We start from the raw sequence: 72,089 nt of genomic DNA, 5'->3' as shown, positions 1-72,089 counted from the left end.
CTGACTATTTGCCCTTTTCCTAGCAGCACTGTGTAGGTGAAGGTGGTGGTGGAGTGTCAGGTGGTGGATAAGTAGGAAGGAAAGGGGAATGCTGTGGAGAAGGCTGATGCACTGTCTTTGCTTCTTCTTGTGCTTAAATATTTTCACCTGTGAACCCTGATTCCAAAACTTCTTAGAATGACAGTTTCCTCTTGATTATAGGAGAAGGAGAGTCAATAATTTTCCCTGTATCCTTTTGGATTTGTATTTTCCTCTGTTTATGGTCCATGACCTCAAGAATGGGCCTAATGTCTGTTGACTCCTCTGAAGATGGAACATGGTTACTTCCCACCAATGCACGCTCCGAAAGCTTGGCGATTGACTGCTTTAAACGGGCCAAAAATGTGGTCTCTAAAGCAGATCAAAGTTTTTTGACTCTGAAGAGGAGCTTGAATGTTTTCAGCTCCGAGGTGATATGTAGACACTTCGGTTCTGAAGTGGAAGCTTCCATCTTACGACTCGATCCCGAAAGAGCTGTGGCAGTCTGCTCTGTCAGATGTATTTTGGCCTTCTTCGACGCCGAACCCGAGGGCCAGTATCGAGATGTAATTTTCAGGTCTGAACATGGCAGACAAGCAGTGGTGGACCCAAGACATTCTGTGCTGCTTTTTAAAATGCTTTTGGTGATTGGATGGGGCTGGCGTACTCACGTACTGCGCCGCTGGAATAACTTGGCTGTCCCCATCTGAGTCACGGTCGGAATCGGAGTCTGTATTGGAAACTGCAGTCTGTGCCTGGTCCTCACCGAAAATGTCGGGCATTTGTTCTGTCGACTTCGATGCTATCTCTGCACACTATTTTTTACTTTTTGTGAAATTGTATTTACAACTCGATTCCTGGGGCCAACTACCTGCTTCTATATTATCTATTTTTACATCTCCGGATTTCGCTTTTCAGGTGTTTTTTTCCCGTGGTGGCCGGCTATACAATTGGGCTGGCCACATGTGAATCCTCGCGGTCGCTCGGATCGCGTTTTGGAGCCTTTTTTTTTTTAGCATATTTACACCGTATGATTTACGAGCTGTAAGCTTTTCATATATTTTTTCGTCTACTTCATTTGTCTCTGCACACTATTCTTTACTTTTCGTGAATTTGTATTTATAATTCGATTCACGGGGCTTATTACCTGCTCCCTCATTATTTATTTTTATATCTCTTTTTCGTGTTTCAGTTTTCTCGGGTTGCAGTTCTGGAGCGTTACTTTGGTGGATGCTCCCCTTCTTTTTTTATTCTTCTGTTATTTAATCTTTTAATTATACACGTGTTCCGGACTTTAATACTTCGATGAGTTTCTCTTTATAGGTCATTTCATTTTATTTCTTGGTTTTGTCTTTCAGGTTACTGACTTATCAATATATTTGTTACTATCATTACTGACCGGATACAACTCATGGTATGTTTCTCATGATTTTGCTTTATCTGCCTAATTTGACACTTGGCTGCCCCCCTCCCTCTTCCTTTGGGATCTCACTTCTTAGTACACTTATTAACATTTGATACACACATCTTTATTAAATTATTTCAACTCTACATATATTTAACTCATGGCTTGGTCACTTGTCACATACTTCGTACATTATGTAATCGCATGGTTTAGAACATGTCTCGCACGGGTTCATTACTTTCATTAATGTGTTGGTACACAGTATGGTTTTCCCTTTATTCACTTTTGTGATGTGTACTTTCGCACTTACCCATATGGTTACACTTTTTTGTGTATTGGACAGCATAGAATATACATGTTGTTTCTGGTTATGTTACAGCCCTGAAGAAGCCCTAGGTTGGGCGAAACGCGTTGGCTGCTTATCCTGAACATATCATTTGTCCTTGAAATTGCAGCGATTGCAAGAACACAAGCCCACTTGCCTTATTATTCTTGATCTTAATTTATATCACCCACGGGATCGTGTGGAATCAACATTTTGGACTGTTAATGAAATATTAAACAGAAAGAACTGTTCATCCGTATTGTCACATCGGACTTTTTCTCTACACTTTTTTTCTGTACAGATTGCGGTGCACCGCCCTTTGGAGTAGCTATCTCTAGTAGTCGTGCTCTTCGATCCCGTAAAGTCTTTTTGGATCAGAAGGATCGGCATGCCTCACAGGTTTCCTCCTTATGATCTGGGTAGAGGCAGAGGTTGCACGAGTGTTGGTCGGTGTAGGGCAGGGTTCTGCAAAGTCGTCCATGCCAGATTTTTAGCATATCCACATTTAGAAACAAGATGTTTCAGAAATCTACATTTTTCTAAATGTGTATATGCAAAAAATCTGGCATGAACCTGGTTATCCAGGACCGACTTTGCAGAACTCTGGTGTAGGGGAACTTCGCGTGGCACTGAGGGCAGAATCGAAATGGAGTCCGATCCATGAGTCTATGATGCAGTAGGCCAGAGAAAGGTGTGGGCGCTCAAAAGGGCAGTTAATCGATTTGGACGTTACAATCGGATCGAGTGTAGTTAGAAAACGCATTCAAAAACAATACTGACATTGAAGGAAAAGAGAGAATTTCAGACAGTACCGAACCGAGATCTACCGGAGCGAGAGGGAACACGTCGAAACCTGACGGCGGTCAGAAAACAATCTAAAAGAGGACTCAATGCTCATGCGCACTATCACTGGGAGGAGGAGTCACTCATCTTGTGACCCGAATAAGCTTGTTTGAAGAAAAGTAACTTGTAACACTCAGAGCCAAACACTAGATGGCGAACCTATGCAAAGCATGTGTATCTGCAGCTACACCTGCCATCAAACATATTATTACATACAAGAACAGTGAGTACATTTATGTTTTGTGGTTGCAGGGGCTCCAGAGAGCCATCTGTAAGATGGCTGCCCTTTAAGGAGGCTCTGCCAGACGGGATTAAAATCTGGCATATATCCTCACCAGCTGCTGTTGGACAGTGCATCCGGGAGAATGCAATGACTGCTGGAGATACAGGGTGCTGACTGCCTGCCTCGGGAAGTATGTAGAGTCACTGGGTGGACTGGCCAGCATAGTCACAGCGTTAGGATTCAGGCTGCCTGTGCTAAGAAGGGAGGCAGCTGGCAACACAAGTGAGTCCTGCGGCCCTGTTTGCCTCGCAGGCCACTTGAGCTGAGAGTCCGTGGCGTGCCCTGTATTGCCCGGGTGTCTCCAGGGGGCCAGAAGGACCTCGCTCGTGGGGTGCTGCGCCCCTAGAGGAAGGGTGCACAGACCAGTGTGGGCGTCTGGTGTGACCAGCCTGCTTTGGAGGACACAGCTACTTCTCCCATGGCTGTGAGGCCTGAAGCCAGGATCGCAGGGGGTGTGGCTGCACATGGGACTCCCTGCTGAACTCAAATCAGTAGAGATTCCTCCCTGTGATGTGTGGGCCTGACGGGTGGTCTGAGTTTTTACTGGCCCCTCCCACTCCTGAATGTGACTGTGTCTACTGGGGAAGTGAGACACTCCGAGGCTAATGAGCCTGGGCCCACACTGATATTCGTGTTTGACCTGCTAAGAAACTTTGGGCCTGATTTAGACCTCAGGGGAGGGGTTACTCACTTGCAGCGGTGACGGATATCCTGTCCGACAAAATGTAAATACCATTGTTTTCTATGTTATTTAGATTTCAGCCTACTGTCTCCTTGCGCTCCCTGGTGACTAAGGATAAGGTGGGACTACCTTATACAGCATTTGCCCATCACCCTTACCAGCGGTTAACACCAAGCCTGCTACTGGTATTGGGATCTGGCACACAGGAGACTTATTATGCGGCCTTGCTTCACCACAATGGCCTCACCCTATAGGGAGCTGCTGATGAAAGCACCTGGGCCCAGAACAACTGCCCTAACTACTGCTCGTCCCCCCCCAATCCAAAGCACTGACTGAGCAGGACAGCCATGGAGAAACAAAACCGTAGCCAAACAAGGAAGGAGGGTGGTGTGCCTGGTTGAGATGGCCCCAGGGGAAGGACTCTCTGTCTGCAGAGAATGTCTCAGGGATGGACGTCAAGTCACTGTTGGTGGAAGTGCGGAAAGGTCTACATGTTAATTACAAAATTAACACTCTCACCAGCCAATTGGCCAGAAAGGGCAAAAAGATGTACAAACAGGAGAGCCATCTGGTGCAGAGAGCAGCAGACCTATATGATGATGATTATGGGCAACCTGGAATGAACAGAAGCCTAAATGCTAAAAATGGAGAAAGTACTAGAAGTCATCAAGGCCACAAATGAGGAGCTCAAGGTCAGCTCAAGAAGAAAGAACATCAGGATCCTGGACCTACCGGAATCCACAGCCATAGGAGAGTCAAACTATATATTAATAACCTGCTCTGCTCACTCTTTGGAGAGCATCTCAATAGTTTTCAGTTGAGTGGACTCACTGCTCACCAGGCCCGCTGCTGCTGACTGGAGCCCCCCCATCGCACCCTATCATAGCACTTTTCCTACACTACAGAGACCAGGACAAGTAATGCTTATCTCCACAGAAAAAGAAGATACCGTCCCCCAGGGAAAGGAAGCTTTCTTCTACTCGGACTTAACTCTGGCAGTCCAGGTTGCTTGTTGGGACTTCCTCCCTGCAAAGAGACTGTTGCCGAAGGCAGGTCTGTCTGGCTAAACTGGAGGTCATGGCCCAGGGGAAGACTCATTTCTTCATGGATCTCAAGCTGGTACTTAAATCTTGGTGCAAATATACTCATAGACTGTGGGGCTGGAGCCTGCAGAACCACCTTGGTGACAAAGACTAATGCCCAGTGAGGGCTGCGGTTGCACCTTACAGACTGTTGAGACCGCCCCTGCTGGAGGCTGGACATCCTGCACAGGCACCATTGCCTTCTATATGTTGCTGCCCTCTCCTGGGGCACCTGAGCTGCCGGACCCTGTGCTCACTACTGTCCTGTCCCTGCACTTTGGAGGGGGGGGAGGAGGGGGGGGGGAGGGGGGGGGGGCTGAGCAGCACTTCTGACACCTCAGGAAACCAGATATTACAATAGCATGATAGCAGCCATGGTAAAATGCTTCCGGCAATGGGTGTGCCACTCAACTCAATGCTGTGCAATGTACTAGTCCTTGACTGTCCCAGCTACATGTTGGCCTTGTGCAACAGGGCTTCACTTGGCTCGCTGAATACCTCTGGGATGGTTCCAATTTTGCCCTAATGAGTTCAGGATAGACTATGTTCAATGTCGCTAGCTCTGGAGTTATGGGGCAGGGGACAGGCTCTTCAACGAGTTGGGTCAGTTGTAGTGGGTGGGGGGAGGACAGATGTGTTATAGTTCTTAATGCTGGGTTACTGTACATGCTTACATGTTTGAGTCACCTGTCCCGTCTCTTGTTGTTTCACAGGTTGCGGACATACCCTGTGATATGGGAGGAAATGGTTAGCTGGATTTGGGGGAAAGGGAGGCCACCGGGATATGCTGAAGTTCTCCAGGACCTACGGGTAACTAATGAAAGGAATATATACTGATGTCATAGAATGGCTGGGGCATAGGAGACCCACGCAAGGTCTGGCAGGTCTTCATCTACTTCTGATGACATGGGGTGGACATAGGTTTCTTTTAGGAACAAACTTTTTCCCCCTGAATGCACTCACACTTGATTCTGATCTGACTAGATTGGTGCGGCTCATAGAGTAACATATTCTGAATACGCCAAGAGCATGGCAATTGTCCTACAGAAGGGGTTGAGATGGCAGACACTCCATATATTCATTGACAGGGAGAGGCAGGATATTATCCTATGAGGGATACTTGAGAGTAAGGAAATAACTCTTGTCTGCATGGACAGCCCTAACACTGACAGCCCAGATTTATTTCTCTTAGTCTGGCACGTGGTGCTAAGTATGGGATGTTTGACCATTATCTGGTGTGTGGAGACTTTAATGTTGTACTAAACCTCACACTAGACAAATCACAAACGGGGCGCAGCCCACACACCCTAGCGGCAGCGCAGCTTCAAGCAGTTAAGTCATACTTTCTGGTGTGAGCATCATGGAGAGACAACCAATGGCACTTATACTATAAACTCCTGTGGGGCCTGATCACATATACACTACTAGCTAGTATCTGAAGAGCAACCGGCCGGGCCAAAATGATTGACCACATGCCTCACACTCTGTCAGACCATGCCCTGTTGTGATTAACACTCAAACTGATGGAAACGGGTGGCAGCGCCTCTAGCTGCCAGGTCCTCCCAAATGCATTTAGGGACCCTTTGTACCTAGTGGACTCACAACAGCCATTCTCAGATACTTCATCACTAATATGAAATCAGTGGAGTTCCCAAGACTGCTACGGTGTGTGCATGGTGAAACATCTGGGACATCTGGGAGTCCTAAGATACCTGCGGGAGAGACTTGCCTGCCTGGAGAGAGCACTTGAGGAGCTGGACGTCCAATATATAGACACTAGGGATACACAAATACTTAATACCGTAGTAACTTCACCGAATATCCCAAGGAAGCCAACAGGGAAACACACTACTTGTACAGGGAGGCCACAGTGAGGCAGTTTGAGGAGCGAGATAGAGCTGGTAAAACACTAGCCTCAGTGCTTAGCTCCACACATGACAGGTTGTGGTGCACTACTATTTCCAGATATACAGCTCAGATCTTGAGTTCAGCACTGACACCCTGGAGAAGTACTTAGATTGTGACCATACACAAAATCTGGATGTGCCCCTCGAAGAGGAAGACATTGCCTGGGCAACTGACGGTCCAATATTATAAAGAATATGCTGAAATCTCAGCCTCACACCTCAGATCCATGTATGAGGAAGCTCAGAGCACTGGGGAAGTACCTCTCTCGCCACGAAAGGCACTCGGTTATTATTATCCGACAAACTGGCCACTTCATGCAACTCACATAGTCCATTATTAATGATTATTCTAAAATCCTGGTGGGTCTCATTGTGGAAAGAATGCTCCAGCTCCTCCCGGACATCATCTGGCCGGATCAGTCTGGCTTTGTCCCAAGCAGATCTACTGCACTTAATCTATGCACCTTGTTTGTCGCGATGCACTCCCTGTCATCTGAGCTACGGGCTGTTGTCTTCTTAGACGCAACAAAGGCATTTGTTTCAATGGAACGGCCCCATCTCTTCTTGCTGTTGAAACGGAGAGGCGTTGGCCTCGGATTCCTCCGATGGACAGAATTGTTAAATGAGAAACAGACTACACACCTTGGCTTCAACGGTATAGTTTCACCTGCCTTCCCAATTGGCAAGGCTGCCCTTTGTACCCAATATTATTTGCACTTGCTATGGAGCCACTGATGACTAGTCTCTGCTAAAACCACGATGCATCAGGCTTTACTTCAAATCGCATGGCCTAACTGTGTCATTGTATGCAGACTGTGTACATGAGAAACACAGATACTACCTTACCACCTATTGTGCATGAATTTATTTGATTTGGGGGGCACACGGGGTTACCATCAATTGGTCCAAATCTGTAATTTTCCCCTCTGACACCAGTATCTCTGCAATTTACTACTGACTTTAAAGTGGTCCAACTTGGCAGTTAAGTACCAGGTTTGGGTGAGCAGAGACACCAGGAACAGTAGCAAGAAAATTATGTCCAGGCCTTTGCCTTGCTGGAGGATCAGATTCCATGGTGGGTTGACCTGACATTCTCAATGGCTGGGAGAATAGCAATTGCAAAAATAATTATACTCCCAAACTTCCTCAGTTTCTTTGTTAACTTCCCACTGCCGGTATTGTAGGCCTTCCTTAGTGGGCTGCAATCCTCATTAATTACCTTCACCTGGGGAGGCAAACAGCTGCGAATGGAGTAGGAAACACCAACCCTCAATTTTGAGCAGGGAGGAATGGGCGCTCCAGACATGGAACTTTATTACAATTGTGACAAGAAAAAACACAAGAGGCAACAGTGACTTTCTTCAGCTGCGCATCCCTCCAATTTTTTCAATTCAAATTTGTATGTATTATCGGTGCTCATACACTATATTACATCTGTTGCCAACATGTACAGACTGGAATCGGAAAAACAAACCAGTTAATCCCAAAACACAGAAACAGTGCAGCACACAGTCACTTAATTATTTAACATCAAACTGTGAAGTAGTACTTGTCATGACCACATAAAATACAGACATACAAAAGAAGATAAATGAAAGGGAAGTCAATACATAACCATGAGAATATATACCTTTAAGGTTATTTTTATCTTTACTGGTTCTAGTTACAAATATGCTAGAATATTCACACTCATAATATAAAACACACAATTACTTATAAGTATTCACATTCATAAATATATAATGCAATATTCATACATATTTGTAAACAGTTTAGAAAACAATTTGCGTAGAATCTCAAACAGTTGCAGGTCTCAAACGTTCAAACTTTGTAAGTTCTCAACCAATGGATGAAGACTTCAGCCGACACGCATTTCGGCCCATTCCAGGACTTTCTCACGGCTGATTGGATGTCAACATGAGAAAATACTGTTATACAACCTATTCCATATATCTATCAAATTACAAATTGTTACAATCAACTTCACTATTAAAATCACCAAGTGTAAAAGAAATTATGATAAAACCAATATTCAAAAACACCTAGTGTCCCACAAAAGACAATTTTCCCACAAGCTAGCAAAACAAAAACAATATAAAAAGGTGCTTCAAAACCCATAAATCCATCCAAAGTGGGCATATAGGGTTAGAAAAGCAGAAACTGGTAATCACAATATTCCATACTTTGTTAGACAGGAGTGAAAGGTTAGAACAGTAAAAAGACTATAGTGTCTCATGCAGTAAATGTTCTATACACTGAATGTACCTTATTCACATTCATAAGTACATTCTAATTCCAAAGAAAGCAACACTACAAAGGGAAGTAAGAAATTCATCATAAAACCACATATTGTTAATTATATTTTCTACCCAGTGAGTAACCACGTACTCCAAATGTACCAACCTTATACCTTTCTCAAGATTTATTTCAACAAGATCCCAAATAGGTACAATGTTTTTGTGTCCCTGACATGGAGTCTCCAAGTTTCAAAAGTATTATGCACTGTAAATGTTTTGCTGATACGTATCTGGACAGGACAAACAACAACAAAAATTAGAAATTTCCTAGCTATCGTGAAGGAAAGTTTCAATTCTATTAAGGACACGGAGGTGAGGATTATGCAGTTCTTTCTTCACTTTTTATTACACAGCAGCTTCAAAGTTCAACAACAAAAACATTAAAACCACAAATCCCATGAGTCCGTAGTCATGGCAACCATAGTCCAATGAAACACTGATAACGCCGACAGGATAAATGCCCCAAAGTAACGCCATCCTCCCTCGACTTCACTGCGAAGGGACATCTGAACATCAAGTAGTCGTTGTCGATTGTAAACAGCATCAGACAACCCGAAATGCAATTCCAAGAAGTACAACTAAAACCAGGAGTAGCATGAAGTAACAATGCAAACAATGTATAGTATAAACCCACAACATGGTATCTGTTAACAGAATCGCATATCCACCCGTATACAATACCCAGCAAGTAGACAGAGACCGTTAGAAGCGGAAAATGCACTCCGAAAAAGGCACGTATACTACCTTGAACGTGATCCAACTGTCCTCTTCGGGTGGGAAGGAACGGATCGTGTGATGGGTGGGATAATCCTCACCTCCGTGTCCTTAATAGAATTGAAACTTTCCTTCACAATAGCTAGGAAATTTCTCATTCTATGACAGGACCGGAGGCGAGTATTATGCAAGTTCAAAGCTTACTCACCACTAATGAAGCTGCCTCATGGATCGGTTTAAAATAGAATCTTTTGAAAACCGACTCCGAGGACCAATCAGCTGCACTCATGATCTCTTCCAGCCTACCACCCACCTGCACTGCCTTAGAGGCCATGGCACCTCTAGTCGAGTAGGCTCCGAAAGCCTGAATGTCCACCCCAGCTTTCGCCAGGATCCATCTGATCCACCTAGCGATGGTAGGCGAGGAAATCGCTTTAAACGGCCTCTTCAAGGAAATCAGTAACTGGCTCTCACCAGGAGGCCAAAGGGCAGCCGTCATCTCTTCGTACGCTTTTAGGCAACGAACCTCGCACAATTTAGGGGCAAACGGAAACGCCGGATAAGACACAGACCTAGTATTACATTTCGTCCTTCAGGCGATCAGGAAGGTAACTCCTTCAGGAGAAAAAACTCTGGACGAGACATCAAGAGCCCGAACATCCGACACTCTCTTGCAGGAAATGAGACACAACAACATGGCCAATTTTGCAGATAACTCTTTCCTAGACAGGAAAGAATTGTCTTGCCAAGAGGATAGCAAACGTAATACCAGGTTAACGTCCCACAGTTCAGTGTATCTGGGTTGAGGAGGGCGGGATAGGCGAATGCCCTTGAGGAGTTTGCACACCCACGGGTGAGTTCCCACTGGATAGCCCTCCAAAGGAGGGTGCCAGTCCCTGGAGCCCAGGCCTGAGAAATGAAGGTTTGAGCTTCCTGTGAAAGTCAGCAATCATGCCAGCGGTTCCAGAAATCCTCCAGGCTAGCAGCTGCAGGTGACCCTGAAGCACTAGCGGATAGCACTGGCCCAAGGAATCCCGAAGGATTGAGGGGTAAGATGGGAGGCGAAGGGGAAAATCGCACAACAGTTCCAGAAGGGTTGGAAACCACGCCTGAAAGCGCCACAGGAGTCACCAGGATAATCGTGGCTTGTTGTCGACGCACTAGGGACAGAACTCTTGGGATCATCAAAAACGGGGGAAAGGCATATCCTAGAAATGGGCTCCAGGTCTGTTGAAACGCATCCACCGCCTCCGCTCCTGGGTTGGGACGCCAACTGAAATAGCGAGGAAGATGCGCATTCCACCGGGAAGCAAAGAGGTCCACCGCGCAAGGACCCCAATAAGACATGATCGCCTGAAACATCGTCGGATCCAGCTGCCAATCGCTGGAATCTGTCACATACCTGGAATTCCAGTCCGCCATAGCGTTCTGGATGCCCGGGAGATACTCCGCCATGACTGATATCTGGTGTGCCAGACAGAAATGCCAAAAATCCTTCGCCAATTCGGCCAGTGCCCTTGACCGGGTGCCCCCCAGGCGGTTGATATACTGAAGCGCCGATATATTGTCCATCCGAAGGAGCACCACACAAGAGATCTTGTCCCGAGTCATGGACTTGATCGCGAACGAACCCGCTAGGAGTTCCAAGCAATTGATATGCAGGTTGAGTTCCTCGGGCTCCCCAACCTAGCAGACTGGCATCCGACTCTATGATCAGATCGGGAGAGGAACCAAAGATGGCCCTGCCGTTCCAGGCTTCCATGTGGTCCAGCCACCAAAGCAACTCTGTCTTGGCCTCTGAATTGAGGGCAATCCGTTCGGACTAAGTCAGCCCCCGGCGCAGATGATGCGCTTTGAGGCACTGGAGAGCCCTGTAATGACGAGGGCCTGGAAAAATTGCCTGAATCGATGAGGATAGTAACCCCACCACTCTGGCTCACTGGCGAAGCGAGATCTTGTCCCGTCTCAGCACTATCCTCAGCTCCTTCTTGATTTCGCAATCTTCTGGAGTGGAAGACTCAGTGAAGCCGCTTGGGAATCTACCAGGAAACCCAAGAAGGTCATTGATTGCAAAGGGGGTCAGATCGGACTTCTGGAAGTTGATCACAAACCCCAGATCTTGCAACAGCACAATAGTCATGTTCATATTGGATAGAAGAAGAGGTTTGGACTGGTCCATCAAAAGGATATCGTCCAGGTAGATAATGAGGCGAATTCCCCTCGAACAAAGGAATTCCACCACCGGTTTGAGAAGCTTGGTGAAGCACCAAGGAGCTGAAGAAAGGCCGAAGGGGAGAGAGGTGAACTCGAACACCTGTTGTCACCACCAAAATTGCAGAAACCTGCGATGCGGAGGGAAAATGGGGACCGTGAGGTACGCGTCCTTGAGGTCTAGACGAACCATCCAGTCCCCTTGGAGTAAAATGTCCCTCAGGAGGTGAATACCCTCCATTTTGAAGTGCCGATAGACAACCCAGTCGTTGAAGGCACGCAGATTGATCACCGGACGAAACCCCTTGTCCTTCTACTCGACAAGGAAAAGATTGCTGACGAAACCCCTTGGGTGAAGCGACGTGGGGCAAATAGCGTCTTTGCGAAGCAACTCCTGTACCTCTGCGTCTATGAGGAGGGAGTCGGAGTCCGAAATACTATAGGCTTGGGAATCGATTCCTGAACTGGGGTCCCCCAGAATTCTGTGAAAACCTGACACTGTCTGCAAGACCCATGCGTCTGAGGTGAGGAGTTCCCAGTTGTGTCTGAACCAGCAGAGACGCCCTCCCAGTTTTTGATGGAAAGAAGGGGTAATCCTTACCCGAGGTTCCTCCTGGGGCATTGGCTGCACCACGGGCTTCTCCACCCGCTTTCCGTCGTCCTTTACCCCTGTTGGGGAAGAAAGTTCCCTGACGACCGTCTTGCCAACCGAACTGTCGGGAAGTTCCAGGGCCTTGTTGGAATTGGCGGCCGGAAGAGCGACCCCTTCCTCGTCCGGCCCGCCAAAAACCTTTCCGGGAAAAATCTTCTTTATCGACTATTGGGCCTTATCCACGGCCGAAAAAGTGGCCACAAATTTTCCAAGTTCCTTGACGAAGGGGTCGCCGAACAAATTCCCCTGCGCCACCTCCCCTGCCTCAGAGGATGAAAGTTCCCCAAGCTTGGGGTCAATCTTAATAAGCAGGGAGCGGCGCCTCTCCGCTGAAATAGCGCAGTTGGCATTGCCGAGAAGGCATAACACCCTCTGGGCCCAACCTGCAACGACTTCTGTCTGAAGAGGTGTACTTGACAATTTGGCACGCTCGGCCAATTGGATAATTTGAGTCAGAGGTCCAACTACGTCCAGGAGCTTATCCTGGCACGCTCGCCAAGACCTATCAATCCCTTTTTTAGGATCCTTCACATACTTCCTGAAGAAGGTATACAGTTTCGGGTCTAATTCTGGGGTGGCAGCCACCCTATCAGGGAGGGTAGGGCGGGGGCATTCGGCTCTGAGCCGCGCCCACACATCCTTATCTAAAGGTTGGCGAAGTTTACCCACCACGTAGTCTGCCACCTTGGGATCCGGGTGCCACTCAGATGAGCGGGGGTGATATATTCCCTCCGGCTCAAACATGTTGGAATCCGACTCTCCGGGATCCTGGGATTCTGGGAGAGAGGCTCCCGGGCGCCGAGGACGACCCGTTTCCACCTCCTCCACCGAGGAGGAATTCCCCCTCAGAGTCGCCAACCATGCCCACTGAAGACTCCGGAAGGAAGTCCGATTTGGGGTGCCACTTGTCACCAGTAACCCCGGGCATAGAACCCTCCCGGGAGGGTAAACGCAGTTGCGTGCGCGCACTCTTACCGGGAAGAGTAGAAAAAGACTCTGCTTCTCCGAGGTGCTCCGCAGCACGCTTGCGTGGTTTCCTGGGGGAAGCCTCATGTGCAACCCCCGTCCCCCACGGCCCTTTAGATACCTGTGCGGCCAGCTGCGCCATGCTCTCCTTAATAGGAGTGAGAGCCTGCGCAATGGCCTGCGACAGGATGACATCCACCCCGGAGGGAGGGCGTGGAGAGAAAGGACCTCAGGAGACATGAGGGGAAAAGCGTCTTGATCCTGAGCAGGTTGCATACCGCTCATGAGGGTACTGACAGGAGAAAAACAATTTGCCCCAAAACCTTGCAGGGAAACCCCCTCCTACTCCTGTCCTAATCAAAGCTTAAAGCTCACCAAGGAAAAGACGGTACACAAACCCCGTGTGACCGTGCAGCAAGAGCGTACCTCCCACTCAGGGTAAAATCAACCAAACGGTGTCACAGGAGGGGGCAAAACACAGGGCAGACAAAATTTGCCCTACCGCGTTATAAAAAACACAGCACCGAGCGTTAAACACTCGCGCGCTGCGAGTGCAAAAACCGTGACGCGCGCCCTCTAGAGGGCTCGATGCATCACCGCAGCATAAACGCGCTCGGGCTTGCAAGCCTACCGCACGTGCGTAGCAACAGCGTTGCTACAACAAAGACCTGAAAGTGAAAAGGAATGTTCCGATTGACGCGCGAGTCAAATTATCAAATACACACTTTCGTGACAAAGTCAAAAGAGCGTAGAGGCAGAAAGGCACTTATCTGTCACCGCGAGCAGTGAAGAAAGAGGGAGGATGACGTTACTTTGGGGCATTTATACTGTTGGCGTTATCTGTGTTTCATTGGACTATGGTTGCCATGACTACAGACTCATGGGATTTGTGGTTTTAATGTTTTGGTTGTTGAACTTTGAACCTGCTGTGTAATAAAAAGTGAAGAAAGAACTGCATAATCCTCGCCTCCGGTCCTGTCATAGAATTCAAATCTATATTAAGGTGTAGTGTTAGAAGTTACAAATGTTTCGTTCTACAAGGTCGATTTATAATTTCACATTTATCCACAATTTAACGTGTCAGACCCTGTCTACAAAGAACAAAAATTACACCAAATCATTAAAGTGCCCCATAACACAAAATGAGCCTATCTATATATATATCATTATCATATCTGAGTCACCGCTATGAATTAAAGTTGCAATATCCTTTTGTTTCTGAAGCAATGTTCATGTCCATACACACGTTAGTTATACGTAAAATCCCACATAACCTGCCCAACATATACCCGCAAACACGATTTAGGAAAATTACCCCATCATCATGGGCAGAAAGTGCAGTCATATGCAGACAACGATCATCATTATATTAAAATAAACGTCAACAATATTTCAAAGAAACAAACCCGTACACCGCATATTCTTCAATTGAAAGAGTCAAGAACTCTTTAACGTACGAATTACTAAGTTTTATTTAAAAGTTATTACCTATATCGCCATACTTCTTCTCACGACCCTGCATAGCATGCACAGTGCACGTAGGCAAACCTACGTAGATTGCGGCACGCCCATTTGAAAAGCAAAGTGTCCAATCGGGACACAATTCTTATCCTTTCAATTCAATATGAAGTCCAAAGAATTCGAACATCACAGCGGTGGCCATCTTGAAAGTGACCCAGATCTTATAAAAGTCTTCTATCTATATTATTTTATATCCATGCGTGTCAAAATTGATTGTTTAGTATAGTATATATGCACTTTGTATAGACAGCTCACCAAAATATACATATCTATTAATCAAAAACAATCGATATTCTTTTGATATTTACCTCAATTTCGTGAAGACCGACACTCTCGCATGTCCATCTTCCTCCAAAGAACCCGAAAATCAGGAACATGCAGATGCTCCACATCATTCTCCAAAACAATGAGCCTATTTATTATGTCTATTGTTGTAAATGTAGTATGCCGTATAGCATGTCTCCAAGACCTTTCACACCTTGTATTTAGCCAAAACATTTGTAAATTTCACCGCAAAGACAGTCGCCATTTTGGAAAGATACTTTGTTATGTGTACTAACAATCTCATAAGTGATCCATTTATAATGGCCACCAAGTTGTTGATACAGAAGGTGCACAAACGAGAAACATTCATAATGATTGCAACACAATCCGTCCAAAACGGCCAACCACATACAAGACTCCAAACTTTCCAAGCCCAAGCGAATACCATATCATACATAGTTCTCTGCTATTCCAGCCTCCTCATACCATTCCACACTACGGTCAATACCACCTGTGCCCGACACTGTGGGGCAATCACACTTCAATGGCACTTTATCATTCAGATCTCTTTACCAAAAGGCAAACCAAATAACAGACAATTAAGCCTACATACTGAAAACGGGGTGTAGTATGAGGAAATGGCGCTCAAAGTACTAGTCTGCCAGTATAAATATTGGGGAAACCCCACAAGGGAAACACCCAACCCTCAGAGGTCCTAAACCTCACACTAATAATATATTGCACAATGGGGTGACCCATAGAAAAACACTGATAACAAATATTTAAACAACTCGTAATGTAAAAATATCCATCAAAATCTCCTCAAGTACATAAATGTAATAGAGTGACCCAAAACAATATTATGAATATAGAACAACGGGAAAAACGGAAAGAAAACTGTAGCAACAGTAGTCCATAATTATTCAGATTAACGGATTATAACCAACTTTCGGTTACGCTTATTAAAGCAATTAGTCCACGGTATTTGATGAAAAATGTTTAATTGTTGAGCAATCTTTGATCCAAATTGTTCATATGTCCAAATTCAAGCCACATTCTGGTTACAAGACGTTCAAGCCAACACGTGTTTCGTCTTTGGGAGTGAATAACATCCCTAAACGACTTCTTCAGGGCTAAAAAATCATAGATAACACACATGAGTAATGGCCAATATGCTCAATCGTCAAATAACATATACGTGCACCCAAGTGTGCATGCATAACCCATAAGGGAGAAATTCATTATCTAAAAGTGTATTATGCACCCCAAAGAGCAAAAAGTGTAAAATATCTACAAAAGGAAAAGGACAAACCTCTCATGTAAAACAAATAAAATATATAGTCCATATCCTTAACAAAAAAATCTTTTTATATAAGTCACCACTGAACTACCTGTAAACCACATAACACCGCTAGTGTATCAATCCACATGCATTTAAATTATAGTGTACACCAAACACCAAACAAAACCATCAAAGATTGCTCAACAATTAAACATTTTTCATCAAATACCGTGGACTAATTGCTTTAATAAGCGTAACCGAAAGTTGGTTATAATCCGTTAATCTGAATAATTATGGACTACTGTTGCTACAGTTTTCTTTCCGTTTTTCCCGTTGTTCTATATTCATAATATTGTTTTGGGTCACTCTATTACATTTATGTACTTGAGGAGATTTTGATGGATATTTTTACATTACGAGTTGTTTAAATATTTGTTATCAGTGTTTTTCTAGGGGTCACCCCATTGTGCAATAAATTAAGCCTACATATCCTGGAGTCCAAAGGTCCCTTATATATCCGACCATAAACACAAAACTCATATCAAATCTTAATCACTGTTAGTGGTTAAAAAATGAAGAGGTGAATTAGAAAATCCCACCTATGTATTTAGAAGAGAATAATCACATGCAGAGATTTCAAGTTAATGGACCAAAAAAGTTAACAATATTTTTTAAAATTGATTCACATATCACATTGTTCCCACATATAGTTGTCTTATTGTCAAACATTCCCAATTACTATCAGCTATTGAATGGTAACCACTGATAGTCAATGTATACCTTCATTCTTTGGTCGTAATAGTCACATTCCATTGGAAAAAATATTTTGGAAAGAATCTACACATATAATATACCTCTATCACATTCACCATTGGCTTTGTATACGATTAGAGAAAGTGAAGCATTTCATCATCAATATTCATCCCCAATTCTGTTGTTTTTATTCTAACTATCCATCTTGCCTCATTTCTTCTCAATTCCACCTATTTCCATCTCTAGGATGTACAGGAGTCTGGCTAATACCCACATATTTGCTCACTGGGATCTGGGATGTAGGATGTGTTTTGCTGATGTGGCGCACTATGGGAGAAGATAGATCATTATTCCTTAATGCACGCATATGCTCCTGAATTCTCTTTTTGAGGGGCCTGATGGTACTCCACACATAGATTTTACCACATTCACATATATGGTACACAACATATTTGGTATTCCAATTGATAAAAATCTCAATTTTATATGTCTTGCTCCCATTATAGCTGAAGTTTAAAGTTCTATTTAAGGCTATATTGCACATATTGCTATGACTGCATTTGTAAAACCCACTTGTTTTACCTGGGAGCCAAGTTTCCATGCTCTCCTTGATCGGGGGTAAATAGCTATTGCAAACCAAATTTCTAATTGTTATGCCCCTCTTCTGAATCATTTTGGGTTTGGAAGATATATTTGATAGGGTGCGATCTGTCTCTAAGATATTCCAATGTTTACATAAAATTTTATAAATGTCTTGACTGTTATTACTAAACAGTGTACAAAACCTGCAAGGATCTAGTTGTAGACCTATTATGTTTTCTCAATAGGGATGTTCTAGATATTTTATTAATCATTTCTCTAGCTGCCACTATAGTTTGTTTTGGGTAGCCTCTTTGTGAAAATCTATCTTCTCAAAGATTCAGCTCTGTCTCACATGCCTCCGTTTCCCTACAATTCCTTTTCAATTTATTCATCTCACCAAACGGAATGGCTTATAACTGGGTCTTGGGATGCAAACTATTTGCATGTAATAATGCATTGCATGCAGTTGGTTTCTGGGAATCTTTCATTTGAACCATATTTCCTTTGGTAGATATTTCCAAATCTAAGAAGTTTTTACTATATTCATACATCATCTGTATGTTGAAAATCATTTGTATTGATATAATTACAGAATTCCAACAATAATAATTCTAGTCCCGTCCAAATCAACAATACATCATCAATATATCTCCCCAAAAGAAAATATGCTCAGTCATGTGTGGGGGACCCTTTTGCCAAATGTGCGTTCCTTCAACTGGCCCATGTACAAGTTTGCATAAGATGGTGAGAATCGCGAACCCATAGCTACTCCTTGGGCCTGTCGAAACCATTCACCCTTGTGAATAAAAACATTAATTTCCAATATGAAATCAATCATTTGTACCAATGTTTTTGTGTGTTCCAAACGTGATGCTGAACGATTAGAAAGGAAATAACGCACTGCTTACAAACCTTTAGTTTTGGGTATACAAGTATATAAAGATGTAACATCCATCGTGACCCAAGTCATCTCCGGCACCCATACTATATCCTCTAATTTCATAAGGACGTCCTTCGTGTCTTGTAGATATGAGGGTACATTTTTGACAATTGGTTGTAAGTAACTGTCAATATACTCAGAAAGCCTTTCAGTGGGTGCATCAATCCCTGATATAATAGGTCTACCGGAAGGTGATGTACTGTTCTTATGAATTTTAGGTAATGTATACAAGCACTGTGCTTTGGGGTATGGATTCAATATATATCTACATTTTAAATCAGAAATTAAACATTGTTCCTGCCACATTTGTAATAGGACATTTAATTTTTGAACAATTTGATTAATAGGATTATCCTTCAATTTTATATATGAAGTTGTATCTGCCAATTGTCGATTGATGTCCTTGATATAGTCAACTCTATGGAGAATGACCATATTGCCCCCCCTTATCTGTTTCTTTGACAACCACACTCTGGTTGTGCAATACATTTTTTAAGGCTGATTTTTCATTCTGAGTTATATTATGGGTTATATAAGATCTACCCTTTCTGATGTTATCATCTAGTCTATTTAGATCCTCCTTAACTAACTTGCCAAAAGTATCTATGACATTGTCAGTGGGCCAGATAGGTGTAAAGATGGATCTGGGTTTCAATCCACTGTTAAGGGTTAAATCTTGTCTAGTTCTTAAATCATCCAGCAATTATTGCCTATCAAAATCATTATTATCCATATTGTCCAAAGAGTGTAAGGTCTGAATAACCTCCAAATCTTTTACCGTATATTCACTAGGTAATGACTCCATTGAGTCCATATATTGTCTATTGCCTCTTTCAGTGAAATATTTTTTAAGTTTTAACTGTTGCAAAAATGTAAACAAATCTATTTGGACCTCTGTCATATTGCAAGACATCCTAGTCCTTGGACCAATACATTTATTTGTTCCTCTGTTAGTGTGTAATCAGATAAATTTACAATGGAACTACTATCATCTTGAATAGCATTACCAGTTGCATTCCCATCCGGAAGACATATTGTTGTGAGTTGTCTGGAGTTTTTGTCCTCGCAGCCCTGGTTTGTACCCCTGTGGCCAAATTCCCCTTGATGTCTTCTTTTCCTTTTACCCCTACGGGTTCTCTTTTTTGTTTTTGAAGGGTCTGCTGGGAAAATGTCTCTTGTTTCCCAGCCGATATCTTTTGGCCTCTCGTAAAAAACCTGTAGAGGCCATTTGATCACTATTTGAGGTTACATTTGCATTGTCACTTACTTGGCCATCTCCCTCAGATTCCTCTGATGTAATAGAGAATTCTGACTCCGTCCCCAATAACTCTTTGGCATCTTGTGTATTGTTGTTTGGAGGTTTGGTTACAAAGCTATCAAATTTCCTTGCAAAGCTATAAACTCATCCATTCGCATAATCCTTGTCATCCCTTTGTATATTTGTCATTTTTTTACTTTTTATATATATTTGATGTTTGTCCAAAATCTCTTAATCTCTTAATCTCTTAAGATCTTATCATTTTTGGCTTTCACCTCTGGCAGTTTTAATGTTAAGATCTCTGATTCCAATTCTCATATTTCTCTCAACAAACTCTCCCACTTTTCTTCTGCATGTTCTATTAGAATTGACATCATACACTTAGAAGCCTCAAAGAGTAATTGTTCCCATTATTACAATTGTGCACAGGTGCATTTGGAACAGCAGTGGTGTCTTGCATGTGGCTGTTGAGAGGGATAGTGTTGCCCCATACTCACTAAACACGGAAATTTGTATAACACCAATGCATCTGAAAGATGGGGCTGACATGGTGGGCTGTTTGATCTAGGCCTGTGCGGGCCTTCAGAGGAATGCGCATCTGCTGGTTCTCTACTCACCAGCACGGCCACTGGCACAAAACCCACTTTTACCCTCCACATTAGAGGATAAAGTCTGTCAACAGCTGTGCTGCCTACGGTTAACTGTGGATGAACTAGCACAAATAAGAGTTTGCTCAATCTGGATACTTTGAGGGTGGCGGCTTCGTACATGCCCCTAGATATATTAGTATATCAACAGAAAAGCTTGTGCAGGGCAGCACACCCGTTCTTACCTCACAAACTGATTTGCATATGGCTGGATCCAAACTTGGGCAGCATAGTGGGCAAAAGAAACACAATGGATTAAACCCAAATCTCTGTGACTGGGGCTAAATGTTTGCATTGTTGAGCATTCCATCCATCATCTCTTCTTTTAGCTTTGGTTGCCAACAGGGGAAACAGCAAGGGGAGCCCAGTTTTAACTAGAAGGGTCATCAAAACATATCAAGACTGTTCAAACATAGTATAATAAGGATGTTAAGTTGGCCTGAATTATGGTCATAATTGTAATAAGGAGAGAATATTAATTATATAAACTACTTTTATTATTGTTTCTTTTTTATTAATTATCATATAAACCTTTATCAAAAATAAACTTTTGTCAACAGACTAAGCTCAAAACAGCCCCTGTAGGGCACCATAACAAAATATAATTTGTAAGAAAGTCATGTAACCATATTGGTAGCCCCTAGGGGAGGATAACCCCATGAAAAAAATAAAGGATAAAGTAATGCAGTGTAACCATAAACTTAGCCCCCATAGGGCGTTTTAGGGCTAGCAGGCCTACTGTAATGATATTACAAACAATGCCTTTAAAACAGAACTTCTCACAATTGTAAAACAAAAGTTCTAGCCATGAGAAAGCTTAAATGACAGTGAATGGAGGTAGGGGTTATTATTTTGGGCTCTCCACTAACAGTATGGGGACCCAGAGATGATGAAGACAGAAAGAGATTTTTTAAGGTGGTCCCATTGTCCTAGGACACCACAGGCTGAGTTATGAGCAAAAATGTTTTGTACAAGTAATGCCATGCAAAGCATTTTGGGGCAAGTTTTTGGGCAGCAAATATTATAGTATGTACAATGCTCAGAACAGCCCCTAGGGAGCACCACAACAAAAATAGCATTTGGAAGAAACATGGTCATGTAACTATACAGTCAGCCCTTAGAAAGCCACATAAAAAATGAATGGGAGAAAGTAATGCAGTGTAACCATATATTCAGCCGCTAGAGGACATAGGACCTGATTACGACCTTGGCGGAGGGGATTACTCCGTCCCAAATGTGACGGATATCCTGCCCGCCGTATTGCAAGTTCCATTTTATCCTATGGAACTTATAGTATGGCAGACGGGATATCCGTCACATTTGGGACAGAGTAATTCCCTCCACCAAGGTCATAATCAGGCCCATATTACTTTATAGATGTTCAAAGCTAGCAGGACTATTGCAATGAGATTACAAACAAGGCCCATAAAACATAACTTCTCCCAGCTGTAAAACAAAAGTTCCAGCCATGAGAAAGCTTTAAAAGATAATGAATGGTGGTAGGGGTTATTATTTTGGAGTCCCCACTACCTGTGTGGGGACCACGAGATGATGTAGGGAAAAAAAGCACATTGTGGTCAATGTTTTGAAGATGGTCCCATTGTCCTGTGACAACCACAGGCTGAGTTATGAGCAAACATGTTTTGAAAAAGTAATGCCCTGCAAAGCATTATGGGACAAGTTTCCATGCCATGAATATTTTAATATGTTGCTATGACTGTAATGCTTAAAACAGCCCCTAGAGAACACCACAATGAAAATAGTATTTGTAAGAAACATGGTCATGTAACTATATAGTGAGCCCCTAGAGGGTATAACCACACAAAAAGAAAATGGCAATAAATAATGTAACATAACCATACATTTAAAACATTTAACACCCAGAGGGCATAGTGCATTACATATATTCAAGGGTGGCAGGCCTATAGCAATGATATCACAAACGAGGCCCTTAAAACACAAGCTATTCCCAACTGTAAAACAAACATTCCAGCCATAAGAGAGCATAAACAGGCAGTGAATGTTGGGAGGGGTTATTATTTTGGGGTCCCCACTAACCTGGTGTGGGGGCCCAATGTTGATATAGGCGGAAAGAGCATGTTGTTGTGAACATTTTGGTGGTGGTCCTATTGTCCTAGGACCAACACAGGCTGAGTTATGAGTAAATATGGTTTGTAAAAGTAATGCCCTGCAATGCATTATGGGTCGAGTTTTCCAGAGTACAGTGAATATTGTAGTATTGCCTCTCCCCCTGTGCCGGGAGAGACTCTTTCTCTTTCAGGATTTCTGTTTCACATACAGCATTCACCAAATTCAAGTGTTTTAACGGGAGAGCCACAAGAAATTACTGATTAGGTAACTGAACAATGTGACCAGCGTGCCAACACCGCCGATCGAGTTCAAGCTGTTGTGCCTATTCACACTGAGCGCCACGGTCGCCAAGCAGCATGAAGTAGAGAGACTAAAGAAATAGTTTGCCCATGAGTACATCAGCAATCGTACAATAACCCAAGTAACAGGTGCAGTCTGCAAAGCATGACAAACACAGCCTCAAGGCGGGGCAAACAAAGTATTTTACAATGCCATCAAGTGATTTTTCAAAGGCAATCCCACAGACGAGTAAAAGTGATGGGTGTGACATGGGCGTGGTTAAAATCCCACAATAGTTACAACAGGTCGAAGCGCTTGCACACTCAACCTAAAAAAGCTACAGAAGTTGAAGCTCAAAGATAAAAAGCTTCTGCGAGGCAGAAAAAAAAGCCAGCAACAGCGATGACAGCAAAAGCCTACAGCATGGAGCAAAAGGCAGCAGTGAGAACAGGAACAGTAAATGCAAGAAAAAAGCACTCCCATGATGTACAGCCTACATTCCTGAGGTGAATCTTTAAAGAGATACAAATTTGGAGCATTTCCTGCTATCATATTGCATTGTTTGTGACTGGAAGACAATCATTGATGATGGTGCCACACAATGATTGGCTACTTTTACACCTCCCTCAATCAGAGTCCCATGGAAAACAAATCAAACTCACTTTTGGAATACAGAACAAAGGAAGGGGAAATCTAGTTATACAATGAGCACCCCCTTTCCATGATTACACAGCACCCTGTGAGTCGAGCCCACCGTTTGAAGACCTCTACTCTACAGCAAGGCACTTCATACTGGCAACAAGCATAATTTCTCTGCTGTTTAGACTTCTCACTGTAAGTTCCACCAACCCTTTACCCACGTTTCGTCACAAGGTCTGACAAATTCTATGACCCCCTGCAATGTACCGTGTTTGTCAGTGGTTCAAAAGTGAACTTCCAGCTACAATGAGATTGATTTTACAGCCACAACTACACAACTGAGTCAATATCAGACTGCTCCTCCTCTCCACCTCTTTACCCCACCCATTAGGGTATCAGTTTTCTGAAAACAGTGCAGTATTCTTACATAAAAGGCAACATAAAACCAACCACTTATACAGCACATTTCACCATTTTTTTTTAAAGCTTTTTAGCTTTATTAAAAGTGCTACTCGGTGGTTCCAGTTTTAGCAACCTGAGAAGAAGAAATGCTTAGCCCTTCCCGTCCATCTATAGCGATCTCCTAGAACCAATGCATACAAGAAAGGTCTCCAGATATAGGGTAGTCCAAGAAGGGTCGCTCATTCGACTTCCCATGAACAGACCATGCCCAAAATAGTAAGCAGCGTTACTGGATGTTGGGTTTTCTCTAAAGTTGCTAAATACTTCGGGAAAGGCATTGTAAAGCATATTTCATGTTTCTTAATCTTCCTCACCTCACAAACCTTTGTAGGCTACTTTCAATTAAAAGCAAATGTCAACTATTACTCATACATTAAAATCACAGTAGCTCATAACTTATCCCCCCTTACCTGTGCGACATTTGATGAAAAGGTCTATGAGGAAGGACCTGAATTATGATGCCTCAGGAAACTGTTCTCATTACATTTGGCTTGGGATACAAAGAACACACTCATGTCCACACGCATATTCTAGAGAATTTTTAAATATACAGACACCGAAAAGTTTGGTTGGAAGAGAAAGAAGTTCGGTCAGTGCTGTACTCAAGTTTTTTAAAAATGTTGCAAAATATCTCATGGTTCAGGGTTTTGTAGTTTCAAGGTTCTAGACAAAACGTTACCAAAAAATGACTTTCGTGTGAAACTCCTTCCTTTCAGAGAGTCCACAGACAGCCCAAACGTGAGATTAAGCTCCAGGTTATTAGCGTCACTCTCAATGTGTGATACTTGACATGTCTGATTCCGAAGATTCCAAGTTACTTCCATTCTTCTTAGGCCGCTTCGCTGTTCCATCGTTGTGCTCCTCATCACTGTCTGGGTGGTAAGATCCTTCATAACCCCTCACTGCCCCATGTCCCTCTTCAGACTCAGCTGGAAAGGTGCGGCCTGGACCTAGCACCTGCCTAACGGTCATGTTAATACGGGAGTTCAACAAGTACTTGGAGCATACCTCCCAGTCCTCAGGTGTACACGGATCAGACGATAGAGAAATTGTAGCTGAGTTATGGAAGGCCATTTGAGAAAGGCATGAGGGTAGTGTTGTACCACCAGGGCATGGTACTATGCGAGGCACTGCATGGTAGAGGAGACGGCTGACGCCAGACATGACCATGATGTCACCACTATGCATGAACATCGGGATAGGGGCCTCATCTCTCCTTAGCCCACCCAGCAGGAACACGGAAGACTGTCCAAAGCTAGGAGGAAGAGAAATCAAATCAAGTCATTGGCAAAATAGATTATTACTGGAAGCATCACTAAACAAAACGCTCTAGAAAGCCACAAGGGAAAGTTAAAATGTAGCCAAGTAAACATAGGTATAGATTATGATGTATGGAATGCTGTAATCCTACTCAAAGCACAAAAAACATGAAATACCACCCATTACTCGGCTATTTAAAACCAGTTCATCCACTAAAAAACGATTCTCACTCTGGTGGGACCAAGGTAATTATCTCAACAAAGCTTATGGTCGGGTATAGCTGGAAATTAACTAAGGGCAGGTCATGGAATTAGTACTTTGATTCAGACAGCCAGCGATATCTGCAATGAGAAGTGACACTGTCAATATTAAAACCAGACAAGATGGGCTGATAGTATGAAGAGTAGTACAACAGTAGTACTATTCAAATTCTACAAAATGCTATTCCCAAACCTATGGACAGAGCCCTCGGTCTCTCCTATGTATTCTGTGCCGAGATCTCTGCCACTGTGGTGGTGATCTCCACACAAGTAGTTATACCCTTCAGAAGTAAATGTAGGAGGGACAAGGGAGAGTGGTTGGAAAATGAGGGATACTTACTATCAAATGGGAGGGATTTAGGAACTTTAAGGTGGGGTGCAGGGAAGGATATGCTGATACAAACATACACCCACAACAGATTAAGGCAATTGCTATTAACAAACAACACTTCTGAAGTTTGCACAGCCCTACAGGTATCAAAACAGGTGTAACTGTATTTCGGCCCAGTCTTGGAGTGAGGTAAGTATTGCATATGGCCTTTCACAGGTGCTGCAATACACTCCTACAAAACACAACGGAGATAAAGAATAAATAGAGTCCCTTAGGAACTAACGTTAAACTTATATTATATAATCCTTTGACGTTCCCACTTAAGTCCGTACGGAGATGTCAGATCGGTCCAGCCCGAGGAGCGGCCTTACAAAATATACTGACACACTGGGACTCCCCACAGGTCCCTACACAGCTGCGATGGTTACATCGGATATGGCTGATTTTTGGGGATGGAAAAGCTTCCACTTACTCTTGCAGCGCTGGGGCATTCCTACAGGGAGCTATGGAGCCCCTTTCTGACCATGCTCTCTGGTGAGTTCAGGGAGCTGACTTGCCCTAAATACTTACGACTCATACATCTCCCGATGGGGACTGCTCCTAGGGACGTGAGCTGGTGGGAGGCCACTTCAGTAGCCCTGTACGCATTCCTTACAGCGCGACAGCAGACGTGCACCTGAGGGGTGGGTTTGAGGGGGGGGGGGGGGAGAGTAACTGGTCGATTGTGAACATATGTTCTCTCTTCTAGGTTTGGGGGGTGCTGTGTCACCTCTTGTTTTTTTCCCATTGAAACTTCAATATAGAAATTTGAACCATAAACTAATATTATGTGTGTGTATTTATATGTGTGAGCTTATAGACTGAGCAATTACATACCGTTAAATATTTATAGGTTTACAGATTTAACTTAAAATAAGGAATGTAAAATTGTATTTAAAACATAAAGAAACAATTTAACAAAATTTACTACATATAAAATAAAGTGCGTGTGAGATTTTTAAATTTAAACATTATTATGTGTAAATTACTATATTTACATAAGCTATTTAGTATACCTCTAATTTCATTAATTTTATTAACTTGCGGAAATATTTTATTACTTCTAGATTAAAATGAAATATTTAAAATTAATTTACAAATATATTCTACATCAAAATATTTTTAAAGAGTACGTTTTAATCATTTTCCAACTACTTTCCTATAGTGAGATCTCCGCCACAATAGTGTTGATCTTCAAATATGTGTGTAATGTACTAACTTTAGACTCGTAACTCCGGTTGTAAGAGGCTCCACACCCTGATGAGTGTTTACAAATGTATATTTACCTTTGTGCATACGCCCCATCATGTCTTTCTGGCCTATCCCCAAATATCCCCCTCCCGCCTTCCAAAATGCACAGACATTAGAGGTCTTACTGTAGAGTTTGCACAAATTATTTTGCACAAGTCCATCGTTACATCTGTTGTTAATGCATTGCTATGTTGGTGCAAATGACGCTGAAACAGTGTAGAACACTGGTGCAATCTCCAGTTTTAACTCCCCATCCATCACTATTACACCCTCTCTCGTTCCCCATCCATTGGACAGCCAAGTATTTATGCCACTCCCAATATCTCAATCCCTGGTTCTTCCATCACCTGCACCAGGGCCTTCTTTCCCCAGAAATTCTGGTTATCACTCTGAACAAACAATAATACACACTTTTTCGTCACCATTTCTATCACATGCATCACATTTATAATCTGTGTCTGTCCCTCTCTCCTTCAACAGACAGTGATAAAATAATGTATTCTTGCCTCCCTGTTCTCATAACAAACACCAGGTCTGTATGTACTCTGTACGTACTTCACATGTGTGACACTTCCACCTTTCCCACTGTGTGCTCTCGCTCAGAATGACTCACTCCCCTCTTTCCAATCAGGCAAATTTTATGGAGACTTTTCTTCTTCTCTTGTCAGTCACATCTCCCCACAGTGTCCTTTCCTTGTCCAGCTTTCCTTCCTAAGCCTTTAGAAGCCCGTCTACCTCCTTCAGTGATGCATTGTATTATAATCTCGCTTTGGTCTCTTGCTCCACCATCAAGCTCACTTTAGCCTTGGCTCTCAATCATATGTGGATCTCTCATATGCCATTCAAATTTCAGTTGTCTCAACCTGACAGATATCAAGGACAGGAACTCCGCAAGCTAACCCAGTGGCTGCAGCCTTGGCTCTGGTAGAATGTACTTGCAAACCTTCAGGAGGTTGATTTTTGGCCAATACATTGCAGATCTGATGCAGAACACTATCCATCGTAAAAGGGCCAGTTTCTGCACCGCCTTTCCTTTCTTGGCTCTGACATCCCCCACAAAGATTCGGTCATCCACCCAGAATACTTTTGTGCGGTCAAGGTACAACGGGAAATGCTCTTTTTGGGTTCAGCCAATGGAGTATCTCCTCTTCTTTAGAGGGGTGAGGCAGAGCGTAAAAGTTAGGCAAAGTGATGGACTGGCCTACGTGAAAGTGAGTTACCACCTTCAGCAGGAAGGATGCACCTGTGCAAAGGACTAGTTTGCCTGGGTAAATGGTACTGTATTCAGGATGTGTTGACAATGCCTGCAGCTCACCAACCCTCTAGGCAGAGGTTAACAGAACCACAAAAGCTATTTTTATTGTGAAAAGCCTAAGTGGGCAGTTATGTGAAGGCTCGAAAGAAACACACATCAACAATTTAGGAACCAAACTAAGGTCCCACTGTGGCATAATGAAGGGTGCATATGGGAATATGTTTTGGAGACCTTTCATAAACCTACGTTCAATAAGGGTTTTGAACAGGGATTGCTAATCTGCCAACCTCCGACATGCTGAGATGGCAGAGAGATTAACTTTTGATGTTCCCAGAGCAGAGCCCTGCTGGGCTAAGGTAGAATGAACGACAGAACATGGCAAAGGGGTGCAAAAAGAGGGTTAACATGTGTCTATATACCATACCACAAACCTACTCCAATGGCAGGATACACCGTTTTGGTGGAGAGATACCTGGCTACCAAGGTAATATTAAAGACTTTGGGTGGAAGGATGAAAGTTGTCAACTGTTTCCACTCAATCTCCACGCATGAAGGTGAAGCATTTTCAGGTTCGGTGTAGACAACATAAGATCCTCCAGAAGAGGCAGGCTGATCAAAGGATCCTTACTCATGTTCAACAGCTCGGGATACTAAGTGCTCAACCTGGAGCCACAAGAATGACTTGGGCCCAGTTGACCCTGATCTTCTTGATAACTCTGGGCAGGAGTAGGATGAGAGGGAAGGCATACAGGAGGCCGGAGCGCCACTCCACCCCAAAAGCATCTCCGAATGAGAGCAGGCGTGAAAACTCCAGCAAGCAAAACTTCTGACATTGTGAGTTCTCAACAGAGGCAAACAGATTTAACCAACTGCAGAGCCCCAATATGCCAACGGGTACATGTCACAAGAAGGATGCAGGAGGCCATGAGGACCAACAACCCCAAATCTTTCTCACCGAAATCCAGGAGAGAGGTTGAATCATCATTATCATGGCCAGAATATCCTGGACTCGCCGCCAGGGAGGAGAGGCCCAAAAATACACTATGCTCGGAACAGCTCCAATGAAAGGCAGCATCTGAGAAGGATCCAGGTGTGGCTTCAGTACGTTGATAGTGAACCAGAGCAAGGGCAGAAGGTTTGCCATAGTCTGAAGGTGGAAGAGGAATGCCTGGGATGTGACCACCTTCAACAGCCAATCGTCAAAGTAGGTAAAGACTGGAATTCCTGACCTTCGCAGGCAACCACCGCCATCAGTTTTGTGAACACCCGAGGGGCACTGATAAGGCCAAAGGGGAGCACAGCAAACTGAAAGTGCGCTTGACCAACCATGAACCGCAGGGAATGCCTGTGGGCTGGCAGAACGGGGATGTTAAAATGTGCATTCTGTACATCCAGTGATACCATTCGGTCTCCTAGGTCCAGGGCAGGTAGACTTGTGAAAGCAAAGCATTGAAAATTCCTCTTTTTTTAATCACGAGATTGAGAAGGCGCAGGCCTAGAATAGGACGGAGGACTTCATACTGCTTGGGCAACAGAAAGTAGCGGGAAAAGCAACCACGACCTACTTCTGATGCCGGCACCTTCTCTATAGCTCCTTTGGTTAAGAAAACTAACACCCCAAGGAGAGGTGGTCCTCTACAGCTTGTCAAATGTAAGTGGTATCAGGGGGCGTGGAGTGGTATAGCAAAGGGGAGGGACGAGCTGCAAAACCAAATGGTTGGATGTTACTGACCTCCAGTGGTGCATATGAAGGCATATCCTGCCCCTCACCCACTGGATGCCCATGATGGTCAAAGGGCAAGCTAGAGGGATTTGGAGGCCAAGTCTGCCAGAGGGGTAGTGGACTGCCTCGATCTCTGGTTATCTGTTCCACATGGTCTGTGGAAACTGAGTCCTTGGACGTGAAAAGATTGAGCAGTTGCTAGCAGGGGTGGATGGGCATATAAAGTTGTGGTTGAAAACCCCTCCTGTGGCACTGAAATGGGCAGAAGGCAGACCTGGCCATAGCTCTGCTGTACTTATAGTGCTCTAGCACTGAGTCCACCTTCTCTCCAAACAACCGGGAGCCATCAAAAGGCAAGTCCATGAGCGACCCTTGGACACCTGCGCGAAAAGCCAGCTGTTCTCAACCAAGCTTCGTTGACCACATTACCAGGCTAGCAGAAGAGAAAATCTTCTTCCCAACGATATCCCGCCTTTTGGATTCCTTATCCAGTGGAGTGGTAGGGAATTCACCGGGGTTAACTTTCGAGATAGAGACCTAGACAACAAAGTTCCTTCTGGTGGGGTGCTGGGTGAGGAAATCTGAAACCCCTGGGGCAGGGCAATGGCGACAGGCAACTGTCCTATGCACAGGAGCCTTGGACCAAGACCATAGCAGGTCGTCAATAGGAGGATCACTGAATGGGAGTAACGTTATGGTGACAGCAACTTCAGACTGGAGCACCCCGTCAAAACACTTGCCTTGACTGCCACTGTGGGTAGCATAAGGTCCAGGACCTTAGCTGCCCTCCACATCACCACTGCAAATGACACCTCCTCCATAGCCATGGTAGGGGGGGGAAGTCCTGGCCAGAGTCTGGGGGAGAAGTATCCAGTCCACTGGCATCTGCAAGATTCTCATACCAATAGTTCTCTAGATCTCCTTCAAGGGTTAGTATACACAACCGTCTGCACACCCCTCCCAAACATTACCCAGTACAGGCCTGTCATATGAATAAGGCACTGGCGCCCATACGGAAACTCTGTCCCTAGCCAGTGCTGGAGCCATCGTCAGACAACACCAGAATGGTTCTGTATAAGAGATGGAAATGATAATAGGGGCGGCACCACCACTGGGCGTTGGTGGTGTCGGCACTGAAATGGGTGCCAGAGTAGTTTGAGGTTGCTTGACTGGCACCGCTTCGGATCCATCAAGCGATCCTTGGGGCCCAAATGGTAACAAGGGCAAACTTGCTGGCAGAAATTCAGTAGGGGGCCCTCTCACACCAGAGTATGCTCTAGAGGGGTCGGCCGCCCAAAAAATAAAATTACTCATAAAATTCCTTAAGTTTGGTGGGGGTCACTGATTCCCTGAAATTCAGGGAGGTGCAAGACAGCCCAGGTTCCACCTCAGAGCTAGGCCGAGTGCCAACGGCGATGCAACTCATGCAAAGATTTGTGCAGTGAAGTGGAAGACCTCTTTGGCTTCTTTTTTTTGGGGGGAGGGCTTACCCGACTTCCCAAACAACTTGGTGTGGGACAACAATTGACAGGTCCTACTTCCCGATCAATCTCTGGACCTTCCTTGCAACGAGACCTGGAGCGCTGCAGAGTCGAGAGGCGAGGAGCTTGAGGGACCGTTCTCTCAGTGCCTTAGCGTGTATGGCACAGCAGTCCTCACATTTCTTGGCATTGTGGTCTCACTCAAGACACCAGAGAAAAACTGAATGCAGGCCAGTCACCAACATTTGTTGATGACAGGAGCCCCATGGCTTAAAATCTGCAATTGTGGTGGACAGCCTTCATACCAGGAAACAAAGTCTGAAAAATCATCAACAAAAGGGTCGAAAAAAGGGTCAGTCAAAAAGTGACTGGGAGTAGCTCTTCTCCCGATTTGTGCTGACTGCCGTGAAAGGAACTAACATCAATGGCCTGGGGTGGCACAGCGCACTTCACTTCCAGCACGAATTACACAGATAACACTACCTACTGGCGCACAAGGGTACTACTCACCAAAAATTTCCAGATCCAGTCTGACACCTGGGGAATATTCTAAGGTAAGGAATCCGTGGCTAGAAGTCTTTATCAGATCATCTGTTTTTGCACAGTGGTCTGTGTGGGTACGGTACCATAATTTCTGCAAATGAATTATGGCACATATGTAAATTAACACTCCCTGCAATCCAAATTTGCTTGCAATGTCCTTGTTTTTTGTAGTAGACATTAAGGTGGATGTGCCTTTTCAGTTATGGCCTAATCAGCCTGAAAAAGTTGCTTCAATAAAATCGAGAAACAAAGGTCCATTTGAAATTCAAGACATTGCTCATGACGGAGTTTTCTCCACCTGTGATGCTTAACAATCAATGCCTTCATTGATTACCTGCTTGTTAGGACCAAGAAAACACTAGGAGTGTTAGGCAGTGGTGGGCAGATGAACATGCACTTCAGCGCTGGGAGGCCTTCGGGTAGCCATGCGCTTTATGAATCTGCATAACATAACAAATTGCAGTAACATAACTAATCAATTGTAGCTTTTTCAAGAGAAACTAGTTGTTAAACGGCTAACCATTTTTTCACGTTTTCTTTTATGTCTGCATTATGTATGTATGAATGTATAAGTTGTTTCTATAGCGCAAACCTAAACAAAAGGCAGCAGAACATTGTACGTGGTCAAAAACAAGCATATGGTCAAAGTGTAGTAGGAGCGGAGGCTGGGCTGTGGGTAGGTAATGCATTGTGATGCAGAGTTCTTTGAAGAGGTGAGGCTTTATATTAACCACTAGAGCATGTTGTTACTAGGTGTCTTGGAGAGGCATGCTGGGTGGTAATTAGGGGCCTGGTGAGGAAGTGTCTTGGGCTCTATACTAAAACCCCAGCTGTGTCAGAGACAAGTCTGATGTCAGGACCACAAAAGTCTATGATTAACTGTTGATAGTCAAATGACCTGGGTGGGGGCTTAATATTTCAGTGCCAACTAGCCCAATTATTTTGGGTAATAACAGATAAGAAGCCTGCATGCCCTTCACTGAGCCACTCCATGACGATCCTTGAAACAGCAAACAGAGAAGAAACGAGGGGAAGAGACCTTATGTGAATCAGACAGCAAGGGAGGTCGAGGCTAAAGGATACTCCTGGAAGACAGTCGGGAGTTTCAAGTTCCTAGGCACCATGCACACAACTCAACAAAGACCTTTCTGATAACTTCGAGCACACAATGGCTATACTGGTTCTGGTCTCACAGCTAACAAAAAGAAGAGAAGCTGACCTCGCTTTCAATGAAAATGACAATAAAGAATTCCCCTGTGTGTTTGTCTTCAACTGTACAGACACATGTTATGCCTGTACTTCTCTTATGTAATTCATTGCAGTCCACAGAATATAAAATAACAATCGTTAAGTTTGAAACGTCTACGGACTTCGTTGATCAAAGGCTAATGTTCACCTTGGCAAATCCTTTTAAATCTTTTTGACCTAAGTGGGGACAGTGTGAGTGGAAAGAGACCGCGAGTCACTGGAGGAGCTCTGACTAATCCCAGGGAGTGTCAGTGGAGCCTTCTACCTAAAACGCTAGAAACACCTGGAAGCACAACATACATGTCAAACGTATGCTTGGCACACCATCTCACATCCCATTCCATTCCCGCCCCCATCGCTTCTCCAGCTCATTCTATTCGCTTGTCTCAAGCGCCATACTCTGCATTGCTACCTGAAGGACAGTAGAGGACAGGAATGATCCAACTCGGACTCGTCCACGTGAATTCCCAGTGAAGAGTCCAGGTGATAGTAGTTTAGGATGCCGGCCTCCGCCTTGAATCGAGGGAATCCGCAAGCTGCAGCAACTTGCCTGGACAGGAAGGCAAGGTCAATGGGGAAAGCAGTATGGTGCTCAGGAGAGTATTTCTGCAAGGCAAGGAGATAGGTTAAACTCTGTGCACAAGTACGCACATCAGAAACCAATAGGTCTGGCTAATATTTTGGAGGCTTCTTTTTCCTACAGTAGTTTATACTACGATTCAGAGGTAATGTTTTAGTACATGTACTTTCACGCGGGACACTGGGGACTTGCAATGTTACATTCTGCTGTATCATGCTTTTGATATTTAAATTATGTTGGTAAATATTGCCACCCCTCTCCTCCACTGATTAGTCTTGTGATTTCCTCATGTGGTATCCATAAACATAAAAGATACGGCTGCAGAGATTTGTGAAGCAGAGGTGGTCAAGGTAAGGATCAAGGGAAACATAACAATGTTCTTCATAGGAAGAGGTGGGGGTTAATATCAGCAACATAGGTGAAAAGTGCATTGAAAAGGCACGGAGTTGATGAAAAGGTAAATCAAAAAATGAAGACCAGTATGTGACTGTGAGAAATATATCATGCCACCAGTACGACTTGCATGTTAATGGCTACGGTCAAAGCAGGTCTCCAAAAGAGGAAGACGCCCACTCACACTTTGAGAGTTACAAAGAGCAGTGTAAACTATGTGGACGAAATCCTGAGTCGTCTGACTAGGGTTCAAGACCATGGGATGCTCCGATTACGATTGGATGTCTGCAACATGTGCATTAATAGTGAGCGATTCTCCATCGTCTCAAACGAGTTCTAAAGAAGCTAAGCCCTCTTATTTTTTTGCCTCTAAGTCCTGCTGTTTGTGTGATGTCAAAGTTAAAGGAAAGAAATAGATCGGCATGAGGATGAAGAAGTAATGGAGAAATAAAAAGGGTAGGCACAAAGGGATGAAAGGAATTAAAGAAGAGATACAAAAAAGGATGGACTAAAGGAAGGAGTCACTGGAGAATCGTAAAAACTAAAGGAAGAAATTACAAATGTGATATTAAAAGGGCTGAGAAAAGGTGGCACTACAGAGGTTTGAATGGGAGATTGAGAAAGGGAGGCAGGGTTAAAAAGGAGACAAACTGGATAAAACAATAGTGGGATAAACGAGAGGAGAAACAAAAACAAGTAATAGTGAAAGAGATATTAAATAAAGTAGGAAGTGAGGATGAAAAGCCCTCATTCAGGAATAAATGAATGGTTGCAGGGAAGGGATAAAAGGGGAAGCAAAAAAAGAAGAAGATGCTGAATGTTCGTAAAAATAAAGGCAAAGGGAATGAAAATAAATCAAGAAAGAAGAAAATGGTGAGATAATCAATAAAAAGAAGGAAAGGTGGGATGAAAGAAGAAATAAAACATTCAGCTGACGATCACATGGAATACATGCTAATTAGCAGAAGTGTCATGTTTCATTACATGTGGTGCCCAGACAACTGCATAATCTATTGCCTACTGTATATTTTTACCTTTGGTACAAGGTGTCAAATTGCCTAAAATACACTTTGTTTTGTGGAGAACCTCACAATATGGTCATATGATAGTAGATGGTAATTGATTTGTCTTTCAGACTACTCAAGGATAGGACTTAATGGGTGGAACAGGTAGAACCGAATCATTCCCTGTGACATCTCCCATCATTCCATTCCCAAGTACCAACACAAAAGTATAGACCATAGGCTGCATGTTGTGCTAAGAAGGGCAATGTAGATTTTTTATTCTTATTATTCAGCACATTACAATTGCTATTATGCCACTGGTTTTGTCATGCCATGATGCAAATATGTGTTATCAGCAAAATTATGAAACTTGTATGGGGCACTTGAACATGGTAAATATTGTGTATTCTTCATGCAAGCCCAAGATAGTGATGAACCACTGGGTCCTGTTGTCATGCTAAGAGAATATCTGGAGCCTGCAGCATGTGTTAGAGCCTACTAGAGTGAGAGGGGCTCAAAGGAACATGTGTACCTCGGAGACCGACTTGCAATGGATGCACGCAAGTGCCAAGGCAGAGTCCTACCTTTGTGTCCCAATTGTAATGGAAGCCAAGCGTCACCCAGCGTAGCTTCTCCAGCAAGGTTTTGGGCTCCTGGCGGCCACTTCCTTTATGTCTGAAAAAGATGCTGAGATAACATAACCTGTACACAGAATAGATATTCATCTGTATAAGTAAGGTATTAATGCACAGTCCTCCTGCCTCCTCATTGTTAAGTACTCTTTGACACTATACAGTATTAACCTTGGACAAGTTGGGGCCCTGCCAAAAAAATGTCTACCTAATGGGGATTCGGTTGTCTTCGACTTTAATGGTTTCTTCGTTTCATTTTTTTTTACCTTTCTTTCTCAATAGTCTTTCCTGTGTCAGGGCAGGGTTCAACCTTATTTTTTCTAACTAGTCCACATAGGAGAATCTTTACTTATTTTGAAAATACCCTACTCTCTACAGAAACTGAGAACAATACACTCTAAATGCAGAAATTATGCAAGCAGTAAAGTTCGAAGACTTTCAGTCTTGGGTACCGTTTGGCGGGACATCTGCTGTAAACCAGGGAATGTTCCCCTACACCAACCTCATGGTATCGCCACCTCGTGTAAGAGACTGCCAAGTTTCTGACAGCAGACCCTTGGCTGACTCAGCCGTCGAGAACCTTTATTCTGCTGCCTGTCTGTAGCAGTGCTACAAATAAAAACATGCCCTGAACATTCAGAGAGAAGACTGTCTGCGTTTCAGGGACATTGCTTCTTTGATTTGTAAGAAACAAATCCAGCTTTGGAGATTTGTTTCTAAGAATTAAAAAAAAAAAAAAGTGATGCCGGTTAGCATTAGTAATTTTGCCAAAAGTGCTCCTGCTGTGTCTGTGGGAGAACGTTTGGCAAAAAAAATCCACACCTCTTAGCGAGGCTCTCCGATTAGTGATGGTGGTCCACCGGTAGAAAGCAGGACCCTCTCTGATTCAGCGGCCTAACAGATTGCCAACCAAAGTTAAAATGATGTGCTTCCTCTTGCTAATTGCAATGATTTTTTATTTTGCAGTAAAATATCTTATTTGAACATTTTAAACAAAAACAACCATTTCACCAAAATGGACTAAACAGTAACAGGCACATGAACCTTCAATGTTTGTGTAGTTATCTGACCCTAGAATGCTTTGTGCTAGCCGCCCTCATACGTGGCTCCGCCACTCCTAACATGGCACTTATGTCAATGGGCAACTCTTTATAGGAACAACATGTAACTCTAATTACAATTGTGCTTCCCCAACGAGTGAATTTGGAAAGCATGTTGCAGCAAGTAATGGCGTAGTTGGTATAAAATAGAAACGGGGCACTTGTTTGGCGCAACTACGAAATATAATTACTCCAAGGTGAGCATAACAGACGCTACTACCTTTAAATCACGTTTAGCCTGGACTTTTTAATGTACTTGAAAGAACTAAAGACTGGGCAACCCGACCAGGATTCAAGACCATGGGACACTGATTAAATGCGAACTGCCAACTGGCTCCTTCTGCTTGATCTTTCAGTCGCATTTGATAGTTATTCATTCTATCCTGATTGCGCAGATTGGGGAGGAAGGAATATCTAGATAGGTTTAAAGTCTGTTTGTATAACATGAAATGTGCTTGTAGGCTGCTTTGTTATTGTTCCAATGCAATTACATTTTTATGCGGTGTCCCGCAGGCGTCAGCACTATCGCCGATTCTTTTTAACATATATATGCAACCTTTGGCCAGCAAAGTTAGAAATGTTAGCATTAGGCTATTCTCTTATGCGAACGATACGTAGATCATCTTAAAACTTGACAAACCACTCCAGGAATTTTAAAGTAGATCTGCACAACTGTTAATTAGCTGTTTTGCACTGGATGAATTGAAACTATTTAAGAATGAATGCTACTAACACCAAAGTAATGAGACTTGGCAGAGTTAATTCTTGGGTCCCATCGCGGTAGCCAATTGTTATGGACCCCTCCTGTTCCTGAAAAAAAGTCAAGAGTTTATAGGCTTCATATTTGATAAAAAATCTTAGTTTGATGTCGCCTGTCAATTCAAAAGCAGCATGTTTATCGTGGCTAAAAATCCTGCGAAAATGTTTCCTTTCGTTTCCAGTAATTTGACACCATTGTTCGCTAACTCAGAAATCAACCTTGCCTGTTTTTTGCCAAAGCATGTTATTTGGGATTTCCAGTTAAGAGTCTTATTTAAGCTACAGCTGATTCAGAATCATGCTGTGAGAACAACTGTTTTATCTTTACAAATGTGTCTCCGTATCTGAAGATTATCGGCCCTTACTCTGCCTTACTGCTGAAAGATACATCAAATGTAAAGGTTTATACTTCGGTATTAAGCCTTTCAAGGACAGAGATCCATGGTTTTTTCCCCCCTCAGATCTGTTCTTGATCTAGATCTGCAGTAGGTCGTTGAGATCTGAAAAGTCACCGTTGTTAAAGATTTCTCAAACTTTAAAAGGGCAAGAGTTGGCGGGGTGGGCCTTTTCTGTGGTTGCTTCATTGCTATGGAATATATAACAACTGTGTCTCCGGCAAAAGAAGATCTTTCTTCTTTTAGAAAAGAACTGGAAGCCTACTTATTTTGTTAGCGAGATGGAAGGGGACCATCTTATTTCATCATCACTCATACAGCCATGAAACCCTAGGGCGTATGTTTGAGCTTTATAAATCCCTGTTAATCCATTCATTTATTAAAAGCAGAAGTCTGCAGATTGAGAGACTTCTGCACACTGCAGCACTTAAAAACATTTGTAGTTTTGTCTGGTCCTGCTACATATAGTCAGAAATCAAAACTATTCCCTCTCAGTTGACTGGTGGACAGAGACCCTGCAATGCTTTCCAAGCTGGGATTAATACGGGAGCCATATGTACTAAAGTATCTGGGTATCCGGTTCACCAGCTCCCCATCGGAGCCCTCTAATCTTAATATTGGCCGAATGAAGGATGGATTATGGAACCCTACACCTTTAGAGATCATGGGGTAAGTGGTATTTGTTAAAATGACTATGCTTTCTAAATGCGTGTTTGTTTTACAGGGGATGATGACAATAGTACCAAATCGAATATTCACAGAAAAGGACAGCCTGATGACTACCGTTGTACGGCTTGCATGCGTTTTGAGTTAAGCTTGCCACATTGAAATATCCCTATGATCGGAGTGGACTGGCCCAGCCAGACCTGGAAAGTTATCAACTTGCATCCAAGCTGTGCTATCTAGCTGAGTGGTGGGCAGAGGATATAAGTGTGGGCCAGTGTTCTAACCTGAATCTGCTCAAGATGATGACACACATGGCATAGATATGAGCACACAATATAGGGGAAAATATAGATTGTATTCATATGATGAGGCAATGCCCAGTAACATGTAAGTAACGGAAACAGTTAATGGAGTGGCAGTAACTTGGTTGAAAGGTAATTTAATTGAAGCCTTCCAGCTCGTCACAAGAAACCAAAGAGGTGTAAAAAGAATTATACATTTACGGCAGTCTGTCTGTTTGTTTCTAGTCTACCATTCAGAAGCCATGCACTGCCTACACACAGCTGGCCCAACTGACGACAAATGGAAGAGTGGTGTGGGGGAGTGGTTGGGGACCAAGGAGCTACACATGCAGTGGGCAAGACAGTGATGGAAGACAAACGCTGTGATTTTTTCAGTCTGCAAGATAAATGTGCACATCAGGCAGTAAATGTGAGCCTAACAATGCATTTTGCATGGATTGCCTTCAAAGTTTCTGAACACTCAAAAACTCATGAGTGCCATTCGCAAACTCTAATCTGCCCACTGCCCACCATGGAAACAGTCAGAGATGTATTCTAGCTCAAGGCTGCAGTAACTGCCCTTCCAAAGGATTTAGGGGGATGGATCATCTGCAAACAAGGAGAGGGTTTCTTCAAATATCGAGATGCAATTTACCAGTGCATAACTGTATAATACATCCATTTACAAAGCTGGTAAGTAGAAGCTTGGGAACAATGTCAAATAATATTGCCAGTAGTAAGCCTGCAAAACTGCACCTGGCACACCCTTTCCAGGCATTCTACTGGAAATGTTTGTGAGAACCTGAAAGTAGTAAATCTGCAACCGTTTCTAGTAATTCTATTATGGGTGCAGATCTACAACTTTTATTTGTGAATAGGGCCCTATGTTTTCAGACAATACAAGATGATGCACAAGTGTGAGACTTTAATAAAGTCAGCGAGGCCTCCGAGACTGGCCAAGAGTGAGAATGCTGTTCAAATAGTGATCCCATTTATAAACATACATGGCAGGGTCCCCTACCTGAGTTGCTCCTTGCTTTTCCCCCAGAGGTCGCTGGTCTCGCCAGCACCCATGTGCAGGTCCAAGTTACAGACATTGGGCTTTTGTGGGTACGTCTTCAAGCACTGCTTCACCCAGTGGCACTGGCCCCCAGGAAGAAAAGGGTTAGAGATAAAGATGAACCCTAAGAGAAGATATAAAAGAATAGAAAAGAAAATGGATTGTGCAGATAAGAGAATGCGATTCAATATGCATGAAGATTTGTATAGTTCTGCAAGATTATTTTTAGTGCATAGAAACCCTAACTTTGCCACAAGGAAAATTTTATCATATTTTCGTCTGTTACTACAACCCTTTCTAGTACTTAATTTGAAGACCAGAGTCACAATTTTCTGTGGAGAACTGCACTACAGTTTTAGCAAATCAAACTCAAGTGTGTTTTCCCTCTAGAAATATAGTTGAATTGGCGAACAAATGCATGCACGCAGGGGACTACCTCTGCAACAATTCTGCTTCCTGGGATGGGCCGTCCTCCGCAAAAGGGACAAAAAAGTGTTAAGGGCCATATCAACTACTGTCTCAAAATCCAGCACCAGAATAAAGGCACTCACTGTGGTCTTAAAGAGTCACACCGCTAGTCTGCAATGAAAGGAATACATGAACAGCATTCCGTCACATATTACTCACTTCATGGATCACATAAAATGCACCATGAAGAAATGAACGGAGCACACATGCAGTGCATCAGTAATCCAACAGCACAGTTAATTTAGTTGGCGGAATTGAGATCAAAATGTATACATTTTGAACATTAACTCAAAAAGGGCACCAGGTATTTTAACATAGTGATGTTATATTATTTAAAGCACAGTGACTGACTAGAAGTCTGGAAGTATTTTTAAGACTCGAAGCCCTTGCAGGGGCATCCTAGAATTTGACACCTTTCACGTCCTAGAATGTAATGATCCAGGAAGTCAAATGCGGGTTATTGGGAAATCACTAGTCTCTTAAATTTTAAATCTACACATTTTGGGTTCAGCTGTATTGTAAATAAGCATTTAACTATATACCTTTGGTATCTGAATTACAAAAAAAAAAAAAACATATTTTAGAATTCCAAAACATATGAGAATTGAAGAAAGTAATGAGACTATCAAAACTAACGGCAGTCACACTGCATAATCTTTGAATTCTGATGAACATCCAGATCACGATAATGAAAAAAAAACTTGAATACTGCGGGTGTATGCACTATATGCCCAAAATGTAACGAGAGATGGTAGGCCATTTTTGGCTGACGACTCCCTCACTCTGGATGTGAAGCAGGTAGTGCATTACCTGGGTAGCCTTCCAGGCCATAGGCCTTCCATTCACTGACCGGCTGCAGACCAGCCTTACGAGCATCCTGGGTACTGACAGCAGACACACTCAGCTGAGCATCCAGCACCTAGAAGGGTGGAAAATGACATTGGGGGTCTGAACTATATGGAACCCTCGTGGACTTTTCAGAAGTAATAGCTGCAATTTATGTTTATGTGTGAACTAGCTACCTCCTCAGTATGAGAGTCCCATTCAACAGATTGCAAAAAGTAGCTAAAAGTTGACAAGATACAAGCCCACTCCAATTCAGTCTGCCAGTTTCCTGCACACTCATGACGCTGATCGCACATGGTCTCGAACATTAGTACACTAACACATCACCTAGTACAATCGCTTTCATATATAATACGATTACAATACAATACAATACAATATTGTGTTGAGGGTTTATTTTAAGACAGGCTTCTCTGAGTATCTCGTGACCTACTGGTCGCTTTCCACCTACCTGTAAGTAGCTCTGCTGTGTGCAGCCCAGTCTACTAAATAAAAATGTTTGCTTGGTTTAATTCATATATTTATTCCAAAATTGAAATGAAAATGTGCATAGTTTCAAAACTCATAAGATGATGTTTAGTGAAAAATAGTTGAATCTTTGAAATAGGTTTTAAAGCTAATATTTGAGTGAAAATCTGAATGAGCACTGGGGAGACTTATTATTAGTCTATAATTACATTTGTGTCATGAGCACTGCAACTGTGGTCATTATATATTAATTTTGCAAAGACATTCCAAAGAGAAAAAGTATTTTTTACATTATTGCTGGGAACCGTACATTATGCACAGAAATTATCACAACCAACAATCTTGCTTGGTGTGGCCACTAACTTTTCGGTCAATATGACAAAACTAATAATATTAGTAGCTTTTCATTGAACAAAAGTAGCTCTTATTACAGAAAAGGCTGGAGACATCAGAGAATACTTGCTCTTAGTTGTGTACACTTCCACTTAGTGGGTTTTCTGTGCATGGGCGGATCGTTCAGTATTGTTACTTATTATTTGTACACCCTTACAGATTTCCGTAGATAAAATGAAAGATGTGGCCAGTGCTGCTGATCCCTAAGAATTTAAGAAAAGCAGGCAGTACTAAATGGAATTTCTGAGTGTTTTCTCAAGCTTAGGTCATGAAAGGTTTTAGGAAGATGGAGACTGAAATAATTTCAAGCACCAGGAGCATGCAGGGAGAAACCCCTATTTGTTTTCCCTTTCCTAGAAAACGTAATGATTTTGAAAATGAACTGTTCCTACTACCTGAGGTAGTAAACAGATAAGTATTTCAGAATTTTGCTTCTCTGAAATACGGAGGCCCTCAGATTACTCAATTTGTGACCAACACTCAGGGATTTAAAAGTAAGCCTAGGAACCTTGTACTCATAAGTTAAATGTCTACCGTATCCCTCTCAGGAATCATCCAAGTTAATGTCAGGCAGCCATATCAGTTCTGCTCTGTCTGCAAAATCAACTAAAGCTAACATATAATGAAGGTAATCTACAGATTACATGTTTACTTCTCTGCTAAGTTTCTGTTTATGATTCAACAAAACCTTGTAAAAGGCGTCAGATATCCTATTGCATGCTTGCCTAGATTCACAAAAAGAATACCTATTAAGTCGACCTGTCAAGGAAAAAAATGTCCTTTTCTCTCCACCAATAAAGTTTCCACTGAATTTGACGTGCTACAAAACACATAAAGCTGACTTTATTTTCAAATGCTTTTGCATATATTTTTTAACTAAGCGGCCATAATTAACAACATCTGCTTATGACTACTGGATCTATTCCTGTCGCAGTTACTCACTAAACAAGCATCGACCAAGCCAATAGATTTGCCTATGTGAGAGCCACTGGCGTTGTCAATGTTTTTTTAGCTTGGTCTGCTGTGCAACATAGTTTAAAGTAAAGAAAAAAAAGTGCTATGATGTGGCCAGTGTTGACCTCGTCATGTCGTTTTTTTTTCACCTTTAAACCATGTTGCTCATCAGCCTGTGTGCTGCTGTGCAATATGTCTAAAAAAGAAAGGGAGGACATAGGGAGGGAACAGCAACTGGCAATGAGATGAGGGCACTGGGGAGGGAGGGTGGGGGTTAGGGGTGCAACAAGGAAGCTATTGAGGGGGAGGCGGACAGACAACAGACAGCGGGAGGAGGGTGTATGTACCACACCGTGCACTCTATTAGAGTGCATGGCAAAAAGTTACAAAAAAAGAAGAGGAAAGTACCTGGAGCACCACACAGACGGTGGAAGGACACTGACGGCAAACAAGAAGCTGTGATAGGTCATGCTCCACAGCAGGGACAGAAGCACCTGGAAGAAAGCAGGAGGAGGAGGAGAAAGAGAGCAGCCGGGAGGAAAGAGGAGGCACGGTTAATGAGAAGCAAGGAAACAAGAGTGTGACGTGGAAGCCAACCAATCGTAAGTAATGGGCAGTCTCGTACCTATTTTTTAACGTTTTTTTGTTTTTTTAATTTAAAATAGATTTCGTTGACAGCACATAAGCACTGTTCAGGCAAAAAGGACGAACAAACAAACCATAATGATCTCTCCCAAAAACCTATCTCATTCTCTAGGCTGCAGCAAGGGCTGGTTCTAGTAGTTACCTCTTTGAAACCCATTAGCTGCACACTCGACTGACGTCTCCCTTCTCCCCTTAATTTTCTTTGACCAGTCTAACCTTCCTACCAGCCTTTAGTATAATCATGGATCATTTTGCTATTCCACCTCACTTCATGTGACTAAATAAGGCAGGGCCAACTTCTTTCAAAATATTCTATCCCTTTCCTCCCACCTAAGTCTACTGTCAAAAACTAAAAATACAGGGAGTGCAGAATTATTAGGCAAATGAGTATTTTGACCACATCATCCTCTTTATGCATGTTGTCTTACTCCAAGCTGTATAGGCTCGAAAGCCTACTACCAATTAAGCATATTAGGTGATGTGCATCTCTGTAATGAGAAGGGGTGTGGTCTAATGACATCACCACCCTATATCAGGTGTGCATAATTATTAGGCAACTTCCTTTCCTTTGGCAAAATGGGTCAAAAGAAGGACTTGACAGGCTCAGAAAAGTCAAAAATAGTGAGATATCTTGCAGAGGGATGCAGCACTCTTAAAATTGCAAAGCTTCTGAAGCGTGATCATCGAACAATCAAGCGTTTCATTCATAATAGTCAACAGAGTCGCAAGAAGCGTGTGGAAAAACCAAGGCGCAAAATAACTGCCCATGAACTGAGAAAAGTCAAGCGTGCAGCTGCCACGATGCCACTTGCCACCAGTTTGGCCATATTTCAGAGCTGCAACATCACTGGAGTGCCCAAAAGCACAAGGTGTGCAATACTCAGAGACATGGCCAAGGTAAGAAAGGCTGAAAGACGACCACCACTGAACAAGACACACAAGCTGAAACGTCAAGACTGGGCCAAGAAATATCTCAAGACTGATTTTCTAAGGTTTTATGGACTGATGAAATGAGAGTGAGTCTTGATGGGCCAGATGGATGGGCCCGTGGCTGGATTGGTAAAGGGCAGAGAGCTCCAGTCCGACTCAGACGCCAGCAAGGTGGAGGTGGAGTACTGGTTTGGGCTGGTATCATCAAAGATGAGCTTGTGGGGCCTTTTCGGGTTGAGGATGGAGTCAAGCTCAACTCCCAGTCCTACTGCCAGTTCCTGGTAGACACCTTCTTCAAGCAGTGGTACAGGAAGAAGTCTGCATCCTTCAAGAAAAACATGATTTTCATGCAGGACAATGCTCCATCACACGCGTCCAAGTACTCCACAGCGTGGCTGGCAAGAAAGGGTATAAAAGAAGGAAATCTAATGACATGGCCTCCTTGTTCACCTGATCTGAACCCCATTGAGAACCTGTGGTCCATCATCAAATGTGAGATTTACAAGGAGGGAAAACAGTACACCTCTCTGAACAGTGTCTGGGAGGCTGTGGTTGCTGCTGCACGCAATGTTGATTGTGAACAGATCAAAACACTGACAGAATCCATGGATGGCAGGCTTTTGAGTGTCCTTGCAAAGAAAGGTGGCTATATTGGTCACTGATTTGTTTTTGTTTTGTTTTTGAATGTCAGACATGTATATTTGTGAATGTTGAGATGTTATATTGGTTTCACTGGTAATAATAAATAATTGAAATGGGTATATATTTGTTTTTTGTTAAGTTGCCTAATAATTATGCACAGTAATAGTCACCTGCACACACAGATATCACCCTAACATAGCTAAAACTAAAAACAAACTAAAAACTACTTCCAAAAATATTCAGCTTTGATATTAATGAGTTTTTTGGGTTCATTGAGAACATGGTTGTTGTTCAATAATTAAATTAATCCTCAAAAATACAACTTGCCTAATAATTCTGCACTCCCTGTATAAGATTTAGAGACACTCACTGTGCATATCACTGTGCAATATCAGTGTGCATGGAAAGTCAAAACGGATTTAGGCCCGTATTTATACTTTTTTTAGCGCCGCATTTGCGCCGCTTTTTGACGCAAAATGGCGCAAACCTACAAAATACAATGGCATTTTGCAAGTTTGCGCCGTTTTTGCGTCAAAAAACGACGTAAATGCGGCGCAAAAAAAGTATAAATACGGGCCTTAATCTTCTTCACAAACAACAGCAATCAGTGGTTTGATATTTCTCAAAGATGAATGCTGACTACCTCTTCACCACTTTCAATGGATAACTGGTCCACTCCTAATTTTAATAATGGTAAGCTTATGCTTCAATATTTAACTCCCTCAGTCTCAGCCTAATGTGTTTAATGATCTATGACCTTATCCCAGGTCTCTGTTGACCAATACTCCTTGTCCTTCTGACCCCAAAATCTCCTTTCCATTGCCTGATCATCTCCTCAATGCAGAGCTTATCAAAGTCCTCCACAGAGGGTGGTCAGGTTTTCACGCCTATTCATAAATTTCTCAAACACAACCAGACTCTGAATTCACCCCCATCTCTTTGATTTAGCAACCCTCCGCGGAAAACTCCTCATTTGGGGGTCTATCAGTTCTTACTATGATCCATTTGGTACCACCCAACCCCCTACAGCGCCTCTCACATCTGCTCCCCTTCTCTCATGTTGTCCACAGTGCAATTTTACAACTATATACGATTTCACTGTGATCCATACTCCCCAATACCTAACTCCGAATCCTTATTCCAGAGTCTCATCTCACAGCCTACATTCCAAAACATCCCTCCTGCCTCCTTTGGCTTTCTGGCTCCTTCCTCTCTTCCTCCGTCCCTTTGCTCCATAAATGTGCTTTAGATAATCTTTAAACTTTTGCTACACTGAATCATATGTTGCATCATCCCGATCTCATACTTGGTAACAAGGGCTATCAAGTTAGAACACTAGAGGTCCTCCTTTCCGTATTCCCTCGCACGAAGACTGACATGCCAAACTCTTATATTCATGACTGAAACTTAAACCCTAAAGTATCAAAACTTCTTAGTCACAGAGTCTAACTAACGTTCTTACTCAGAAAAACCAAACTCATTGGCTTATCTTTCCTTTAAATCAGATCTTCTCACTAAGATGGTTAATCAGCCATTTAGCCACAAGACCCAGTAATAATCACTCCTGTAATGTGGCACGCTTCCTGTAAGACCAATACACTCTCTTACTGATGTTGAAATTTGTGAACTCTTTTAGAATTATAACCACCAGCTACCCATGCCAAACATTTGACTCAGCAAGGCTCTTTCTACATTTTTATTTCCATGATTACACACCACCTTGCACCAGCACCTGCCTAAGAAGTTTGATCTTAATAACATTACTCAGATACTTATTGGCCCTTCTGTCACACTGTTCTCCAGAACGGCTGACCCTCTTTATGATGTGTTACACAACTGTCAGTCAGGTGTGAAGCCTAGATAAGAGTTGGCTGATACCATCATCGCCTGTGAGCTTGAACTACTTGTTTTGACTGAGACTTGGCTGACAGACACTGCTCAGAATATCATGGACAGGTTTCTACCATCACATTAGAAACGTTTAGATGGGAATATGAAGATAATCATTGTTAGACCTGACAGCCTGAGGGTGGTCATCCCCCAACTTTTTTCCTGCCTCCCTCCACTTTTCTGACACTGTTTTTGCTGATTTTAGGACTCTGTGCACTTTACTACTGCTAACCAGTGGTTAAGTGCATATGCTCTCTCCCTTAAACATGGTAACACGGGTTCATCCCCAATTGGCATATCTGATTTACTTATAAGCCCCTAGTAAAGTACACTCCATGTGCCCAGGGCCTGTAAGTTAAATGTTACTAGTGGGACTGCAATACTGCTTTTGCCACCCACATAAGTAGCCTCTTAACCATTTCTCAGGCCTGGCATTAACACTGCCACTTCAACCTGGTATTTAAAAATACTTGCCAAGCTCTAAACTCCCTTTTTTCTACATATAAGTCACCCCTAAGGTAGGCCCTAGGTAGGCCAGAGAGCAGGGTGCTTTTAGGTAAAATGTATAACATGTACAAATGTGTTTTATATGTCCTGTTAGCGCAAAATTCCTGAATTAGTTTTCCACTACTTTGAGACCTGCTCCTTTCATAGACTAAGCATTAGGAATACACTCATATACTTTATGAGTGGTACATTCTGATCTGAAAGGGGTAACCAGGTCATATTTAGTATGGCCAGAATGGTAATAGAAAATCCTACTTAATGGTGAGGTTGAATTTTAAATTACTGTGTTAGAAATGCCACTTTCAGAAAGTAAGCATTTATCTGCACTTAAACCCATCTGTGCCTTACAGCCTGTCTCCAATCAACGCCTGGTCTGTGCTGGTTGACAGCTCCCTTGTGCGTTTCACCCAGACAACCACAAACACAGGATGCTCAGGCACATCGTCATTCATCTGCATACTGAATGGGTCTTTCTGGGCTGGAAGGGTCTGACACATTTCAAAGGCCAGTGGCCTGCCCTCACAAAAAGGACTGATAACCCCCAACAGGGCCCCTGGCAGACAGGACTGGGCTGAAAGGGGAACTTGTGAGCTTCAAAGCCACTCCTTGAAGTCTCCCTCACTTCAAATGTATTTTTGGGAATATAAACTGAGTTTCTGACCCCACCAACTAAGACACTCCTGGACCTGCACCTGAACTCTGTCAGAAGACCTTCCTGGCTGCCCAAAGGACTGCTTTGCTAAGAAGGATTGGTGCCCTGCTGGCCTCTGACTGTGCTGGAAGGACTCTGTCTTCCCCCAAAAGTTTTCTCCAAGGGCTTGGATTGAGCTTGCCTCCTGTTCTGAAGTCTCAGGGACAGCAAAGGCTTCAACTACTAGCTTTTTGCTAGTACCAGACTCCAGAACAACTTCAGCAACGGCGCAGCCTGCTCCTGCTTTGTGGACCTCTCTGCATGCAATGATTGAGGCCTGTAACGCAAGTCCGACGTTGCTGCGACTCCACTGACGCCAGGAATAATGCATATACTACAATGGACACAAACATGCACAACATACATGGTATAAATCGGACTACACATTGGAGAGATGCTGTCAGCCAGTGACAAATAACTAATTTTTGTGAGCAAGTGAAGAAACCTTTGATTACAGAATAGTGAGGATAAATCTTTAAATTAAACCACCTCTTTTCAGTGCCAACTCCCCTTATGCCACACACATTACCTGTACCAAGGATGGGATACTTCGGACTATAATTAGAAGAGTTCTACTAGACTTGTTACAAAGCAGGTTCTGGTTCTTAATGACTGAATGATGTGTACACTTGTAGTCGCATCTTTAAGTTGTCTGCCCAGGAGCACTATGTATAATGTTTATTTCTACAGCTTACATCCACCGATTGCTTGCTATCTCAGAAAGTCTTCTAACGCTATACTCCTCAAACTGTGTGTAAAAAATTGACCTTGGCCTACTTCTGCTTGAATACCCTCCTTTCTTTTACCAGGGTGACCTTCCTTCCTCTGCATGCCTTCTATTTCTCAGTGTAGCTTCATCTCAGTCTCATGCCAGTCCGCCTTAATCCTTCTTATACTTATTGAGGTGTGTTCTTATCACAACCTCTCCTCTTTCAGACCCTATCCCTGTAATTTAACATTACCTAATCTCCACCAACCATTCACCTGGAACCACTTAGCCCCCATAAATGATCACACTTAACTTATATTAATATAATCTATCACTAAGTAACTGGAGTAAAGGGTTGTAATTTTTTTCTTGCACCCACAACTAATTGCAATAATCACTATATTTACCTCTAACCTCCGAAGTAGCATGCTACCTGCTGCAAAGCACTTTAATGCCTTGTCAGGGTGGTAAGCACTGCATAAATATAATAATTACAAATCAGAACTGATCTCAGATTTCAACATTTTTCTTGGAAACGTTAACCTTCAGTGGGGAGATTTCCAGTGTTGTGGTGCTCATATTATCCTGTTCCCTAGGTTATAATGATGGTTCTTATTTAGTGATGACTAAGCAACAATTGAATGTTTAATTAGATTTTTTTTTTTTTTTTTTAATACTCTTAAGGAACTGATCAAAAGCATAACCAGTGATGTGAAAATTATGGATCAAAAGGAGGCAGCTAATACTCAAAGAGGATACAACGGCTATGCTATGTCAAAATATGGATGATCTTTCTTGCTTACTGGCGGTTATCTCATGTGACAAAGACACAGTTTTTTGTTTGTTTGCTTTTTTATGTAAAACTTGTGTGACATGTAGCTTAAATGGATGACCATACATACCAAACAGACCAGATTTATGCAAGAGACTCACACTTTTTCAATATTTATTTTAGTTTTCCCACCTAAAATCGCCTCTGCTTCGAGCAAAGTCAATGGGTAAAATCCAGTATTACAAATCTTTTTCAAAATGTCCCACTTTCCTGTCCCAAAATGTTGGCATGCATACCCTGTTTCTACTGGCTATTATGTTTTTTATCCTAAAAAGAGAACCACAATACTTACCTCAGTGTCGGTAACAGAATTAAAACTTTCACACGCGAAAGCTATGAAACTTTGTATACCCCATCATCACAGCATTCAGTATTTTGTAAAAAGAAAACCTTTATAAAAGTTGTTGAAATATGTGAAACGTCGCTACATTGAATCCAGTGCACTAAAAGACTGAAGAAAATATTAAAATATTTTTCCATCTCTTTCTAAAGCATACCAAATTCAACTAAAATATTAGGTCTGCCTGTTTTTTGGTTGCAGCCTACCATACAGAAGAGCTGTATGGTTTGCTAAAGAAATCTTGGGGACATTCAGAAAGTTGAAGAAGGAATGCATTCTGCCCATTGCTTGCCATTGGCTTAGGAACTAAAATTGTCTTGCTTGCCATTTTCTGGTTTTTATTTATTTGTTTTATGGTGGCCAGCTTGAGTCTAGCTGCCAAAATTGAATCTACAGAATCCATCTGAGTGCTTCCTTTCGCTAAACAGGCCTGTAAACCTTTTTCTTATCCCTTCACATTTTCTGTGCGACAAAGAATGAGGCAAATGCCAGGCACTGTCTTCCAAGGGCGCTTGTTTACTTTTCTTTCTCTGCCTTTAAAGTGATAGGATTTATATGACATCCTTGCTGAATTTATAAAACCTACCTGAGCTCGGTTTTACAGCCCTACCAGCCTTGTCGCTCGGATCTGCTTCTCCAGCTCATCTCGGTGCCCCACTGCCACCGGGCTCATTGGGGAGACAAAGCATTCTCGGCGGTGGCAGCGAAACTATGGAACACACTTACGACATCAATAGGGCTGGAGGAGACGTATCTCTGTTTTAGAAAGCAACTTAAAACCTGGCTGTTTTCACATTAGGTAGAATACACCTTCTTGTTATCTTAGTGTCTTTTATTTCCTAGATCAGGACCCCTACGACTTACTGTCTCCCTCAGCGCTTCGATGCTACGGCCGGAATGCGCTTTACAAATACTACAATAGAATACAATACAATAGTGGGCATACGAAATAGTTTTTTTTCTAGCACACACATTTAAATGAACTGTGTAAGTATTTCAGAATATACTGGAATTAGGAACTCACAAATGAAGCAATTTTTTATTTATTTCTGAAGTGACTGTACTCTGCACCACTCTATGCCACCTGACTCAACTTTGCGCTCCAAGCCACTGCATTGTACACCACTGAATTCAATGTCACTGCAATCGTCACCACTATATTTAGCAACACTCTGACAATGCACTCTACTAACAGTCCACTCTACTCTCTCACACCAGTATATGCCATGTTACACAACTCCACACTATGCCACTCCAATACACATCCTCTGCTACTGCGCTCTACAACACTTTTTTCCAATCTACAGCACTCCATACCACTCCACACCACTTTAAGCCATGCTGAACAGCAGCCATACAGGTGTAGGGCAAGGATAAAACACAATGGCTTTGCCAATAGTTCTTGCATGGGCGAGACCTACTGGCTTTGCCAATGCTTGCTGTCATTACTGCGTTGTCTGTTGCAGTCCATTTTCTATACCCACTGTTTGTCAACGCCCCTATGTTGTTATATCAGATTTTTTTTACGTTTAGGAACAGATGACTGGGTGCTTACCTTGCCCTCGGTACCTCTATTTTGTGAGAAGTCAGTGACTGCAGAAAGGTCTGGTGCCGGATTTCGGCGCCGATAAAACTTGAAAAGTTTCCTGAAAGCGTCTTCCCCTGGCTCACGTACTGACAACCCGGCTGCCATATTAGATAGTCCAGCCTCAGGGTCGTGAACCAATCCTAGTCGACACCCTACGTTGCAACAACTGTCGAGAATGGAATAGTGGTAGGTGACCCAAAGTGCCTCTATGCCGCCTAGAACTGAAGTAAATTAATGTGACGTGCATTAAAGGAAGGAAACAAAAGACAGACTAGAAGAGAGGCAACAGATGCAGATGGGTCGTTTAGATGGCGCGAGAGCTTGCAAGATATCCCTCACAGAAAATAGAGGCTGGCCATATTAACTGGAAAACATATGAGATTTGGTGCTATTTCCTTGGCTGTGTTCAAAAGGGAAAAATCCTCCTATTTTATCAGCAAGGTTTGTTTTGCCACAGGGGGGTAAAAAAGGCATTTTTACCCCCGTGAGTTTCGATTCAAGCTATTTCATCATTATTTCTGTTTTGTAAGACTTGCTAAGTTTCCATAAAGCTCGCTACATATCGACGACAATTATAACAACTTTTTTTTTCAATATGGCCGCCTATGTAGAGAATGTAGGTCATTGGAGAAGACGCGCCCGTTTCAAGTGTAGTCTCTTCTCTATGTTTGTGCAGAAGGTCACAGTCACACGAATTCTATCCTGTCAAAGATGGCGGCACCGGCGGCTTCCAAGAAGGCTTTTGAGGCTTTTGTGTCTCGGGTACCGTGGAGTTTGGCAAACAGTAAGTGGCGGCGAAGGGTGCTTTGCAGAAATACGTTTGTCATGCAATAGTTCGCCCGTGACAGGGTTCAGTTGAGTAGTCCACGGAGACCAGGGCAGGCACGCCTGGCTAACACGAGTGACCCAACTGTAAATCCTAACATTTGGGAGCAGGAAAGAGGGGGAATATGCGTTAAGCCATAGATTGAGATAATGTAGGGGAAATAGTTGCAGAAAAGGAGTACACATTTTAATTGTAAAACGGAAGTCTTAAGACTAAAGACTGCATACAATACCTAATGCATCACCGTGCTCTGTTCTGCGTACAGAGCCCGTGTAGTATTGCTCTTCGATGCGTGCGGTTGAAATTAAATATTAATAATGCGTAAGGCTATCGCATGAATCAAGCTGAACAATAATAACGTCAACATACCCCCACGAAGCTCCTGTAGGTTTTAAAGGGCACATTTCTACAAAACCGTGGCCTCTCGATGATGGTCCAGGGATTGTGCGGGTGTTGGAACCTTAACTACAAGAAACCAGATGTGTGTGGCTCCGTGTCTGAAAGAGCGCAGGTGCTCCCATACACATGGTTTAAATATGGGAATATCCACACCTGTCAGTAGAAAAGAACGTTTTTTGCCCCTGCTGAAAAGTGATGTTACTCTCCCTTGCAAACTCAATAAAAATTCGGAGGTACAAAGTCCCTGCCTATTTAAAGCACTGGTTTAAGGGGGTACATGTAATTGTATTGGATCCAAAGAGCATTCCATGCAATTCTTGCATATATTACATTGATCACACTGTGTTTCATATAGTATTCAGCCATTGATTTTTAATGTTAGGACCATAGGGCAACAGTGTAATCCTTGCCGTGGGAATACCATTTCTACAGCCGATAGGCCTAAGGTTTTTAGATAATAGAAGTCAGACCTTATACACATAGGGTTTTCTTTCTTATCTATCGTAAGATCACAGCAACGCAAATCTTTTCCTGTTTCCCTTGAGCATATCCCTGACTTGTGGAAAAGCATGTAAGTTCCCTGCCCCTTATATAACACTGTTTGAGCACAGAGCTTCACCTAAAACTGAAAGGTGAATATCCTCTCAATCAGACAATACAATCCTATACATCAAGACAGTTGCAAGTTTGAGGGTAGTTAAGTAATCGGCGACTTTTAACTCATGCAGTGCCTGCACTTCTGTTAGTGAGGACTGGGTGGATCTTTTTTTATCATATTTAATGGTAACTTATCATACTGGTGCTTGATGCTGGAACTAATTTCTCTTCTGCCACAGCTGCACAAGAACATGGGTCATAAGCAAATCTCGTTTATTCTAGTGGCTATGCCCTTATCAAGAGTCTTCAAGGTGATGCATCTTTGCTGACTTGGTGCTGACATTTTGAAACTTATTTTGATTCATTGAGGTGGGTGCAAATCTCTTCGCATGTATAGTTGAGAGTGTTTGTTCAAGATCAGTCACAAACCAGAGGGCCTTATGCTGAGAGGGTAATGGAAGTGGCCACCTTGAAATCTGTGCTGTGCAATATCGACACCTAACCAATTGGGCTAAAGATACACCAAGGGACTCCTGTCATGCTGTACTCCAATTCCTTTGTATGATTAATTAAAACCATTAAAATATTTGTAAACTGATCATGAAATAATAATCAAGTATTTGTCTGCCTGCCCTAATTACGCAAAAGGCAAAACACAAATGTTAATGTCGGTGGACAGACAAGTTAAATTCTCAGATCCTCAATTCATTAATCCTTGGCAAGCTACATTCCACAACGTATTCAAGTAGATAGAGATACTACCTCCATTTACGAAAAATCCATCTTAGCCGTTGGACCATTTGAAACGACCTATATGTGTTTAACAATTTTCCTTATTACGCTAACTGATTGGAGTTAGTATTCTGGGCAGCTGCTAACTCACTTTTGGCTTTTTATGAAACAGATTTTAGGGGAAGGTGCTACACATTAGCTAAACAGTTTTGATCCTGATAGGTTGCATTATCCACAGCGCTGGGGCTTATTTGCTTGCCTGTTTTATGAATTTTAGAGCTGTCTTCAATGGTGTCAATAGTTGGGCTTTGTGGAACAAATTGAAAAGGTGGGGAACAGCTGGCTGTCAAATTGTGCAATAATAACCTGTAGGTTTGCACTAAGCTTGGCTTTGCCCTACGTCCACAGACTTGGAACTAAAAACCGTTTACTCACATACCAACCCATAAAGAGAAAATCATATGTTATGGTGTGATTACATAGACAACATTTTTATTTTCTTGACAGGTAACGAAGATGAAGCGCTTTAGTTTATAAAATGGATCAATACTCAGGATAAACGTCTTAAATTGACACTCTTATTAAGAAGTCACCTACTCAGTCTTGAATCTTATTAAGTTCAAGAACGACATCCTTGCCATAGAGGTCTTTAATAAGCCAACAGATAGTAATAGGCTACTCTGAATCAGTAGTTCACGTTCCCGTCTTCTATGGAGTAATCTTCTCTATGGTCTGTTCCTCCCCCTTCATCAACTCTGTATGAACATTAATAGATATAAGGGACAAGCTAAAAGTATGTAAAACTGCAGGACAGAAATTACCCAGTAAGAATCACCAATAGGCCAAGGAAACAAGCACTAAGTAACTCTCTTAAATCCCCTTTTGAAAATAACATCAGGCTACCCGGTGATATTACTTGTGTGACACACATTCATGTAAATCTAATGATTTAAAGAAAAATATTAACAAATACCGGTGTACTTTGAACTCGGCCACAGCAGAACTACTGACACCCCTTTTCTTTTAAACAGGGTACACACCTCTGGATATCTGTTGGTATGCATTAGACTTAGGACACAACTTAGAACTCAGCCTCAACAAATTATTTAAGGACTGCCTCCAGCAGTCTGCCATTAACCTGGTGGGAGGTGCAGCGTGTGTCTATTTACAGTTGCAAATAATGAAGTTGACTTAGGATTCAGGCACCTATGCCAACACAGTAAATCTGCTAATTGTAATACGGAGAATGCCATGTACATGTCCACTTGTTTTTCGACCTCCGATATAGAGGCATTGTTACAAAGAAGGTCAAAATAAACATTTGAGAACATAGAAGTAAGATTTGATGTTGCCATGCTTCGGCCCAAATGAACTACTGCTTTCCTGGACAGAGACATGATGAGGACGACATAGGATGACCGATGGTTGAAAAATTGAATGACTAAAGGACTTGCATACTAAGTGCTGTGGATAAAGGAGAAACAGTGAGTATATACCTTGAGAACACTGCATCTCAGGCCTGAATTATGACATTCCCAGGTATCAGTTGGGTGACAAATAATGCTAATTATTTCTTAATAATTCTGTATTCCTTGATATGATTTTGAGACCATTCAATCATTTATATCTTTGCATGGTGTATCACAGAGAAACTCTTTTATTACTTGACACATGAATTGCTTTCCAGTTCCCGGATCATACAGTGAAAATGGCCCGTATGGGCACATGATCTTATGGTATTTCAAAGATAACTTTATAATTTCCATTTAACAGAAAGTGTTTATATCATTGCACCCTAAACTGGTCCAAAAAGGACTTAGGTTGGTTTTGTGTAAGCAGTTTTTAGAGGTGTGGAATTTAATAAAATATCTGCTTGTCCATGGGACAGGTTGCTTCTTAATTCTACTTGTCCTGTAAAAAAAAATCTATGTGTCCCTTTGGTGCCACACAGTGCGGTGACAAATTATGACAGCAATCTCATTATGTAAGAGCTCTGATAATAGCCTCTCTGATTATGCTAGGGCTACATCTATAGAAGGGCTTTGAATACTTGCAATTTCAATCCCTGTTATAGCAATTCCCTTATTCTGCCACCTTACCGCAGATCTACATACTGGGGCTAATGGAAGCAGTAAGCAATAGTTCCAGGGCTTTAATGCTTTTGAGTCTACAAACCTACTAACATTTGGATGTTTTAAGGATTTTCACCAGCTCGTCTCTAATTTGTTCCCATAATGAGATAGGTTGGAAATTTACTCCTGACAATGGCAGAAGTAGAAGTTCTTCTAGGGTTGGGGAAAAAAAGTAGTTGGAGGTAAAGTGACCTTGTAAACGCTCAATAGAATTTCACATGAGCAAATCTACACATGCATATTTGCTCGTGCTAAATACAGTTCAGAAATATTTTCTAGGAGTACAATTTCCTGGTCTACTTCTGTAAGTTCTTGTGAATTCATGAAAGCCACTAATTCAAAGACAAATACCATGGTTGCACTTCTGTGACTTTATTTATGAATTGGGTCGCTAATTAGGTCTGGCATTAACAAAGACATTTTGTTTTTATTACATTTCTATTTCTCTCTCTCTCTATCGGCTGGCTGTACAGTGACCAATCGCATTCTGCTCTTCCACAAGGAGCATATTGGCACACAAAGTGGTTTTGTTCAGTGCCAGTAACTACTGTGGCAATCAGTGGCGTAACAAAACTGGAGGGGGCCCTCCTGCAAAGAACATGGAGCCCCTCCAGGCTCACCTGGGGCAGGTGCTGCACTGTGGGGGCCCAATTGAGGGGGGCTGGGGGCCTTTGTTACACCACTGGTAGCAGTGTGTGCTTTTTGAGACCAAAAATTGTTTGTTCTTTTTGCCAGTGATTGTTACAATGTTGAGGGCCTGGCAGCTCCTACAACACTAAAGTGTTACAAAAGCCATGTCAAAACAAGACACACATTGACGAAACCAAAAGGCTCACAAAAAAAGTTGAAATGGTTGGCTTTGCCAGTACTTTTTTATTTTCATGCTTCCCATAATCTTGTTAAAAAGGTTACACTGATTTTTTCCTTAGGAATATTTTTTGGAAATACTATCATGCATCAACACATTTGTATTAAATGACGCTTTAAAGAAATAGCACCTAAAAGTTCATAGTAGTGAATGTTTTTTTTTTTTTTTTTTTTTTGTTTTTTTTTTTCCTACGTGCATTTTATTTTGAAAGCAAAGAATCCTCACTCTTGCTGGGAGCATTAAACTTAGCCTCATATCATTAAACTTTTCAAACGTGTACACTTTTTTTTTTTTTTTTTAACTCGAACCACTGTCAGTAGTGCAGTGTCACCTTAAAATGTTTATTTACATCGCTCACCCTAGTAATGAAGTCTTTTCATTAATGAACCTTAAATACAAGTTCGAACAGTATTAACATATGGACACACACATTACCTCAACTGCAGACAGTTCCCTTTTCTGTAAACTGGTAGCCAAAGCGTTTGTGCTGCAGGGGGTTTGGCCTACTTGTCCCAAGGACAAGATAAGCATGAAAACTTGTTGCCCTTGACCCCTAACAATATGTCCCGGCTCGTTGGGCGATAGGAATTCAACATCCCTGAGTTTTATTTCCTGGATTCACTTTGGTGGCATGGACCCTTTTTCATTTGCTATTTAGGAAAGAAATAGAATAGTGTAGGATGGGTTATGTTGGGGATCCATTTGGTCCTGATGAAAGCCACAATCCCCTTGGAAGGTTTCTTAAACATGTTGAAATGTGGATGAGTGGGACAGTTACTTCCATCAGCATCCTAACAATGGTTTTTGCACCAATTTTAAATTTTACTAATAAAATGGTCTAGTTCACGAACACGTAATTTTAACTTCTCACAATCTGGATCTCATTCTGTAGTATACATCTTGTAGAAACATCAATCATTTTCATATACTGAAGCCCAGAATTCATATAGTTCTGCCAGGCAAGCAGAGGCCTTATGATGAAGCATGCCACTTCAGTGGGTTAAGATCTTGCATCCTTTGAAATGAGGCAGCACAACTGGTCCCATTAACAAAACGCTTAAAACATCTTTACTTTTCTTAATATTATTCATGATCATTGAGCATTCTATAATGTGATTGTGGAGGAACAAAAATGTAGTGGGATCCTCCTCTTAAAGTATCGTACAAGGACATGGTCTGTATTAATCATTTCATTTGTGCAGTGCAAAGCAGCTGCATTGTTTTCAAAGACATAAATGAACTTTAAACCTCAATCTAATTTCTAAGTGAATCTTTGGTATGAATTGTATAATACAATTAAAATTGTATTTTAGCTATTTAAAAATAAATTGGAACTGTGTGTAATGAGACTTTCATTATGATTTATTCAGTAATTAAACAGTCCTTGGTTCTGATAAATTCCTATTTGCCATACAGCCCTACAATTCTAAACTCTGATTTAAACCACTGTTTTCGTTTTGACAGATAAGGTGGTGCATATGCATATCACAGTTTTGATTCTTAGTTCATATCTGCATAGCCTACAAGGGCACAGGCTGTTAGTATTGCTCGAAACCTGGAGCACATCAGAGTTATTTGAAGTCTTTGCCAGAGACTCTCCCTCCTAGTGTTTGGGCGCCAGTGTGATGTGGATCAACATTTTCCCTAATTAGACCTTCATGTGATTCTTTTGGGGGATGCCCTTAAGCAAAAGGGCGTTTTTAAAAACGTGGCTTTCATAGACCGAGTTTGATTACTGTTCTCGAGTTATACCTACCCTGTTCCTGTACCATGATAGGAAATAAACAAGTTATCTGTCTCTATGATTGGCATGATATCCGGTGTAATGAAACAGCACATGTACCTGTGTGAATCTACGCCTTTGATTCATTGAAGGCAAATAGTTCATTCTAATCACAGAGAGTATTAGACACAAAGATAAAATTTATCTGGTTGACTTATAGAATCTGATCAGGAAGGCAGCTTTATTTTTCATTGTAACCAGCTGACAAATATGGCCACAATCTGTAAAGAATAAAAGGCTCCACCACCTTCCCAATATATCTACGCTGCATCCTATCAGCCTCCTCACCCCCCCCCCCCCCCCCCATTCCTAGGTCCAGCTTCACTGCTATTCTTCAATTAGCAAGGCATGTTTCCCACTCACCAACCATCGCTGGGACTACTAAATCAAATTCTATTGATCGGTCCTCAGATGGACCCAGTGCTCTCAACTTTGGCGAATAGTCACACAGCAAAGGCAGTGTTGTAAAGTACTGTATAATGGGCTCCCAGATTACCTCAAGGTCTTTGTGGATTATTTGTACTGTATATCATGGGACAACTATTTGAGTGACAAAATTCAGCGACACACATTGCACTCCATGCTGATTCCCTATGTATTAAAAATCTGGGGATTAACTGCTTTGCTACCCCCAACATATGGGAAATCGCAGTGTGCCACATTCTCTTAATATCTGAGATCTTCGCAGGGCCCAACACCAAAAAACGAACTCCGGTTTATGTGATATAGTGCACCCTATAACTTCATTAGCATGGCTTAACACGTCTTTCGATATAATTTGAATTTTAAATGTTTATTTCCACCATATACGAAACATGGTGCTGATTTCTGTTTCACCACACCTACATTTATCTGGAGTGTTAGGGGTACACATGGTGCAGCTTTTCCAGAGTCCAATATCGTTTCATCCGCTCTTTAGATTCATTGTTCTGTTTTTAATGTAAGTCCTTTTATGCCACATTGAAAAATTCACATGAATTGGGGCTTATATCTTTATCATCTCTTGAATGTATTCATGTTAATGATATCTGCTTGTACTAGAAAGGAGGAAAACTCATTATAATGTCTCATTAATAAGGAAGACTAGCACTCAATCCCTATCAGTAAAACATAAATAAAACTGTCCTGGACTACCAACTACCATGTCTATAAATAATATCAACCATGAATACTGGTAAATGTGAACAACTTTTGAAAGCCAATGTAAAAAAAAAACAACCTTATTCTCTAACGACTTACAATTATCTCTGTTCTGTAAGATCGGCTTCTGACTTATATTTACTAAAGAGACAGCCTTACTTAGATACAAATTTAGAAGCAAGAACAAATTCCGTTTTTTTCCGATTACAACTATTAAATAACTTGACATTAAAAATTGAAGTGGTCTGGTTCAACGAGCCCAGTAACAAGAAACATTGTTGTTTGTTACATTGCAGAAGGGACAGTTGATCATACACAATGTCTGTGTTCAGTATTGACATATATAATGAAATCATTTTACAGCCTTTCTTCAGCGAAACAGTATAGAGAAGCTACCTTGTTTTAAAGGCATCTTCAGTAAACAAGTTGATAATACTAAAAATATTTTGTTTTGTGTACTATATTTTAGAAATGTTCATTTTAAATTCTTGTTGCAAGTGAGATTGTTTTGGTTTACTTTTTTATCCACAGTTCTAAAGTGCTTCTGGTTAGAGAAACTATATTGGGCTGTGGCTAACTTTTTTCTTAAATTCTGCAAATATGACCTGCATGTGTATGTTTTTCATACCTGTTCGCTTGTAACTGTTGCTCTATTTTTGTTCATGATATTTATTGTAACTGATTGTCTCAAGTACATACAGTTAACTTTTCATTCCCACTCATCAATTCATCCTTCAAGGTAGTTATAAGAGGCTGATCTCTCAGTTGCCTTACTGTTTAGATGCTGCCTTCCTGGTCTTTGCTATATTGACAGTGACCGCTTGTTCTGAATGTTAAAATTGTTCAAGGTTTTAAAAGCCCTCTGAAGTCCCTCTCCAATATTGTCCTGCACCACACTGACATCTATATACCGGATAATTGAAATGTCGCCCAAGCCAAGTGAAAGAGGAATTTTTTTTTTCTTAGCTATTGCACCCCCAAGGGCGAGTGGTATTTAGACTGTGTAGGGGGGTGAAAGTGCACACCTCTTCTTTTGGCTCTCATTGATTTTTATCCTTTTCTCTTCAATGAGTGTTTGTCTGCTATAAAGGACCCAAATCCATGCTGTAATTTGAGCAGAGGCGGTTATGATAAATACCCCATTCATTTTGTTTCCAATATAACTGAGAACCCACCTGCTCCCACGCGTGACAGAATACTTCGATTTACCATGGAGAAGGCAGTAATTAGACTACCCCCATTATTGGGTGTTGGTAAAAGGCTCAATAGCCATGAATATTATTAGGCTGTCGCCACCATTTGTTCATGTCATGGCCTGCACTTGGTAATACCAGCCCAAGTTGAACGGATAGACTCTATCTCCAGCACCGTCAAGTAGTCTTCTGGTGAGCAATGTATCATAGAACTCCTGCCAGAAAACTCAGACAACACGTCTTCTGTGTAGGAAAGCATGCCATTTACAATAGACACAATGAAATTGGAAGTAGATTGGCCAAAGGCTATTGTGATAGGGTGTTTCGATTTTGGTAACATGCACATATGTCAAGTAAACCTATTTGGTTTGAACCTTATAGAAATTGACTCTTGCCCCCTTTATGTGTTTTAATTGGCTTTCAGAAGACTTTTTTTTTTTTTACACACATTTTGCTTGCGAGGGATCACTTTTGCCGATCAAAGCAACGTCATCTAAAGCCAACTATTCATAGTCATGAGCTCAAGCATAGAAAATGCCGTTTGCTCATTTAATAAGGGAATACTGGCACCTTATGTGTGTTCGTACACCTCAGCGATGAGCTTGCTTAATATCTATGTATCATTGAACTGTTAGTTGTTGCATGCTGTCTGTACACTGAACAGAGCCATTGAAAAGTTAAATAGCTGATGAATAGAGGATGTGAGTCATTTCAACATTCTGGATTGTACAGTTTTCGGAGGAAGTATACCATTCAGGTGCAGTAATTTCAGTGTCTGCTCTATTTCGGACAACATTATGGTGTTTTATCAAATGTAGTTGTGAATATAGAAACAACATCATATGAAGATATGCAGCCCATCGCCTTCTTTAGGACATCCACCGAGATAGCATTGTGAGGACTGTGGGTGAATCTAAATCCAGATTGATAGTGGGCAATCTGTACATTTTCATTTCATAGACATTTATTCTTTGTTTAAAAACAACCATATAAACGGGGAAAAAATAGAGGCGATACGTGAGTTTAGAGTTTAAAGACGCATATAAAATTTGCTCAGCCCCTCTTTTTTTAGAGCTAACATCTGTGCTTTTCTGATTGGAATTCAGCTGTCTAATAAGACAACCACAATGGTATTTTTGATCCTGCTCTGAGATGAGATAGTTTTTTGCCCTAAAGTTCTGCTAGATATATCAAATTCTTGGCCAGTCATAAAATGCTTCAAAGTCTAGACAACAAAAATACCGGAGCATACATTGATTTATTTTTTATTTTTTAATAGGGCAAACATATTAGAAGTGTATTTTTAATTTAAAAGGATGTTTCAACATTTCCCTTTTGAATCGCATCCTGAATTCGTCCATAAACAATTGCAGTACATGTTAATGGCTAGTTTAGATCTCAATATACATAAAACAGCTTTTGTGCAGCTCTGTTAAACTTTGTTTTAAATAAAAATCGTAAAACACAAAGAATTAGCAGCCAGATGGCATAAACCCAGACTACCTAGCCATTTCTGCCTTCCCTTCTCTCGGATCTCACCCTAACCTCCTCTGTGTTCTCCACTCTGTCTGCCCCTCCTCACTGCCTTCTATGCTATGCAACCTCGTCCTTTGATCAACCCCCTCCCTGCTATCTCATAACTCTGCACCACTTCCATGTTCTGCTGTTCCCCATGGAGCTGATGGGTCCCCGATATCTGGGGTTGTTTTCACCCTCTCCCTAAGGCCCCTGTTTTGAGTTCCTGGTAGGCCAGGCAGGTAGTAGGCTGAGTACCATAAAGGCAATTGTTCTTCCTTGGATGCATGTTTGTCGCGAACTAGGACAGTTGTGGCCGTGACCTGCCACAGGGTGGTGTAAATTCTGTCCATGACCAGTATAGGATTGTCAGGACAGCCCCACCTACCAGAAATAAACCATGTCTTACCTAACTGAGAGAGGCCATCCACCTTTTCCCCCTAGTTTGCAATCTTTATTACAAAGGAGAGAATAGATTGCTTGATGCCCAGCAGTTGGGAATGGAACAAATTATCAAACAATATATTCATCCTATGAATGGACCTCACTTCAGATTGCAAAGGCCGTAAGAAAGGGCCTAAGAATAAACCACTATATTGCAAATCAAGCCTAAAGAAGAATCCACACTTACTCAAAGGCAACGTTTTTGCAGCCATATAAAGGTATTATGAAACTGATGTCGAAACATTTTCCAGGGAGGCTGAAGTTTTCAACTGTTCGCCCCAATGTACCCTGCACCTCTAAGTGAATGTGCTGAAAATGATAGGTATCAACATAATTAAGCATTTAGACCTTGTTTTGGCATAAGGTTTAAGCAAACCACTTTGTGAAAAAAGAAAGGCGGGCAGTCGGCTACTTCCCCGGCAATCTTCTGCTTTTTTAGGAATGTTTCCCAAATTACATAACTCAAATATTAAGATGCATAACATTAAAAATCCAGGTAAGTTATTTTGTTACAAACGTGACCATGAGTGCTTGCTAAAGCCCTGTAGAAGTCCATACACGTATAATACAAAGGCGCAGACCCATGAACCAGCAATTAGCTGCCACTTTTTTTTTTTTTCTAACTGGGACTCTTGTAGTCCGAATTACTGTCTTTTTGTAGAGTGGTCGACGAAATGTTGGTCTATAGGACAGCATTGGAAACAGAATGTGGTTTGCAGCGATTCTGTTACTTCTGATACCCTTTTACAAACGTCCAGCATATAGCATGTTTGCTGTACTTCTGTATTTGTGTGAAAATACTTGGAGTATAATTGGCCATGCTCTATCTTGATTGCGAGGAAAGCTTGCAGAACTACTGCTGGTACCACAGTACCTGGTACATTGTACTGTTTCTGTCATCACATACCCGTCCTTTGTATAGGAGGAGCCCGTGTGACAGCTGCACGTGCTGTTCTACTTTATGTCATAGTCTTGCACTGCTGCCCATTCCACCTCACAGGACTGAAAGAGCAACTTTGAAGGCAAGAGAAAATACAGAGTAGCTTTTCCAGAACACAGTGGTGTTCTTGAATACTCCAGGCTCTGTTGTGACTGCCTGATGCCCCTGCATGATAAACTCTTTGCACATCATTCTGAACAGACCTGGCAGGCCCGCATAATAAAATCCGCATTGCAGTAGATGGAAGTACTGCTGCATAACTGTGAATAGTGGTAATTATACTTTGTCAATACAGTTTCTTAGCCAGCAACACTCAGAATACTGGTTTCCACCAGACGATATCATGGCAGCAGCCAGGACCACCAAATTCTGTGAAGAAAGACATATCTCCTTTCAAATCGTTTTCTAATGCTGGAAGAGAGTGATACAGCACCCTCCCTGCCTTGGTAGGAGCCCTTTCTCTCAGCAAAGTTAATATCCTCCTTTTAAGGTGCTCAAGCATGAACAACTACCAGAGGCCTTGGCGAGGCCTTGGCGAGGCCAGGCTGGAGGTGCCAGGATAAACTTGCATCCATGGTTCCTTCTAATCTTTTGGAGGAGCCTCTGAGTTTTAGGAGATGAAGGAAAGGCATACAAAAAATTCCAAACTTGAGTATAAAATCAGGCCTTCCCAGAGTTAATTAATCCCCTTAGCCCACCCCTAGGGTAACTGGTCTTGTGAATGGAAAATACTCAATCGGACATGGGCTTCAAAGATTGAGTGGAGTGCTTCCTGCAGAATTTGGCTCTCATGCAGAGTGTGGAGAGGCATGCCCAGGCTGTCTACTGAGGAGTTATCGATTCCCAGCAATGTTGGAGACAAGCTGAAAAGTGTTACAAGACCTATGCCTGCAGAATTATGATGATGGATGCCCCTTTTTTCCCTACAGTGAAGTGGACACTAATGGTGTAAGTAAATGATCACCTCTGAGGATGTCAACAATGGCTAGAGGCTGTCGGCACTAGGCCCAAAAATCCGTTTTAAGCAGCCTAAAGCACCATGAGAAACTGCAGGCAGGAACTGGGAACTCCCATGTGATTTAGAACCAGAGTTGTCCCAGCACCTGGTAATTCCCGATTTACAAGTGGAACATTGGGGTTCCACTTCGATACCCGCAAACTCCGCTCGCTGAAGTTAAAATAGCCCCCGATAACGTAAACTATAGGAGTATTGATTTGCTGGATACGGGTCCAGAGCACTTCTAACACGCTCCCTAGTTTTTATCCAAGGAATATTGTAATGCCATGTCAAACCTGAATACCACACCGAACGTGACACGACTTGCAGGCTTGGCGCGCTGCAGCGCACTATGATTTATGGTGGGACACTAAAATAATACATGTGCACATCAAAAATGTTATCTTCCAAAATGCGTTATTACAGGACATTGTACCATAATGGCACTGTCAAACACTTTCTACAAATTGTACTACATACAGCGCACAAATGCATCATGGCAAAATGTTGTACGCACTTTGGTGTGCAATAGCAAAATGAAATGTCATTTGACACATTTGTTAATAGTGGGTATTCCTTCTCACATGACCCATTAACCAAAGGTGCCTTGAGGCGCAATATGACTGCTGTATCATCAGAATGCATTGCACCAATAAATGCTTATTTTAAAAATGGTAAATGTGAACTTTGTGGCACAAATAACATGCTAAGGCCAGATTTGTATGATGTAACTCTTCTAATTGATTGTGTTTGCCTTTTCTTTCAACAGAAGAATTAAGAGAGTACTTTTCTCAGTTTGGGACTGTAAAGAAATGTCTTCTGCCTTTTGTGAGTATTCAAGATACTGTGTACTTGTCTTAAACTAAGTGTTGTAGATCCAGCCTTGGGCGTCCTTTAATTTTATTTTGGTCCTTTTTGTGGCATTATGTATAGTTAAGGTGGGCTGAAACCTGAGCATGCTAATGTTTTGCTCAGGCGTCCTAGAGAGATTCCAGCAATCCACAGTCTGAAACCCTGCTTCAAATAATGAATAGCAGCTCTCAGAACATTAGAGTTGAAATGTTGAAACCTAGTTGACTGGCTCAAGTGTTTCTAAGTTGGACTGTGGCAGAGAACTATTTGAAATTAATCATGGTCACCAATTTTATTGAGACACGGGTGGAAAAAAGGAAGAGTTAAAATATTAATACACATTTGTAGTAGCAGCTTATAAATTAATAACTTTGTTGAGTGACTGGCCTCATAGAGTGCACTATTCTGAGGAGTTAGTCCCCCACGCACCTATCTTTTTGCTGTTGTATTGGAAAGTTTGGGTGCCTCTTTGGTTAGAGATGGGCTTACTCATCGTATAAGTTGGCCTCAGCCACCCTACCTGTGCCACAGTTCCATCGTTCTTATAAATGAAGGCAACAAGGTGACCAAAATCAGGTTGACCTAACATTTACACCAATTCTGCTATAAAGATATAGGACTACTAGGACCAAGGTGTGATTAAGGTAGAACTAGGTAAAAGCTAACCACTGTTTATAGCCTGGACACGAACAATAACTAAGTTGTGGGGAAAAGTGGCATACTGTAGTTAAATAGTGGGATGAAAGTGATAGCGTGTTCCAGATTGTAAACACGATATTAAGCCATTGAGATGGAGAGAGTTGGTCACTTTGGAAAGGACAGTTGTGGCCAAAATAAGAAAAGAAAAACATTCCAAACGTTTCTGCAAGTCATCGATCCCAAATAAATATTAAAACAAAAATCTGCTGTGTGGGACATGGACATAATGCTCCACACAGATCAGTAACTTAATCTGGCTGGCGAATACTACAAACCTGCTGGTTACTATCCAGTATGGAAGCATAACTTAACACAAGCTGACCAGAACTGTAAAGGGTGCCTAGAATCTAAAAGTGCTACAGGGCAATACAAATTGGTTGTAATGTCTATAACATGTTTTTAATCTAACAGATGATAATTGTACGCCGTAGATGTATTAGATTGGTGGATATAATAGAAAAGATTTATGAAGTTGAAGTTAAGCTAGTTTAGCCATTTAATGTGATAAAATATTGTCTGGATAGTGCAGGTATGTTAGAAGATTATTTTACTGTGATTGGATAAAAAGGCTGCACTGTGTTCTGAAATAATCTCAATTTATGGGCTGACTGTTTGCAGGACAAAGAGACGGGATTCCATCGCGGGTTTTGCTGGGTTAAATTTGCTTCAGAAGAAGGGCTACAGAATGCTCTACAGAAGGAGTCTCACATCATCGAAGGATCTAAGGTAACTGAACATAATCCCCCGACCCCCCCCCCCCCCCCCTTCAGTTTCTAAACTGGTTAGTGACAAAATTCCATTAAGATCAAAAGAGGTAACTAACGATTGTATGTCTGTGGGTTGATGGGATGGGATCTTCATTCATCATTCAGGTGGCAGTATTTACCAAACATAATGGGGTCACCCACAGTTCCCTGGTATGGTAAATATTAGTATCCATATTAATCAAGGTAAGCAGCCGATGTGCAATGAGTAGAACTGAAATGTGAAATAAAAATGCAGATCCTTTATGTTGTGTTTAGTTGCGTACAGTGGTATGTAGAGAATTACGTGAAAGAAAGAGGGTCAATACTGATCCTTTACTGAGTTTGAATTTGATCATTTACGATCTGCATTACTCATACAGGGAACCCTGGCGCTTCTGGAGAAATAAACCTTTTCAATTCAGCGCTGCATCACTGCAATAATAACAGTTCTTTTCCATTTTCAATGTGTTGAATGCTTATTTTAAGGAACAAAAGCTTCAGGCTCACCCACTAACAGGCAGGCAGCCTATTCAAGGGGTAACGTAGGTACCACTTGTATGGGGTTGATAATGAAACCTATTGTGATAGTAAGGACCTATATAACAAACCCATCCACATGTAGCTGTACAAAACTAATAGACACTTTCTCGAATTAAGTTTAGATGAATTTATTTGTTTTAATTCTAGTAAATGACAATTTTTTTTTTTAAAGAAGTTGGAAGACAAGAATGTTAAGTCCATGGTCTTTATTGTATAGGTTATTTGTAAACTTTAATGCATTTTGGTTAAACAGGTATGACTGTTTACCAACCAGTGTATATCTATTGTGGTACATAAATGCTAAGTGTGCAGCTGCGTTAATGCACACGGTTTTACTTTTCTGCAGCAGTTCCAATGCATATTGATAGTTGTGAAGCTATTGCTGTGACTAATGTATTTATTTATTGGCTTGTATACAGCACACATTCCAACTGGAGAGGAAAAGATTATGGTTTGAAGACTATACAAGATCGTGCACATAAAGTTAGGATTTACACGTTTGAACAATAGTGACATTTTACATATTTATCATTATATTAGGTTTCGAATATTTATATTTGTTTTGGGCACAGTTAGATTGTGATTTGTCAAGGAACTCGCAGTTACCATCCACAACTGAGGTTATTGCCACGGTCATCAGGTGCCAAAGTTTGAGGTTTATTCCTAGATCACAGCTCATTGTTGTTGGGCTACTGTGGTGCTTGAAGGGCATTAATCTGCACCCAATATGGCACACCTCGTAGGACATTATTAAGGTAAATGGTGGCCACTAGTTTGCTAACATCTGATCATTGCTGCTTCAGAGATGCCGGCGAACTATTTAGGACAGAGTTACATTTAGCAGTTTGTTTTAATTTCGTATTTCAAACAATGTCCTTAACATTTGTCTACCTTTGGATGGGCAGTTTCATTATGCATTTCTCCTACTGGAAGCCCTTTACACTAATGTTTTGTTTAATTGCTAGTTTGGTAAAATGCAGGTGTCCAGTCTGTAGTGTACTGATGTACGCCAAGACATTCCTCTATTGTGAACAAAAAATACTAACTACTGTTGGTGTTTCTTATTATAGCTTCAAGTCCAGCTGAACCGGAAACCAGTGGGGTTGATCAACAACAGAGGCGTCAATGACCAGGGATGAAGCTGACCATGGTTGCTGTCTTTTTCTGCAACACCTGTATTTATTTTGAAATGCTGTCAATAAACATTATGAAAGATAATGCTTTTACCTGTATTCTAAACTTGAGTTTTTACATACACAATTTATGTTTCTGTAGGTATTGTACTTAAATTGTGGAATCATGACAAGATTTCTAGTTTGGAGGCTTGACCTATCAATGTGTTTTTATTCCTTTTTTATGTTTAATTTGCTACAGAAATTTTACCATTTAGACATACCATGGTGGTGGGTACAGATCATCAAATCCTGATTGGTAGCATATATATTTTGAGGGTGGGAGTTGAAGACCATTTTGAAGAGGTGAATTTTAAGGGGTGGGGGTTCAGTTGCAGAGGTGGATGTTGCTGACTTGAAGGAGCAACCTTAACAATGGGTTAGTATATTTTTTATGGCTCACATATATTAACGCAGTTAAGATTCCAGAATGGTAAATTGGGTGTAGTTTCGGTTCAAAGATTTTCCGGTGTGGTAGAAAAAATAGTACTGTCAGTACATAGGTTGACAGTGAGGCAGTGTTTTTTTATTTTTTTATTGGGAAGATGGAATTTAGTTTGATGAAGTAGTTAGACTAAGCAAGTTGGTGTTTCAGTGAGGACATTTTTTCCATATAATGCCCTGTTATTCGAAGTTTATTCAGGAGCTGTGGGAAAGCTGGTGAGCCTGGTTAATGTTGGAGAAGATGAGCTGGAAATATATTGCAGTACGGCAATTGAACAAGCTTTATAATTATATAGGCCGTTTCATAGAGATATTTGAAAGCCAAATTGCTGAGCAAGAGAAGGGGAAGTGGTTTTGGGAAATTGGTACTCTAGCTGGATAGGTAAAATAAGCTTGTCAAACATGGTCCAGTGAGTTTTGTAGTGCAATTTGAGTATAGTTAATAAAAAATAACTTCCAAAGAATTGGCGTTTGTTAATTTTCCTAACGTGAATACAAACCAAACAGACAGCTGCTTAATAGCATGAAATTTAGCCTGTGGGTGGGGGGAATCGGCAGCGTTTTTTCTGTGTCACTTACACAAAGACATTCTGCTATTAGCTTTTGTGCTAGAGGTTTGGTAGGCTTTAGACCTAATAATTCAGTTTAATTTTGGCAGGCTCCTTACTAATGGAACAATGAGAGGACACTAGCTATAGCTAGGGATTGCTAGGGTTAGGAAAGCACACATATATTAATTATAATAAATGAAAGGACATATCTTTTCTGCACTGCACATTTCAATAGACTGACAGTCCGTGGAAGAGTGAAGTTTAAAAATGAATGAATGTATTGATTCAACACAAAACTAGGATTTGGACTCCCATGAATCACTGGACCAGTCAACTCTATACAGTCAATTAGATCAGTGTAATCAAAGGGAACCAAGAGAGGATTATAGCAGCTACTCTACTCCCAGCACAGCCCAAAAACTTATCATTAGATGTTGATTATCCATCAATATTTATTACATACTTAACTAAAACCAACGCAGTACACCAAACAATCATATATTTTAGAAGACACACAAACCCTCACATTATCCAGCCTCCAAACATAAAATCTGACCATTTTTAATCACGGAATTATGTGTAATAGGTGTCGAATAAATGTGATGTTTCAGAAGTAAATTGAATAAATGAAATGCATATTAATTATTTTATTCCCACTATATACATCTTGATAACTTGAACCCAACAGACTTCACAAAATTGCATAACCCGACCGTTTGAATATACATCTATCCCCGGTGGGGCATCTTATACCCAGACTTAAAAAAGAGGGATATATGAGAGCCTTACACTCTTTAAACAGAGCAGGGAGCCATTAAAACCTCCCCTGCCAAGTACCACACATCTCGTGTTAGGGTATCACAAAATAATGCTTTTCCAACGCATCACTGCATTAGTATTCAATGTCATGCATACATTATTAGCTCTGATATGGCTGCAGGCACTCTCTCAGTTAATGTCGAGCAATTCGAGCTGTGCAGAAACTGTGCAAGTTGGAGAGCCCGGCTGGATCGAGCAGGGGTCATGGTTGCAATGGATACCAGGATCAGTTGCAAGTGCTGCACCTATTCGCCCTTCTTCCCTACCTCCTCTGGACACAGCTGAGGTACTTCACAGATCTCATAACTCGCTCTAGAGAGCAGCGCGTTACAAAGTTTGCAGTTGTGCAGCATCGCACCATCACAGCAGTGACTTGTGGCTGCTGGATGAGGACTTACAGGAAGTAATCATGCAGATTTTAGAGTCTCTGAGT

The 72,089-nt window shown here is 42.0% G+C and overlaps 2 protein-coding genes across 2 annotated transcripts; one reads left to right on the top strand and one right to left on the bottom strand.

The window, feature by feature from the left end:
- Positions 1–22,313: 22,313 nt before the first annotated feature.
- ALKBH1 (alkB homolog 1, histone H2A dioxygenase) lies at positions 22,314–52,508 on the bottom strand. The gene is made up of 6 exons (XM_069208401.1): positions 52,235–52,508; positions 41,643–41,751; positions 40,326–40,488; positions 36,056–36,146; positions 33,907–34,100; positions 22,314–25,358 (listed from the first exon to the last, which is right to left on the bottom strand). Exons 1-6 carry the CDS (start codon positions 52,370–52,372, stop codon positions 24,875–24,877), a joined length of 1,179 nt encoding a protein of 392 aa, XP_069064502.1. The 5' UTR covers positions 52,373–52,508; the 3' UTR covers positions 22,314–24,874.
- A 52-nt stretch (positions 52,509–52,560) lies between these two features.
- SLIRP (SRA stem-loop interacting RNA binding protein) lies at positions 52,561–69,888 on the top strand. Its single transcript, XM_069208402.1, has 5 exons — positions 52,561–52,708; positions 52,944–53,051; positions 66,603–66,661; positions 68,003–68,110; positions 69,741–69,888. Exons 1-5 carry the CDS (start codon positions 52,576–52,578, stop codon positions 69,807–69,809), a joined length of 477 nt encoding a protein of 158 aa, XP_069064503.1. The 5' UTR covers positions 52,561–52,575; the 3' UTR covers positions 69,810–69,888.
- Positions 69,889–72,089: the final 2,201 nt, after the last annotated feature.

Source organism: Pleurodeles waltl, chromosome 9 (genome assembly GCF_031143425.1).
Source record: "Pleurodeles waltl isolate 20211129_DDA chromosome 9, aPleWal1.hap1.20221129, whole genome shotgun sequence".
Classification (NCBI taxonomy): domain Eukaryota; kingdom Metazoa; phylum Chordata; class Amphibia; order Caudata; family Salamandridae; genus Pleurodeles; species Pleurodeles waltl.
This window is presented reverse-complemented; position numbering and strand designations above follow the sequence as displayed.

Excerpts from the sequence above, each read along its gene's own strand:
- ALKBH1 (XM_069208401.1), bottom strand. The coding sequence starts at position 52,372 with ATGGCAGCCGGGTTGTCAGTACGTGAGCCAGGGGAAGACGCTTTCAGG. Across the intron at positions 36,147-40,325 it reads AAAAGCAAGGAGCAACTCAG|ACATAAAGGAAGTGGCCGCC; the intron begins GTAGGGGACCCT and ends CATCTTTTTCAG. Across the intron at positions 25,359-33,906 it reads TGTCCTCTACTGTCCTTCAG|CTTTGGACAGTCTTCCGTGT; the intron begins GTAGCAATGCAG and ends TCTTCCTCCTAG.
- SLIRP (XM_069208402.1), top strand. The coding sequence starts at position 52,576 with ATGGCGCGAGAGCTTGCAAGATATCCCTCACAGAAAATAGAGGCTGGC. Across the intron at positions 52,709-52,943 it reads CCTCCTATTTTATCAGCAAG|AAGGTCACAGTCACACGAAT; the intron begins GTTTGTTTTGCC and ends ATGTTTGTGCAG. Across the intron at positions 66,662-68,002 it reads AGAAATGTCTTCTGCCTTTT|GACAAAGAGACGGGATTCCA; the intron begins GTGAGTATTCAA and ends GACTGTTTGCAG.